Source organism: Sorghum bicolor, chromosome 4, assembly GCF_000003195.3.
Source record: "Sorghum bicolor cultivar BTx623 chromosome 4, Sorghum_bicolor_NCBIv3, whole genome shotgun sequence".
In the NCBI taxonomy this organism is placed as follows: domain Eukaryota; kingdom Viridiplantae; phylum Streptophyta; class Magnoliopsida; order Poales; family Poaceae; genus Sorghum; species Sorghum bicolor.
In genome coordinates, this window is record NC_012873.2 from 67621651 (window position 1) to 67673636 (window position 51986).

Sequence of the window (51986 nt, forward strand, 5' to 3'; positions counted from 1 at the left end):
ATTTGGGTGCCTGACTTTATCCCTGTACAAGACTCAAACGACGCAATAGGTGTCGGATTTGCCTCCGTGCTCCGAACAATCCAAATCTGACCCAAATCTAACCCAACCAAGGCAAAAGACTCGGGAGCCAACCAAGCCAAGCCAACACAATCAGTAGGTTTACCTCCGCTGCTGCTGCTGCTGCGAACCTGTCGGATCCCTCGATGTCACGAACCAGATCGACCATGGTGAAGGCATGGCCGACGGCCGCCGTGGAATCTGGCGGTGCAGGGGGGGTGTCCACGGAGGCGCCGCGCAGAAGCGAGCGGCTGCTGCAAGGCAAGAAGCGATCCCGCTCTCCACCCTCGCCCGCTCCGGTTCCCGTTCCCGCGCGCCAGCGGCAAGCCACGAAGCGATCCCGCGCGCCTTCTCGGGGGTAATATCCGATTCCCCTTCCTCGTCTGCTCCCGAAGCGGCTAGTCTTGCAAGATCGGTTGAGATTGGGCCGTGTGCTCCCATCGAACCGGCTAGGGTTTACTTTCCCCGCCCCCATTACTTTTGCAAATCCATGGCAGAAACATGGAAAGAATTGTTTCTTTTAGATACACCGTATAAACTCTGGGAGCCCTCACAATCCCGCTAGCTTCTGAACACGATATGAATTATGGGTACATTAGAGCATCTCCAGCAGTTGAAGAAAACTTCAACCCAAAAACTAGTTATCGGAAGAGATACAAAAACACGTTTTGGGGTTTTAAAGGTCTTCTCTCCAGCAGAACGAAAAAATCCAATCCCCAATGAGAAAAACAGTGGATTGGGGGACGAGAGGTCTCTCCTTTATTTGAGGGGTGGGAGTCTATAATTTGAGGGACTGAGAAAATTTTCTCATTGGGTTTGGGTTTGGGTTTGGGGAACTGCTGGAGTTACAGGATCTCCAAAATAACAATTTTTTCTCATTGGAGGTTAGGAAAGGGGGAGTGCTGGAGATGCTTTAAGGCTTGTTCGCATAGAGAGGATTGCTCAACATGATAGTCTAGAATCTAGATTGATTTGTCAAGTGATGTTTGAACTGGGATGCTGTAGGGTTATTGTGATAACTACCATTCTAAAGCATTGTGAAGTTTGATTGATTTTGTAAGATTGTTTGTTGAGTTACTGCCCTTCTAGGGATATGATTATGCTTTCATTGAATTTTGTTTTCGGTACTTATAATGATCGCCCTGCTAGGATTACAGTCGTTGCTACTACAATAGTACTATCACATTGATATGTGAAGAAGATAGATGTTAATATTCTCTGTGACCCCATGTACTTGCCATTATACTATCTTTAACCTGAACCAACTATATAATCACTTGGTAAATGAACAAATATTATATTATCAGCTATGATTTTTCGGAAAGGGTAACATTTGGACCTGATACCAAAAGTCTGTACCTCTTATACAATACGTTTTTATTTTATTTTTTAGTTTTACAGCCAACCTCTGCGAGCTAATTCATGTATGTGTATGGATATATGCATTTTGAGTTTTTGACATAGCAGTATATGCACCATAAGTAGAACTAGACATGACCTAATAATAAAACTAATTACATCGGATGCCGGATACTAATTAGTAGAACTAGACATGAGCTAATTATAAAACTAATTACAAAAGCCGTGATTAATTTGCGAGATGAATCTATTAAACCTAATTAATCCATCATTAACACATGTTTATAGCACCACATTGTCAAACATGCACTAATTAGGCTTAATAGATTCATCTCTCAAATTAGTCGCAATCTGTGCAATTAGTTTTGTAACTAGTCTATGTTTAATACTTTAAATTAGTGTCCAAACATCCGATGTGATAGGGACTAAACTTTAGCCGTGGGAACCAAACACCCCTGTTCTAGCCTACAACAATCAAATCAAGAATTTGCGTCCGTCATTTCAAATATTGATTAGGAATTTGGTTCTTCTGTTTCAAGTAAATGATTATATGCTTCCATAGAAATTCTTGCTATATAATTATGGGTATACTCTTCAAGTTAATTTGAACCCAATTCCTGTACCAAAACAGGCCCTAGGTGCTTAAATAACTTGGGGTGTTTCTACAAATACAAAAGGAGACATGTCAACGCTGTGAAGTTTGTGATAACTGTGTCATACCATAGTTTGTTTCTTTTTATCATGACACTATAGTTTGTTTGACCTGACTCCCAGAAGGGTATTTGATAATGCCCTGTTGAAGTCATCAACGGGAAAAAAACATGAGCTAAGTTTGTAAAAAGTGTCACCTGCAAATCCAAGTAGGACGATGCCTGAAAATTCTAGCATCAGCTACCTCAGGCTATCTATTGAAATAAACTGCATACCTTAGAACTGAATTTAGGAAACATGATGAAGAAATAGTGGGAGGTAGTGCAGACGATGCTGAAGCAGAGTTTAGTTGTGCCGCCCTGTTTAATTTGACAGCAGAAGAAAGGCTTCCATACTTTAAGCGGTTGTACAAGAAGAGAGCTAATATGGCCTTAGCTTGGTACAACAAAAACAACCCAGTAAGCTTTTTGTACTAATGCAGACGCCCCTCCCCCCAAAACAGAATACATCTTTATGCATTCTCCAATTTTGATGCAAATTTTTATCCTGTGCCAACAGGAGGGTCTCTATGAATTTACGAGCGTGGTCCTGAATGATATTTATAATTTCATGGATGGAGGACTTTGCTATATGCACATGAATTTCAAGGCTAGGAATGTGACAACAAGGTCAGAGGAGCTCTTTTTCGCTGAATTGGCTTTAAACAAGGATGTTTTTGATACCAATAGTGGATATTCAGCCACTGCCTGCAGCATTGTTGATGGCAACTGTGTTGGTATGCTCCTCTCTTTTAGCCTTTTTGTGTACACTCACATTGCTGTTCTTGATCAGAACTCCAAAAAGGTGCACTGTTTTTTTAGTAGTTTTCTTTCTGCATGTATATCTAAACAAAGTGAAGTTGTTTTCCCATATATTTTATTGATAATTTAGGTATAGTTATGATGTGTTCACATTGACTCAGTGTCTGGCTTACAAAGTTGGTTGGCCTTATATTCTATCCTTTCCCCTTGGGTTTAACCCATTTCCAGTGGTGCGGGGCGGGTGGACTAGTTGAATTTTTGGTGGGGTTGGGTTAGCAGAATTGCCTCATTAGTTGTGGATTGGGGTAGGTTTGACCCATTAGCATGCTAGACGCTTCACATGGTGAAGTAACTGTTCGAGGAAATGCATAATCTTATAAATGTGCTTGGGCATTCAAGGAAACTTTCAGGTGTTGTGTGAAAAGTGTCTACATCTCTCATATGAATGTTACTAGTTGGTTTTCCATTTTCTTAGAAAATGTACTTGGTAATGGTCAAATATGTGTTTTTTGGAGATTATGTTGATGTTCCTGGTGATAAGAAAAGAAATTGGCAGTGCATAATTAGGTTTACATGGAACAGTGGAAAGTGGCAGGAATATAAAAAGTTGCTAACATTGAGAAAAAGTGTATTGGGTGTATGTCCATTCTTGCAGTGTCACTGATATACCAGTAAAGTGGTGTTCTATTAGTTACACATGAGATCTATGAGAAGCTTATAAAGTTTGTTTTGTAGGTGGTAAGAAAGATCTGCTGGGTGTTGATGGTTTGCCAGTGGAGCGTTATGATGAAAAAAATTGCTATGCATGTGCTGAGAAAATAAAGCACCCCACAGGAGTGACCTACAGTGGAGGTCATTACGTTGAGGACTATTTCGCAGGTTGCAGGACCAGTGAAATAATTTAGTTCAGTAGATTGTGCTGGAGGTAGTGGTGTTTATAGTTGTATTGGTAGTTTTAGTTGATTTGATTGTTGTAATGTGTGCGGCAGATAAAATGGACCGGAGGTAGTAATTGATAATAGGTGCATATCTCTGTTTGTTTGAGGTTCATATTTTCAGTTTGGGCCAGTTCTCTTGTATTTGTTTTGAGATGTGTCAAGTATGTTGAAAATTGTGGTGACTATACTAGTGAACTTGTCTGAGATTGGTTGTACTTTGACCATATGATTTGCCTTTTGTTGAAATGTAAAAGTCAGATGCCCTTTTCAGATGTACTATTGTGAGTTGACTGGTTCTTATGTGTCAGGATATTTTTATTTTTATTGTCACTATTAAGATGGTTATCTCAATGCCGACTTCATAGAGGAGATACCTCAGGGCCTGCTTTTTCAGATGGCGGATCAGATCCTTTCACTTACTAAGCTTTTTAAATTTGGCAGCTTACTAGACTTCCAAAGGCACCGCTGTTTGGTTCATTGTTGAAGTAAAAAAACGCATGATATTTCCTGAAGTCATGCTAGGTCTATGCCTTTAAAAGTAAACCTCTGATTATTGTGCCATCTAAATCTTTTCTAAATTACATAACTATATAACCTACTGATGCCATTGTCCCCAACTCTAATTTCTATATGCAGATGGCATCAAGAACCATTAGTTTTCTGCACATTATGCTCTTTTGGTAATGTTCACTCTTCACAATCAGACAATCAGTAAGTGTCTATTTTCGTTTTTTATGGCCCTATCATCTATGCAGAAGCATCTATGTTCACTGAGCTTATTAAATGTTTTTGCTAGCTACTCCGTATTGTCTTCTGGTTGACCAAATATTTTCTAGAAGAATATGTATCTGATTTGAAGCTAATTGTTGACTTGTCAACCTTATATTATTATAGTTCACATTTCCAGGTGTAACATCGGATCCAGTTTATGCTACCATCATCACCAGCACAATTATTGTTGTGTTTTTTTCACCACTCTGGTTGGTATCTTAGTTAAAGCACTCAGCAATATTTGAATTCATGTAGTTCCTAGTTACTAAACATCATGTCTCAAAGCCTTTATCTGACTTTAGAAAGCTAAAACTTTCCCATGGTTTTAGGTGTTTGGCTTCCTGACCAACCCCTCATTAGTACTCAATCAATCCCAAATTGTAAGTCGTTTGACTTTTTTAATATCGAGTTTGACCACTCGTCTTATTCAAAGTTTTATACAAAATATCATTTTTTTGTTGTGTATTGGTTTATTAATAAAAGTTCTTCAAGAATGACTTAAATTTGACTATATTTGCACAAATTTTTTGAATAAGACGAGCGGTCAAACTTGGGGTAAAAAAAGTCAAACGACTTACAATTTGGTATGGAGGGAGTACCATGCTCCCACGTCAGTCTAGGGCGCTGACCAGAGACCATAGCACAGGCAGCAACTCCCCAAAGGTTGACTTCGCCCTGTTGTTTCTCTCATCTAGCGAAGGCGCGTCTGGCAACAATGTTGTCTTGGAGCAACCAAGAGAAGCTTTTATCCATGTGCTGGAGAGGCCTGTCCACACTGTTCACATCTACTAGAGGAAATCAGATGACAGGTTCATGAGGCCAATCTTTGGTGGACCGCAGCACATGCAGATTTCATAAGCCAAGAGCTCGCTGCCCTTTAGACTCAAAATCTAAACTGTCTGGCTTTGGGTTCAGGAGGTTGTAACATAGAACTACTACTCTGTTTGGCAGTTTTTTTTTAGGATTCTGTACGGTTTCTTTGTCCCCTGCTAAGGTTTAGGAGGCTGTAGCAAAGAACAACTACTCTTTATTGGCAGTTTTTTCAGTATTATGTATTGTTTCTTTGTTCCTTGCTATTGGATGTTGTGTTTGGAAAACCTGTTATTGGTGTCTAATTTCTTAATGTTTAATTTGACAGATTTCTCTATGCATAATCTGTCAAATTTCTTTTACGTGAGCTGTCATCTTTTGATTGGCCAAAAATCTGACAGATTTTGACAAAAAAAATCTGTCAGCAGATAGGTAGATAGACCCTTATATTATTTATAGCATTGACAATTGATTTACAGTATCATCAGTTACATAATAATGCTCTGTTCTGGAGGGCTTTTTTTTGGACCGTGGAACAAGTAATCAAAGAAATAGCGTCAAAATGGACTGCGTTAGAATCGTGACAAACATGATTATACCCACTTATCAGATACGCTTATCAGATACGAGAAAAACAAAATCTAAGTGTCTGAAACAAATACTCCGTCGGTTTTGTTTTATAATATTAGTCTCGATAAAAAAATAGCTACAGAAAAAGGGAAATGATCCATATAAAAATCATATAACTTGATCCACTTATGAAAATAAAAATCATATAACTATATCAACTTATAAAAATGCTCTCTTATGGTTATAATTAAGGACGAGTCAAAAGATATACTTTTTTGTGTTTTGAAAAGGGGGGGGGGGGGGGGGGGCGGCGCATGACAAAGGAAAGGCATGAAAATATGACCTTAAAGAACTTATTTCCTTTAAAATACCTACTTATACTAGTGATTAAAGTAGGAATATATACAAAAGTTGTAGACCATAGGGGGGGCCTTGGCCCCAGCTAGCCCCCCTGGCTACGCCACTGCTCCTGGGATTGTGTTGCGGTGTTTCTACGAGCAGGCTTTGCCATTCCTTTGTACTTCTATTTTCCTTAATGAAATGTCACACAGCTCTAGTGTGTTGTTTGCAAAAAAAAAAGCGATAACATGTCTTTTTGTGCACAACGACTAGACCTGAGCAAAAAGGCCTAGCCCAATCGCCCAGTGGGCTAAACATGGCACAACACTAATTTACAGGAGCCATCTGGGTACAGCCACTCTACCCTTACTAACGAGCTGCAATGTCAGTCATAAGCATATGTTGATCATGCAATCATCTATTTTTTTTATAAAAAAATGAGGTGCATATAACAGAGCATATAACTTATGATGCATTACGCATAAACATTAATTTGAATGAGAAAGAATTACCATGAAAACTCCCTGTCAATGTTTTGCAAGATGACAACGTCCACTCGTCACGGTCTCCGTCACATACAGCATCTGAGTGAAACTCAGCAAACACTAGTACCTTTTTAGAGCCAGTGTCAGCATAGAAATTCATATGGGCATATTTCTTCATCCTGATATTGTTTTCCTTTTCCTCCTCAAAGATTTGCAGAAAAAGACGCTCAGAAAACTTGTAGATGTTATCCTGTCAAAATGTTGAGGAACCAATCAACATTAAGATTCAACAATCAATTTTCAGATCACAGAGATAGAGTGCAATTACCTCTGGCTTCTTCTTTCTATTAAGATATGCAAGTGCAATTCTAGACAGCTGGTGAAATTCCATGTCAGCAAGTGCAAGACCGTACGCTCCGCAGAAAGAATCAGCAATACTATCAAAATCAAAGGTGGACCTTGACTCTTGTGTTGGAGATGGACCTATTAGAACAAAGATTAAGATGTCAATGGGAAAATTCATTCTTAAAATCTCATGTATCTTGAATTCCCGTTGCCACATATAAGCCGAGTGACAAAGTTTTGAAAATAGGTAACTATTAGAGATATATACATAGATATGTATAGGCTGACTTGTATTGTATGCGGTGGCGCATAGGTGCGGAGGCAGCCTGGACAGGCAGGGACGGCGCGCCGGGCTAGGGCGGCGGCGCCGAGAAGGAGGGAGGGGCAGCGGAAGGAAAGAGGGAACCCTAATCTGGCCTAGTCGGTGATACCATGTAGGAAGGAAACAATAGGGGCAAAGCACCGCACACCCAATGAGGGGGTGCCCTTTCATATATATAGCCGGATAGGCTTGGAGTACAAGTACATAACGCACAATACAAGTCAGTCTATACATATCTATGTATATATCTCTAATAGTAACCCTACTTGATCTATTACCTCACCTAGTGTCAATTATGCGGTACTCAGTTATTTAACATGTTTTCTTATTTATTGGATTTATAATTTTTTTATATAGGAGCAAAGTAAATATCAAATGCAACTTTCCAAACAAACATTTTTGAAGAAATAATATCAATGGTAAATCAAGTAGCTAAAGATAATTTAAAGGAAGTACATCTTGTGATTCATATCCTATATTAAAAGCAATATGCTTCATGTTTCAAAACTAAATACTCCATCACAAAATTTAGGTCATTTTAGGTTTTGTCCTAAGTCAAACTTCTATAACTTTGATCAAGTTATATATAGAAAAATGTACCAACATACATAACTACAACTTTGTGACAACCCCTGTCATGAGCAATCAGACCCACAAGTTAGTGATATTACATCAAATTTGACAAGTGGGCCTAGCTGGTCATGTACACGACACTGACATGTGGCACAGCTGGTCATACAAGGAGAATAACACAAAGTGTTATGATATGGCAACCCAAAATAGTGGTTGGTTTGTGATTACTATAGCTCAAAACATAGTCTTGTCACTAGTTCCAATTCCTTGTAAGAAAATAATCATTCTAGCCGCATCACATGTAGTTGATAATAACTTCATTCATAATACTACGGGACGTACAAAAGTAGTTGATAATAACTTCATTCATAATACTACGGGACATACAAACGTTAGAGCCAATAAGAAATGCAAATATGCAATTGAGTAATTATTGACAAGGAATGAGGCTAAATGTCAACTGAATACGAACCTGATGTTCTTAGGGATGATGGGAGCTCCCAAGCAAGAAAGTGTTGGCCATCATCTCTCCCACTATTTTCACTCTCTGTCACCTTTGCCGTCTGCAGGTCCACGGCAAAAAGTTTCTGTTGGAGGAAAAAGTAGACCACGTGTGCGTTATTGGGGTGGACAAACGCAAGCACAGGCCTCTCCATGGGAAGCCCAGTGATCTGATAACTCTGATGATCCCAGATGTCCTGAATGCGGACGTCAAAATCCAGTGTCCATTTGCCAGCCTCGTAATCAGCCAACGTCCATAATTTGATCCTCGTCTCAGAGTCAGAGATGCGACGATTCATCACCACCAGTCGCAGCTTCTCACAGCTAAGGCTCACACAGCGAAGTTTGCTCAGACCCTCACGATGGGCAGCAAGCACAATCCTCCGGTAGCAGCTTGGGAGCGGCACGAAGTGAAGCTCTGGATTGTCAGCAAAAGGGTCGCAAGCAACAAGGCCCTGCAACAGGTCTACCCACCAGAGTCTTCCTCTGTAAGAGAGAGCATAGGTGCTACACCACTGGCGGCGCTTGATCGACGGAGGGGAGCGCAGATTCTCGTGTGTCGTCCACATGGAAGTCTCCATCGAGAAGCAGCGCAGGGTGGCAGCATTGTCACAAATGGAGAGCTCAGCGACCATGATGTTATTGTCGTTGTCGCTGATGACGAGGCCAGCGACGCCAGTGTCGTCATCTACAGGAGGCCTCTCGGGCACGGGGACGTGGCTGGAGGCCTTGAAGACTGTGTCGCAGAGGTGGTATGACACGCTGGCGGGCTCGGTGGCGGCAAGCGGATCTGTGCCGCAGGAGCTGGAGAGGAGAAGGATGCCGGAGGGGTCCGCGGCGAGGACGCCGCTGCCGCGGGCGCCGAGCGAAGGGGGCACGAGGAGCTCGGGGGGGCGCGGCGAGCTCGAGGGCGATGTCGGCGCCCTCGGGCAGGTCCATGGAGGTTCGCGGCGAGCGGCGCAATACAACCCACTGCGGCGCTGCGGACGGCGGAGCCATCGGGGTTCCTTCAAGGGGGGCGAGGACGCTAGGGTTGGGTTGAGGACGATTTCGGCTGCTGCGAGGGGAATTTCCCTGGGGGCTCCGTTTGGTGTTCCGAGAAGCAAAGGGATCAAGGGAACGTACCACCGACTTTTCTATTATCTAGGAATGACACCTCTATTATTTATTACATATATACTCAATTCGTCTTAAACTAAAAAACATTTGATTTTTATTGATATTATTTTAAAAATATATATATAATATAATTTTTTTTATCATGACTTGGTTTATTAATAAAAGTTCTTCAAAAATACTTAAATTTGATTATATTTGCACAAATTTTTTGAATCAAACAAATAGTTAAACTTAAGATTAAAAAAACAAATGTCATATAATTTGGGATAGAGGGAGTAATTATTATGCTTTCTCCGTCAAAAAGAGGAATTAAAAAGTGTTCCTTTATCTTTGTTGTATTTATCTTAAACTCAACTAAATGAGAGTATTAATATATATATATATATATAATATGAAAATATATTTCAACATATATTTTATAAAAATTTGACTTATAAAAAGAAGAAAAAAGAATAAAAAAGAAAACACTAATGTCTGGTAGTATTATATGCATATACATATTTGATTGAAGGTGATGCCAATGTGAATCAATTTTTTACTAGTACCGTACCGTGGCATGCATAAATCTAATTGAATGGTTGGCATCCGTCTCCAGTGCGGAGGAAGAGGCAAAGGGAAAAGAAAGAAAGAAACAGTAGAAAAATATAGAGTAAATAATTAAAGGATTGTTTGGTTGATTATGTTAAAGTTTAACGGATACTGTAATATTTTTGTTTTATTTGATAATTATTGTCCAATCATGAATTAACTTTTATTTTGACGGTTTTTTCAAACGAGGTCATTTGAAAAGCTTAAAAAAAATCAAGTTCAAATTATTTCTACAGTCGGATTTCTTAAGAAATCCGCCTGTAGAAATACATGATTTCTACATGCGGTTTTGTTAGAAAAACCGTCTGTAAAAATTGATTTTCACAGGCGGTTTTGTAGTCGGGTAAGCCTCATTTTTTCCACAGACGTTTTTTAATTAAACCGCCTGTAAATATTATGTTCTACCGCTCGCTTTGAACACTTTTGTACTAGTGTTGCTCCATTCAAGTTGATGTCTGCAGAAAGAATTGAATAAAAGGTATTGTTAGTCTTTGAATGGATGCCTGAACGAACAGTCAAGTCGAAACTTAAAAGCTCAAGATAACGAAATGATGCTGTTCAACCATCCTGGAAGCAGCATAAATCACAACGTGTATATATGCATACAAGTAACTGTAAGGCTACCTACTGGTAACAGCCCCAATACTTCAAAGGTGATGAGCCAACAGGACATGATTTTTTTTTCTAAAGTGCTCTTTGCTTCTTACCACAACATCACCCATACAATATTAATTCATTCTTGTGGGGAGATATGATTTCTCAATCATATTCTGTGACTTCCATCTGTACTCGAGTAGAGCAGAACATTTGCTAGCGCTAGTTAGTGAGCACAGAGCTGAGCAGCACAACTCAGGCCTTGTTTAGTTCCGAAAAGATTTCGGATTTCGGTACTGTAGCACTTTCGTTTGTTTGTGACAAATATTATCCAATTATAGACTAATTAGGATCAAAAGATTCGTCTCGCGATTTCCAGCTAAACTGTGTAATTAGTTTTTGCTTTCGTCTATATTTAATGCTTCATGCATGTGCCGCAAGATTCGATGTGACGGGGAATCTTGAAAACTTTTTGCTTTTTAGGGTGAACTAAACAAGGCCTCAGATCATAGTATATACAGGGTAAGCAAGGACTAGGTACGGCTATGGAAGTGATCCATGCCACAAAACCACAGGTCTCATCTGATTTGACATCTATCTATATCTATACCTATCTATAAAGAGCCAAAATTTCAGTCTGCCTTTTTTTTTTCTGCCCGCTCCTCTCCCATCCGCTTCCCCGTGTTGTCTGTCCGCCACACCCGAAATCGAATAGATCACGACTCGGGAAGGGTCGCCCGTGCTCAGAACCGATCGGTACCTACGCGACCCCGGCGAGAATCAATCTCACTTCTAGAACGGGCGTTGACGCCGTAGCAGCAGCATGAAATAGGCAGTGAATCGAGCGCCTCCAATCCACTACGGAGCCGCCGGCCGCGGTCCCATCTGACGGTGGCTGGATTCCCGCGCGCGATGATGGACCTGCCAGCCGCGGTCCCACATCCAACAGCGGCTGGATTCCCACGCGCGCCGATTGTAGAATTTTCTGGAGGGAGGGCAGGGCGGAGGCGGCTGCTGCTACCGGAGCAAGGCAAGGCGAAGGGGAGGCGGCAGGCGAGAACGAGACGAAACGAATGGGAAAGAAAGGGAGCGGAGACGGAGACAAAGCGATGTGTGGCCTTTTCTTCCTGGAGATCGGAAGTCTGCCTCCCCACCTGCTCACAACCATCCGATCCCTCCACCTACACGCTGCACGAATCTCAAAGTGCCATGCAGCGCTTGTCCACACGCTGGCCGCCAGGTAGTCCTCTATCGCTACCTTTGGTCACATCATATATATATATATATATATATATATATATATATATATATATATATATATTATAATAAATCTGCTTCCTTATTGCCGTTCTCCATTCGTTTATTCATTTTTGTTTATTTATTCTGAACTGTTGTCCACAAGTTAGTTACCTAGATTAGAAAATGGTCTAACTAATCAATACGTGAACTAAAATCTCTTAAGTTGTTTGTTGTCTAATTTAGTCTAAATAAATGTAATCCTGTAATCCTCAACCAGGACTGCCATCTGAAAATTAAGAATGATCTCTAACTATAATCATCAATGGACGGATCAATTGTTCACACGTAAACAACTAACTATTTACCTTCTTTAATTAAGTATTATAGCTACTGATTTTTTATAGATTCTCACACATGGATAGTATGAAAACTAAAGTTAAGTTATGATAACACATGTATCGCAATTATATTCTGATTCGATATATGTTAATAGGATATTAATATTTTATTACCATCACTAACTTATATTATTGTGTGTGTGCGCACGGGCTTATATTATTATGTGTGTGCGCACGGGCGTGTGTACCGTCCGTTATCGTTTTCATAAATATATGAGAGTTTTTGTCTTTTGAGGCGCGGATGGGAGAGAAGTATAAGGCACGCAAGAACAAAGACAACGCGGGGAAGCGGATGGGAGAGGAGCAGGCAGAAAAAAAAAAGACAGATTGAAATTTTAGCTCTTTATAGATATGTATAGATATGAGAGTTTTTGTCTTCCGTTGCAACGCACGGGCATATTTTGCTAGTAATCCTAAATCAAGATTTATAAAGAATAGATATATGTATTACAGGAATACCAACAGGCACCGCCTGACATTAAATTATAGATTAAGTCCACTTTTGGCTCCTCAACTCTTGCCATGGTCTAATTTTAACCCCCAACTCTGAAACCGTCTAGATTAGGCCCCTCAATTTACAAAACCATCCATGTTTAAACTCTGAGACGGTTGTAGGCTGTTTTAGGGTGACGTGGACATGGTTTTGACTGCCACCGTGGCATTGACCGCCATGCAGGCAGGACGCTGGAGTGGCGAAAGCAACCGGCCTGCTCCCGACTCCGTCCTCGCTTTCACCCTCACTCTGTTTTTTTGCAACCCTAGCACTCCATCCGCTGCCGCCGCTGCTCGACGCCAGTCGCTCGACCCCGCCTGCTGCGCGTAGCTCCGTCCGCCGCCGCCCGACGCCGGTCGCCCGACTCCGCCTACTGCGCGCGGCTCCGTCCGCCGCCGCCGTCGCCCGACGCCGGTCGCGCGACCCCGCATGCTGCGTGCGGCTCCGCCCGACCCCTCATGCTCCGCACGTCTCCGCCCGCTCCGCGCGGCTCCGCCCGGCACGGTCCCGTCCGCCCCTCCGCCACCTGACGCCGGTCTGGCCTACGGCCGCCCGTCGCAGTCTGACCCGCGGCCGCCCGTCGCAGTCCGCCCCGCTGCCAAGTGATGGTATGATTCCTTCTCCAATTTTCCCCCTAATTTGATAGATGAACTCAGGTTTTATGCCTGAGATTCTGTGTTATGTTGTAGCAATGGACTCTTTGGATTTTCTTGCTATTTGATTTCATTTTGGCCGTGAATTTTTCAATGATGGGAAGAAGATGCAGTTTCTTGGTGGAACAGAGAGGGCCTCGTTCATTGACCGTGACAAGATATCCTTGCCTGAAGTAATGGGACATCTTAACGACCACTTCAATCCAACAGATACAGTTCTTTTGCATTGGTTGATCCCTGGGAAAGATTTACGCACTGGGCTCAGAACCTTAGTAGATGACAAGGTTTGTCAGGAGATGTCTTCGTGTATTACCCATCCAGGAGCTGCTGATGTTTTTGTTGAGGTTATTGTGGTGGAAGCTACTAAGTATTTGAATTGGGTTATGGACACGGAGGATTCAAACATGTTGGTTAAGGCAAAGAAGGCAGTACTGTAAGAAGAAGTTTCAGTTCAACCTTTAGCTCCTATGGAGGGTGATGAGAGTAGTGAAGAGGATGACAAGGATTATTTGGCTGGTGATAATGAGAGTAGCGAAGATGATGAAGAGGCAATGCAAATTAGAGCTGACTTGAAGGAATTGAAGAAGAAATTGGAAGCTAGTTGCCTGGTGGTGGTTGATGAAGAAAGGCATGAAGTCAATGTGGAGAACTTTATGGCAACCAATTCATTTGCTTCTAATCTGAATGATGATGCTAGTTGCATTGATGTGGACACTGATGAAGATGATGATTCCTATGATGAAACATCTGATGGAGAGTTGGTTAGGAAGAAGAGGGAATTCCCTAAGTATGATGGCAATGCAGCGGTCCCTACTTTTAGTGTAGGCATGCCTTTTTCTGACAAATCAACATTCAGGGAGGCTGTCATCAAGTATGGGCTTGTAGCAAGGAAGGTGATTAAGTTTGTGAAGAATGAGGCTACTAAGTGTAGAGCAGTATGCACATGGCCAAACTATCCATGGGTGTTGCATCTATCCAAGACATCAAGGTCACAAGTTGGACAATTGCAACATGCATAGATGTGCACACATGCCCAGCAAGGAGGGACAACTCTCTGGTGACATCAAGGAGAATAGCAGACAGGTATGAGAAATTCATTAAGGCTAACCCACAGTGGTCAATTCAGAGCATGAAAGAGACAGTTCAGGAAGAAATGTTTGCAGATGTGAGTAACTCAAAGATTAAGAGAGCCAAGTCAATTGTGATGCAGAGGATGTATGGTGCAACCAAGGGGGAGTACGCCATGGTGTTTGATTATCAGTTGGAATTGCTTAGAAGCAATCATGGAAGTACTATTGTTGTCAAGCTTGATACTGAAGAGCCAGAGCCAACCTTCATGAGGTTTTATGTGTGATTTGATGCTTGTAAGAAGGGCTTTCTTGCTGGATGCAGGAAGGTCGTTGGACTGGATGGTTGTTTCTTCAAGGGACTGACCAATGGAGAACTACTCTGTGCACTTGGTAGAGATGCCAACAACCAAATGTACCCAATAGCCTGGGCAGTTGTAGAGAAAGAGACTAAGGATTCATGGGATTTTTTCTTGGCTTTGCTAAGCAATGATCTAAAGTTTGGGGATGGAGATGGTTGGGTGTTCATATCTGATCAGCAAAAGGGCCTCATCAATGCTGTCAACAAGTGGGCACCAAAGGTGGAGCATAGGATGTGTGTTAGGCATATATATGCTAACTGGAGGAAAAAGTTCACCAACAAGAAGTATAAAAAATGTTTTGGAGGTGTGCAAAGTCATCTTCCATGAATCTATTCAACTACAATTTGAATAAATTGAAGACAGAGACACCATTAGGGGCTGCTGCAATATTGAAAACTGATCCTGAGCAATGGAGTAGAGCTTGGTTTAAAATTGGTTCATTCTGTGATTCGGTGGATAATAACATGTGTGAGTGCTTCAATCATTGGATTCTGAAATCAAGGTTCCTTCCAATCATAAGTATGCTAGAAGGGATAAGACGCCAAGTGATGGTCAGAATCCATGAAAACAGGACCAAGGCAGAAAAGTGGACAAGTTCAATATGTCCAAACACAAATAAGAAGTTGATGACATACATCCAAGCAAGTGGTTTTTGCCATGCCATTAGTAATGGCAACAATTGCTATGAAGTCACTTACTGGGACCATAGGTTCACTGTCAACTTGAATGATAAAACTTGCTCATGTAGGTTCTGGCAGTTGTTAGGTCTGCCCTGTCCTCATGCTATTTCGTGCATGTATTATGCAGGGAGGTGTGTTGAAGATTTTGTAGCCAACTGCTATTCTGTACAAGAATACAACAAAACATACACACATTGCCTTCAACCAGTTGAAGGTAAGGCTTTTTGGCCAGTATCTAACAGAGAGAAGCCGTTGCCACCAAAGTTTGTTAGGATGCCTGGAAGACCTAAGAAGGAGAGGAAGAGGCAGGATGGAGAGAAAAAGAAGCCAACTCGGGGTAGGCTGTCTAGAAAAGGGACTGTTATTAGGTGCAGGGTGTGCAAAGGAGTAGGACACTGTTGACGGTCATTAATGCTCACATTTAACCGTCAACTCATCATGGAAAAGGACCTATATGCAACCAACATCCAAAATTAGAGTTTCATCTGACAGAATTCCACGAGTTTTGGTGTCTGTCTATTTCTGCAGGGGGTTATCAGGAAATATGGAGGAAAGGTCCACATGGGTTTACATAGAGATATTAACGTACACCACAATTATCCAACATCTAGAAGACTCCAGAAGCCACGGGAACGAGCGGGAGACCGAGCGGGCCCGGGGGCTGGGCGCCCGCCCTCCCCCCTTGGGCGCCCGCCCAGGTGTCTCGGCCAATCAGGCCCCGCCTCGCGGATCATGCTCCACCGACCTAAGAGATTAAGGAAAACCGTGCGATTAAGGTCGGTTTGATCCGACGGCCCACATTCATTTGGAGGGGCTATATAAGCAGGCCCCCTAGCCCCTGGAGGAGATACTTCTTCTACAGAATCAAAGCTAGGGTTTCAATTATTCATCCAAGTAGAGAGGATCCCTCTAGTTCATCTAGTTCTAGTTGTAATCTAGAAAATAGGGAGAGAGAAGAGGAGAGCGGAGGAGGAACCGGATCTGTCGGATCTTCCTCAACATTGTACTTTTGCAGCAACTGGTTCGTTCTTCATCGTTCTCCAAGTTCTTCAATTCATAATTCCTGGGTTCTTTAATTACTTTTATTTACATTCAAGTTATTTATTGGATTCCCGCTTGCATCAAGTGCTCTAGTCTTTGCAACGCTAGAGTAGTAATTAATAGATTAGACGTGGTGTTTAGTCTTGCAATTACCTGGAATTGCACCCAATCCTGCGGATTGTTGTGGTAACCCTAGGGTAGTGACAGCCCTAACGGTCGACGTATTCCACCTCGTTCGGATCAGTGTTTGTAGGACCGTAGTCAGAGCTTCCTAGCCCCCTTCTCATCCCTTTCTATGGTTAGTGTTCTGATGTCCCGAAATAAATAATCTTTTAAGTAATTCTTGATTCTTAGATCAACTAGAGAACTCTTAGGAAACTTCCTCTCTTCCCACCAAAAATAATTATATAGTTATCCTTGGGCGATCTTGAATCTTAATTAGTACACTCACGTTCCCTGTGGAAAATCGATACTCTGGAATACTCCTAGGTGAAAGCTACATCGGTATCCGTGCGCTTGCGGATTTTTCTGTTTACGTTTAAAATACCCAACAGACACAATAGGACTAGCTGCAGCAGGAGGACAGGTTGTGAAGCCCAAAATGGAGGTGGTTCTCAGCCAAATAGGGCAAGTGGTTCTGATTCCCAGTCAACTAGAGGTAGTGGTGCACCAAGTGCTGCTCGAGGTCATTCACAGGCACCAAGTGCCGCTGCCTCTCATTCAAAGAGACCAAGTGTTGTTGCTTCCAGTACTGGAACTACCAAAAAGCACTTCTCGTAGTTAACTAATGGTTCCAATGTAAGTACCCGATCAACATTCATCTATCATTTGTGTTTGCACCATGAACAAGTGTACTAACTCTATCTTTCAGGTTGGGCAAATCAGTATGTCCTCATCTGCTAGAGTGAGGACAACATTGAAGGATGGGGCTCAAGCTAAGTTCACGCTCGAAGCCACTACACCTGGACAGCAAGGCCAAATCACTTGTGAGGCTCGAAATAATCTCCAATCACGAGCTCAACACCTCCGCTGCTCCAAGCCATCTAGGACGTCGGCAAACACCCAAGAGCAACAAGAAATCTGCAACAAATTCAAAGATCAAGTGCCACTAGATGCAATTTAACTAAGCAATGCACTTGAATCTCACTAGGATTAGCAATCAAGCAAGGAGATGAGTGGAGGGAGTGTTCTCTAGCTCAAATTATGCCTCAAGTATTGAAAAGTGCAAAGGTTAACCCCCCAAGGCCGGCCAGCCACTACTTATAAACCCCTCAAAAAAATAGAGCCATTGACTCTTTTACTAGACAGAACTCGAGTGCCCCACACGCGCAGCAGGTGAGCCACCGGACGCTCGAACCCTGCATCCGGTGCTTAGATGACAGCCACGTGTCCACTGATTGAATCTTATGTGTCAATCGTGAGTGGGCAACAGGCACCAAAGGAAAAAATAGCCAGAAACACAAAAAAATTCAGCAAAAAATAGGCACGGAAGCATGAGAGAAAAAATAGCCAGAAACACACACAAAAGCAGCCAGAAATAGGCACATTGCTTCTTGCGGCTGAGCGCATATGGTCTACAAGCCTAATTTTTGAAAATTTAGCCCTTTTTTTTAAGAAAGTTCATATTTAGACTCCTGCTCGACAAAATTCTATCTTTGGACCCAAGGAGTTGACGTCGTAAAACACGGCGTCGAGGTTATACGTCTCGACGCCGTGATCCACAGCGTCGAGCTCCGTGGCCGAACCCAGCGTGTCGATTGTGTGGCTGCTCACCACGGATTACAACGTCGAGCTCGACGCCGCAGATCACGGTGTCGAGGTAAGAAAACAAAATCCTTTCCCCCGCGGCCCTGTTCAGTGACAGCGCCGCCTCTTTCCTTCACTGCTCCTCCCCATGGCCGCCGTAACCGCCGCCTGAGCCACCGCCGGAGCCCACCGGAGCCCGCTAGAGCTGCGCAGGAGCCCGCCATAGCCACCTCCCTCGCCATCCTCAACACCACCCGTGCCGCGCTGTGGTCATTGGCGCCACCATCCGCGCCGGCCGCGCCCTGCTCACCCGCGCCTCCGTCTGGTAGGCCGCTGGTCCCCGCTCGTGGACTAGCGGCTCCCCGTTCCCTACACAAGCCGACAATGGTGGACTAGGTGGCGCCTCCGTAGTTGTGTGCCCTTGGCCAACAGTAACTGCACAGGTATGGTTTTTTTTCATTTTGTAGTTGTAATTGTTTAGATAATATAGTTAGTTTTGTAAGTTTTATAATTTTTGAGATAATCCATGTAGCAATTTTTTTAATTAGTATTACTTTTGGTAATACTTGTATGAAAATAGTATATCCATTATGTAATTTAGAATAGTTTATGTAATATTTGTAAAATTTAGTTAGATAAATCTAGTTAGTAATTTTAGTCATATAGTAAGATACATACTTACTTAGCTAGATAGATAGTTAGGTGTTTTACTTATATTAGTTATATCCCTAGTAACTTGGGTGTTGTGCATATCAATTAGATGGACAACGTAGTAACTCTATATCATGGAGGAAGTGTGGAGGAAGATCAGTTTGGCAATGTTTGTTTTGTTGGAATGCAAAGGGTGTCTTTGATGTTTGATGAGCGGCCATTGTTTTCTGAATTGATGGGTAGTGCTCGTGATGAGCTTAAATGTAATTCAAATGAAGATGAAATATTAGTTGAGAGGGTACTTCACCATGGCCAGTCAGGGACAATTTTTAGACGGTTGGTACCAATTGTATCAGAGGTTCAATGGGAAAAATATGTTAAAACTGTCATGAAGAATGAGTTTTAATGTTTGGATTTGGTTGTGCGCAAGTTGTCCAAGGAGCCAGCCCCTCTAGTGTATTCTCCTCCTAATTGCCAACCACCCGGACAGTCCGGCACCCTCTGCTCCCCCGTTACCCAGTCACGAGGTGGGTGTGGAAGATGTGGTTGTCGTTCCTAATGCTCAGTCCGACCCCAATGAGGTTGGGATATGTGTCAGTGGTGTTGGTGCTGGCAGCCTAGAGACTCCTATGACCCAGAAAATTCCATGTAAGTGGTGTAGTTACACTTTTCATTTCGTTATCATTCCTTCGTTCGATTCCGTTGTCTCAATTGTATCCATATATATAGTTTTGTTATAGGTGACCATCCAAGTAATAATGGTTGTCCTCCTATGCCTCTATCAATTAATGTTGACGCAACTTTTATAGCATCTAACAGTTTGGATTTTAATATTGAGGATGATGATGAGGAGCCCTATGGCATAACTAGATTTGTTGATTCCTTAATCTCAGTGTCAATTCACTGCTTAAAATCACACAATGGTGGAGGGGTCTGCAACAAAAATATTAGTTATTAAAAAATTAAATCATGCTTCATAGGACACAAAATACTAAGTGCACAATAGAAAAGTTATCTCACAATAAAGTTACTGCGGCGTTGTTGCGGTGTAGGCTCCCAGGTAAAATTGGAACACATTCAATACCTCTGCCGATAGGTTTCCTCGTCTTCAGAAATGTCTACCTTGCAAGGATCACCATAAAAGCACATAGGCAATGGACAGCACTAGGAAGAGGCTTTGGGGTGTACGGACTTCTGGTCGTCCGACCATAGCTACAGTTCAAACATTTCCATTCTAATAAATCAATGTAATTAATGTTTGAACCTAAAACTAGAGTTTACCAATTGATAAACAATAATGAATGAAAATTATCAAAACATATGGAAAGGTTATCTTGGTTTGCTACCTTTTTCACGACGTGACATCCTACGATTGCATAATATAAGTATTAATAATCCCTTAAAAAATCTAGTAATGGTATATCTAAGTCTACAAAACACACGTAATATAGGTCAAATCAATGTGTCAAAAACTAAAATGTGAAAGAGTATACCTGCCTCTTCAAGATCTATGGATCAACTTTTGATGGTCGAAATAGTGAATCCAAGTTTGTTTGTCGGGTTTTTGAGAGGAACAGCCGAGAGAGAAGAAGAGAGTGAAATGTGGCCACGGTTAGGGAAGGGTGCCTAGTGGTTTGTAAATCAAGGCTCAACGTCATGATCTACGACGTCAACCTATTTGCCACGTGAAGAGCCACGCAGTGCTGTGCCAGGGAGCTCGACGCCGTGATCCACGGCGTCAAGACGTGAAACCTCGACGCCTTCTCCACGGTAGGCCTGGGCAAATTACCCGATACCCATTACCCGTACCCGAATTACCCGGATCCGAACAATTACCCGAACCCGAGGTACCCGATCTAAATTCGGATAGCGATTTTGATTACCCAAAATTAGTTTGGGTAATTCGGGTAATATCCCCCGGTACCCGAATTACCCGAATATTTGTCTATATCTTTGTATTTATCATATGTTGATAGTTAAATATTAGAACTTATCAATTTATTAGAACATAATTCTCTTTGTTTGAACAAGTGATAGTAACATATTATTCTCTACAAAATGCTATTAAAATTCTATACAAATTGCTGCTGAAATTATATATAAATTGCTATTGAAATTTTGTATAGTGTGTTGTTTTTTGAAAATTCGGGTAAATCGGGAATACCCGAACCCGAATTAGCGGGTACCCGAAATTGCGGGTAGTGTTTTTTCGGAACTAATATCGGGTAACAATTTTCATTACCCGAATTTAGAATTACCCGACCCGAAAAAATCGCTTAACCCGAATGCCCAGGCTTACTCCACGGCGTCAACCCTCTAGATCCAAAGATGAAATTTTATTGTCGAGGGTCTAAATGTGAATTTTCTTAAAAAAGGCTAAATTGTAAAAAATTGAGGTCTACAAGCAGGGATCGCCTCGGGTACAGAATAATATTCAATATTCAATACCCAACCAACTAGCGATGTAGTTGTTTATTGTAGTGGTAATTGTTGTTTACCTCTGTACAATAGGCTTAGTGCTTGAGTTAGCCTTTACTTGTTGTTCTAGTTGTCTTGCTTGTTGTTACCTTTACTACTAGAGGTGTGTAGGACTTGCTTTGCTTTGACTTGTTTGATAGTTAGACACAGTGTTTATTAGGACCATCTTATTGTCTAATTTATCTAAGTGTTGTGCTTTCATGAAAATTTTAATCTAACTATTTACCCTCCTCTAATCTTTAATTTAACTATTTACCATCCTCTAGTCGTCTAGAAATTCTTCTATAGGTGGCCGAAAAGTTGGGCTCATGAACCCCCCCCCCACACCCACCCACACACACAGCTAGAGATTCTTTCATATGTGGTCGAAAAGTTTATAACGCCGCAATGGAGGTCGAGGGGCAGTGGCACGTCGTACCAGCGGTACGGTTATGGCAAGCTGATAACAAGCTTGGCTTAACGTTTTTTTTTTTGCTTTTTTAAAGTTTATTTCTAGAAGTTGGCTGGATGTGCAGATAAACCATTAACACATGTTAGCACCTCGCCACCGGCTGAACAGGAGTAAATGTTAGTTGCACGCTTTGTTTGGATCCTCATCTGCTAATTTTGCATGCAACTCCTTTCAAGTCGAATTAATTTCTCCTTGACCCTAAAATGACTCCCATAAATGGATGGAGAGAGTAGCTGCTAACTATTATTAACAGCTACTCTCTCCATGTATATATGCTTGGGGCAGTGGGCAGATGATAAGTAAATGTGCATAAATAACATTTACATATATGTGGGCGAGAGCTAGACGTCATGTAACCTGAAGAACAATAAAGTTTTCATCAGAGAGACAACTCCATCAGCGGCCAGCTTCAGTACGTACGTACCTGGTCACCAGCTTCAGTTCCATATGTGATATGATGAATGAAAGAAGTAGCTACCAATATAATGCAAGTATATGGCTTGCCGGCCAATGAGACCATGTTGTTACAGGTTTGCAGGCATGCAGCATGTACCTACTCATGTTTGCACAAACAATGGCAGACAGGTTTTTAGACAGTACTGGCCGGCACTGAATCGATTCAGTTCTCCATTTGTCGCGCGCGGTGAAAACAAGCTCCACAGTTTATATCTATGCAGCACTAGACTACCTAATAGCACTGCGGGCTTCTTCTCTGAAGCACCCATGAAGCATGCATAATGTATGTTTGGAACTAGCTAGCTGCAAACTGAATTCATGTAAATGCCCTGACAGTATGTACAACTTAAAGGCCATAGCTGTAGCTCTCTTAACTTGAAGACTGCAGATACTACTGTTCCCTGAAATGCTACATGCAGGGTTGATTAATTCATGCTGAGTTCCATTGCAGTTCTTTATTTCATCATCACACTTCGTAGTTATCAAAAAATAAAAAAGCATCATAGTCTGTTCGCATGCAGTTCCTAGTTTAAAGCGTCATAGTGTGTGTGTGTGTGTGTGTGTGTGTGTGTGTGTGTGTGTGTGTGTGTGTGTGTGTGTGAAGTGTGTGCTGTAATGCTGTATTTTAGAACTGTGGTCTAGCTTCTTTCGCCCAAGAAAAAAACAGTGGGCTTAGCTAGGAGATGCTGAAACTTTGTAACAATAATAATGGACGGCCATACATCATATCTTGTGGATGTAGAGGCAGAATAAGTTCGTTCATTCCATCATCTAAAAGAAAACAAAGTTCAACATAAACCACACTTAGAATCCACCCACTCGAAACACCCAAATAATATAAGGCCTTCACATTGTATTATTTGTTTGCCTATATATATAATAAGGCATGCATAAGGTAGTGGCCTAGTGGGTGGACCATCACACACTGTGGGTCTCTGTGGCAATCTAATTTGCAGGCTTTATAGATATGCATATGGATCATAGTTCATAGATGTAATGTGAACTGAAACTAGCAAATAGAAGATCTACACCACTAAAGCAAGAGAACAAGCACACTACAGACTCACAGTAGGCCTGCAGTTTTGCAGCCTGAAGAAAGGCAGCAAGAGTAAAGTTCCCTGAAATTTTTTTACCTTTCAACTTGGGACGACAGCAGTACGTTGGATTGTACCATCACCACAGGCTCTGCTGCCCCAGCCAGCATGCAGCTCACCAGCTCTGGTGTCGTGTGCAATGTCATATTGTCATTATATATTTTGGTCCCCTTCCTTGGGCACAATAATAGCAATGTACTACGTAGGTACCCGGCGGCCCCGGCCTGCTGCCTCCATCGATCTGCATCTATCTATCTATCTTCGATCCATTCATCTAGCACTGGTGGTTCTGGTTCCTTCCTTCATCATGAACTACCACTGCTCATGTTTGCAATGATATGAGATGGATGCTGCTGCTCTGTATCATCATGTTCTTATATGCTCTTCTTCATTCATGTTCACATATGCTCTTCATTCCCTTCTTGCTCTTTTGCTGCTGGTACACCTGCTAGTATATCCATCATATTATTCCTTTCACATATATATCATGGGCCATAGGCTGCTATCTGCTGCATGCAGATGCAGGTAGCCTGCAGGCCAGCCCTTGCATTGAGATTTCAGTATTTCATAGCAATGAAAACACAAGTTAGCAAAGATAAAATGATGGTAAAAAAAAGGAGAAGTATATAGTATTCAGTTGTACCAGCTAACTGATTCATTCGTCTCTCACTCTTGCATTGGGGGCCGGGTGATGAGTGAGTGTCTGCTGATGCAGCATCATCAAGATTCTCATCTCATCACATATGCATATATAGCAACTGCGAGCCATCACATGAGCATCACTGAAGATGCATGAGTTGGACCATGTGAATCTTGATGGTGCTGCACCTGCAAGCACCCACTGTTTGCTTGCTTGCTTGCTTTCCTGCTTGTTGCTTCATTCATATACAATACAATCCATATATGGCAGCTAGCTTCTGCATGCGGCTTCGATCTCCAATGAGATCCGGCAAGACGAAGCTAAGGTGATCCATATATTTTGCATCTAATAATAGCTACTATCTGAACCCCGTGTATATGCATCAGCAAGAGAAAAGAGAGGAGGGTAATTTGCATCTAATAATAGCTACTATCTGAACCCCGTGTATGCATCAGCAAGAGGAAAGAGAGGAGGGTACCGAGACGACGACTACGAATACAGGAAGAGGAGCTGAACTGATGCATGTAATTTTATATATAACTCGTTGTTCTTAACTATACCGGCCGGTTCTTTCAAAAAAAAAATATAAATGAATGAAGAAGAGGACTAGAGCACCATGCATGCATCAAATTAAACAGCTAGGTGCAAGCATGGATATATATGCATGATATAGATGAGGTTGAGAGAGATGTGCATATACTACTACCTCTATATATATCAAAAACAAGGGAGGGGAATGGAGAGAAATAGATATGCTGGGAAGAAAATCAATCGAAGAAACAAGAACCTACACACCATCTATCTATCTATCTATCTATCTATCTGCCTTTCGACCTCAGTATCGCCGCCGCCACCGCCGCCGCCGCCGAATTGAACAAGAACAAGGGGATGTCGAGAGGATTGTTGTTGATCTATCTAGCTACCTCACCTGTATCGATCTAGAGAAGATTGTGATGGACACCGTACCTCAGCTCAAGAGGGGAGTGAGCTGACTTGAGCTGAGGGCGCTAGCTAGCTCTAGCTAATTGGCTACATATATGGATCGATCTGGGCAAGCAAGATAGCTATAGCTAAGTATATATAAGGCCGGCCGGCCGGGGAATGAATAATAAGCAGCAGCAGCAGCTCAAGCAAATAAAACCTAGCAGGTAGCTAGTAGCTAGGATGATCTTTTGATGATGATAGGAACGAAGCTCTCCATGGAATGAACTGAGAAGATGAGTGAGGTGAAATAAAGGACCGGACGGACTAGTGGAGAAGAGAGAGAGAGAGAGAGAGAGAGAGAGAGAGAGAGAGAGAGTAATGATAAAGTTTAAGTGAGGATGGAGCTAGCTATAAGCAGTTGCTGATGGGAATTATATTGCCATCTCTGACTCTCTCTCTCTCTCTCTCTCTCTCTAAGCAATTAACAAGGAAAACTAAACAAAGAAAAGGAAAAAAAGTTGCTGGTAGAGGCGAGACCAGTGTAAGCTAGCGTCAGATTGCTGACATGTGTGTGGCCCCGTGCATGCTTTCGTGTGGGACTGGCGGTGGCCGGCGCACTAGGTTGTTTTCCACAGGGTGCACCGGGCCACCCCCTGCCCCACATGCATCTATCACAGTGTTAACCTTAATGATGCTCTTGAACAACTTTAATTTCCTCAAAACAATAACAGCATATATTTTTGAAGCGAATATTTTTTTTTCTTTTGAAACGAAGCACCAGCACCAATATCATATTGCCATCTCTACGTTGGGGCAGATCCATAAACTAGCAGGTAGCGTCCATTCTTTATGTACTCTCTCCGGCCAGGAACACAAGACGTCCTAGGTCCTAGAAATTATAGGACATTATATAGTATAATCCAAATGACGTATACACCCTTCTCTTGTTTATCATATTTATTTGAGTTAGTAATAGAAATTAATAGTAGGTATATATGTGAGTGTTCTCTTTTTAAACTGAGTTAGTTAGTTCAGCTAAAATCATCCTTTATATTTTACGATAAATTTTGAACACTTATATTTCAAGAGGAGTATATATTTTGATAGCCAATGCCACAAGGGCACGTCAACTGTGCACACTAGCTACTTCTCATGATTCTCATGTTAGTGGTCTATATATAATTTGTATCCTGGCCGCACAATAATAATAGAAAATGATCCTTTTCTGCTCCTATTTCACGTTTGATACCTGTGTGGGTCGGAGTTTTTGGGTTATGATGTATGCTACAATGGCAAACCATATAATTAGTAGAGCATGCCGCATGCCCATTAATTTTAACATAACCCCATTGTTTCAAATGCATCGATAGCATGTAGTTGAGTGATTATATATGTTTTTGTTGCAACCAAAATGTATACATAGTTCCATTAGTACAATTACAAAGAAAAGGAACACAGGTCTAGGGAGAGCATCTCCAAGTGTATCCATTTTTCCTTCCAAAAACATGTAGTTTTGCAACTTCTAAAAAGATATTGGGTAAAGAAAAAAGAGGGTCATCTCCAAAACTATTTCTAAATTATCGTAACCACTTTCAAATTCTCTTTAGTACATTTGCACCAGGAATCCTTTCCTACTTCATATTCTTTCCCATACCCTTTCACCTTTAGAAGAGCGACGCGTGCGACAAAGGCTACACACATTTTTATGTACGATGCCGGACTATTTGCCAATTGCCCATAGATGGGAAAGGGATATGAGATACTCTTGGAGACGAGTTTATTTTCTAAAAAAACATGGATAGAAAAGGGACATGGGCTACTCTTAAAGATGCTCTTAGGCAAGATTCTTTTAGACTCCATATATTGCAGAGTAAAAAAGTGAGACAAGGTTTTCTTCAGCGGTAAAGTGTGGTTCTAAATTTTCTATCCACACTTGCTTGAGGTTAATTAGTTGTGATAACTATGCATGACTGGGAACAAAATAAAAATGAAGTGTTTTTTGTTGCAACCAAAATATATAATACAAAGAAAAGAAAGACAGGTCCATGCATGCATGGGCCCTAACTACTAGCTAGCTAGCAGTGTGGTTCGATGCTCTTGTGGCTGAGCCGAAGCATGCCAGTGTGCAATAGTACAGGAAAACCGGACTGCGACCGGGAGAGGTGCAGTCCTGGCCCGGTACGGTATTGGGCTGGTGGCCGGCCGGGCAGCCAACTCAGGCTGAGCCTGACTAGCTAGGCCAGGGCGACTGCCACGGGCGGGTCACTCCATGTCTACTACTAAAGTTATTTTAAGGTCCACACCACCATAATAAATTGGAAATATCACTTGTCACCCGACCGATGTGATCTATGGTGTGACAAGGATATGTGCGCGTGTGTGTCGCAGTATGCATGTGTTTTCAGTCCTACCACGACACCACCAGTTCCTCAAAGATCAGAGATGGCTGTAGCATCAACTACTACCAGTTCATTGGCTACGGCACTTTGGAAAAAATAAAAGGAAATCGAGGAATTATAGAATTCTATAGAAAAATTTTCTACAAAGTTGTTTATAACAAAAGATCGTGTTGCTACAAATTCTGTCAAACTACGTGAAATAGACGTTTCCTATAGGATCTTGGGAGGAATTCTACCAAGAGGTTAGACCTCATGGAAAATTTTCTTTGTGTCACACTCTCTAGTCGAATTCCTATGTTTTTTTATGCTCCATCTAGACGTTCGATTTTGCAAGTTCCTGTATTTCTTTTTATCCATAAAATGCAAAATGTTAGGGCATTCGATTCCTATAGTTAGCTAATTATAAAATATGGGTCTTAGGACCATATACACAATATTGTATGTCCCGTTGTAATGTGCGGATATATGTTAGCTAGTTTATAATAAAGCTTGGACGGTTCGTTGTCATAATGCATATTTTTTCTTAACAGATGACGCTACCTTTTAGTCTTTTGTACTAGATTTGCCGGATCAGAGTAATCAAGGCTTGAGATATAAAGATCGATATCCCACTATCTACTTGTATACAAAGATAAGGTTCCAACGGCTGAAGTGGTACTTTGCCTTTGCCTTTTTATTAACTAGAAGGATTATTCACACGTTGGCGCAGGTATGAACGAGGAATCTATATGTATGGTGTTGTTAATAATATAGGAATATGATATAATATAAGTATAGATTTATTAGCATAAGCGTGGAGATTGTAATCATAGCGGATAATGTGTTGGATATTATAATTTTTGTGTTAGTGAACTTAATTGCAAATGGTAGTAGACTACTAAGGTGAACACCTTGCATTTCAAGAGAAATTACTAGTGGCAAATGATAGTGGACTGTTGAGGTGGACGCTTTGAATGTTAAGAGAAATAGCTAGTGGGGTTTTGCTTTATAAGAGTTATAGATTATCCTATGAATATTTTCACAGCCATTTGCTTTGTCTTCCATAATTCGGCCATGAAACATTTGTTGAATGCGGTTAAAAAAAAGGAAAAGGAGAAAAAGATAGTGGAGCATCTCATAGAAGAAAATAAAAGGAAGGACTTCCATGGGCATGCAGTAGACATGCAGCATCCAGCATTGGTGCGTTGCATGCTGCTGAACTGCAGCAGTCTGAGTTGTTTGTTCGGTGGTTGCTGGACCGCTCGACGCGCGCTGCTCTGCCATGGCCATCACTGCCATCCAATTCAAAAAAACGTATTTTCATCACTCAAAAAAAAAATCTAGAAATGGACATATCCATAGTGCATCGATATATGTACTCAGGAGCGGAGACAAAGGGAGGGGGGCGGGCAGGGGGCCTAGGCCCCCCTATGAACGTGAATTTTTTGCTAACTTTTCTAAAATTCAAATGATTTTCAAAAATTTAACACTGTTGGTTTCTTCTAACACTTGAAAAAATAACTTCCTAGCTCTGTCCCTGTATGTACTCACATGTAAAAGTTAGAATACAAACTCATTTTTGAAAAGTTCATACGAAAATAATAAATTTTAGGTGCGTACACAATGGAAGACAAAAGAGCATATGCAAGAAAATCTGTTATCTTTGGATGAATTTTTCTAGATTGAGTTTTATATCCCAATTTTTCATATGATCGAGTACATATGTGGACGCACTATGGATGTGTCCCTAGTTTTTTCATACATTTTTGAGTTGATTTTCATGTTTCCACTCAAGATATGGTTTTCATCAAGGTCCCCTAAGAACACATGCATGTTTGCTAACTATGTACCTCTATATATACCATTGGACTGGAGACCTGGCTCCTACTGCTATATGTTACCCTAGAACTACCTCTAGACCACTCTTAAAGAATTACTCTCTCTCTCTAGTCCAGTGACATATAGTTAAGTGTCGTTTTAGTTAACTGATGACATCCACACCTTTGAACCTCTAACATAGAGATGTCTCTTTCAAATATGGTTAGCATAGATACGATCTTAACTTAGCCTAAGCATGATTACTAACATGAACTTAGTGCGAAGTTAGTTGAAGGTGTGTAGCCAGAGAGCTTGTACATGCCATCTGTTGTCCGCGTCAATGCAGTAGATGATGTTATCACCGGTTGAGAGCTTGGATGCCCACTGAATCACTGATAGTGACGAATGCATGGTGTCAAGCAGCGGCATCCTTAATCACTTGGATGTGGGAGTCGGCATTCTAGAACCTCTCCTATGTCTAATTAGATTAGTTGGCCTTCTAGAACTTCCTACGTCTAATAAATAGATTGGTTCTGGTTGCTTAGGCCAATGAAAAAATATCATTTCCTTCGGCATTTTTCTCAAGAATACTTTTTTTTGTTTTTCAGGACAAAGGGAAATAAAGTTATATGAAAATTTTCATTTTCTTTGTCGATCTATCACTAGAAGGATTCGCCTGTTGGCTGACCATGTAAACATTTCTGTGATGCTTTCCTACATGTAGCCTGGAAATTTTGGTTTCCAATATTGTGGATTGTGGTGCATGTTGTCATCATTATTTGAGTCTCTTCTAAAAATTATAATCCACGCTATCCTTTTTGTTTGATGGTACCATACATCATATATAACATCTAAAAATAAGCTAAAACTATGAAAATCTAGAAACATACTATATGCCCTTGTGTGTGTGTGTGTGTGTGTGTGTGTGTGTGTGTGTGTGTGTGTGTGTGTGGCTAGGTCATGAACTTGATTGCATGGACGCATGAGATTATTTATAATTCCATCAGTTCAATAATTCCATAGTTTGGCTTATTATTTCAGCTATGATGCTGTTGATCTTATCCTTGTGAAGAGGATCGGAAAGAAAGGGGGATAACTAGCCACCTGAAAGAAGATGCTTTGCATTCTAAGGCCTTGTTTAGTTACGAAATTTTTTTGGATTTCGCTACTGTAGCATTTTGTTTTTATTTGACAAACATTGTCCAATTATAGAGTAACTAGGCTTAAAAGATTCATCTCGTGATTTATAGGCAAACTGTTCAATTAGTTTTTATTTTCATCTATATTTAATATTACATGCATGTACCGTAAAATTTCATGCGACAGAAAATTTTGAAAAGTTTTTGGTTTTTGTTGGAAACTAAACAAGGCCTAAAATGCAGAGATTCTTCTAAGCAAAAATATGCGTAGTCACTTGATTAGACAAAGACATATATATACTAAGGAATAAAGGGGCTTGTAGTACTCATTGTCAGTTAGCAGCTTTAGCCGAATGGAAGCAAGAAAGCGGGCATGTTCCTAGGTGGCTAGGCAAAAGGATTCCAATTTCCAAACAAGAGTAGGACACACATGCGTGCGTAGGATTAGTCGCACCAAAAGCAACAGTCGGTGACTAGTAGCAGGAGAGGAAAAAAAACCTTAAAAGCTGCAAACCCCTAATCAATGACCCAAGGGCTATATAAGTGAGCTTTATGCCAAAGTGGAGGGTACAAAACATCATTGTTCATTTGAGCTTAGTCTGTCAGTTATTTAGCAGTGTTTTTTCTCTCACAACAAATCAGCTAACAATACTTTCTGTGATGGTTTATCAGCTAATAGTACTTTGTGTGTGAAAAAGAGCATTCATATATTAATGATGAAATATTTCATACATAGTGTATTATTAGCTATGCTTTAATCCACCGTCTAAAAAAAGATGTACATCTCATTTGATGAGTCAATCCATCTCAAATGTGACTAGATATATAGAAAAAGATACTAATTCCATGATATGAAATAATATTACCATTTACTAAATTTTCATATTAAACTCAGTTGGAGATACAAATGGTGATACTGTTTTTTTTAAAAAAAAATCTGGTTCATCTTAAAATTGATTGAGTCTAAAAGAACCAAAACATAGATTTCTTTGGATGGAGAGAGTACATCAGTGTGTAGCCCCACAATAAAGAAATCACGGGTCATGAATCATGATGCCAACCACTGGAATATATAACCATATATACTCCGGTCAGTAGTGCGTGCTTTAATTTGTTTATTGAACAATGTATCACTTTCGTTTGTATTTGATAAATATTATCTAAATATAGACTAACTAGGTAGACAAACTGTACAATTAGTTATTATTTTTATATTTATTTAATGATTTATGCATGCACCATAAATATGATGTGACTGAGAATCTAAAACTTTTTATAAAATTTTTTGGAAACTGGCCAAAGGACAGTAGTACGAGGAGGAGGAAAGGGGAAGTAGGAGAAGCTCTACTGCTGATTGAGCCTGCACAGGTGCATGATTGCATACATTGCAATATCTTCACTGTCCTCTAGCTACGATCCGGTCTCTCGTCTCTGTACCCATAATGGGGTCCACTGTTTGACGAGTGGTTAAAAATTGACCGAGAGGAGGTCTTTTGGGTTTTTTTAAAGAAAACCATTTGTTTCATTTGAAGTACTATAGTGTTTTGTATAATAAATATAATAAAAGGAAATAGTTTTCGAATTCCCTTAATAATAGGCCGGCAATATTTAGTAGATCAATCAAAAGGACTAAAGTTGTAGATCTAGCGGTTCACGATATCATCATCCTGCAATTACCCACAAGATGGCAACCTACTACTTAAATAATGTCTGAGCTTAATTATGTGTGATAGAACTTACGGTGAGATGTTTTGCTAGCTGGACTATTGGTGCATGTGAGCCAATGCGATTGTCATGTCATATTTATGGGCGTCCTTTCAGTACAATCGTGTTAGGTGGTTTTCTTTTCTTTTGACAAAAGAGAAACAGAAAATGTTGTGGCTCTTGTTAGGACAACGTGAACAACTATGTCTCCTAGATGGCTAATTACTTGAGAAGCCTAGGAATGAGATAACTCTACCTAAGTTATTATGTTCCTCATGGATAATATATCTCCTGTGTATTATAATAAATATAATAAAAGTAATATTTTTAAATAGTGCTTTAATAAAATAATGGCGTACGATGGTAGATTAATCAAAAGGACTAAAATTCTAAATCTAGTCATACACAATATGAATATCATCATCTTACAATCGTCGACGAGATGGCAACCTACTACTAAAAGAATGTGGTATGCCCTTGTTATGACTTATTTTATCATTAAGTATACCTTAATATTTATTTATTTATTTTATAATTTATAGAAATAAGATGAACGGTCAAACATGATGTCTGAAAAATAAAAAACATCATTCTTTTTAAGACGGAGGGAGTACAGTGAAATGCTTCGCTAGCTGGACTGTTGGCGCACATGAGGCAATGCGGCTCTCGGGTCATATTTATGAGTGTTCTTTCAGCACAATCATGTTTGGTAGTTTTATTTTTCTTTTGCCAATATAAAACCAAAGAGTGCTGAAGCACTTGCTAGGACGAACGATGTGAACTATGTTCCCTGACACGGCCGAATACTTGAGACAAAGGCTATGGATACGAGAAGTCTAATTAGGACACCATTTCTCATAGACAATATAATTGCACCCTGGTACTCATGCCAAATATATGAGAAACAAACACATTTTCAAACAAAAGAAGTCACGGCAAAGCTGAAGTGTTGGCTAGCTAAATGCACCATAGTAAGAGAGGCAGTTGTTATGAACCCATGACATACTCGAGCTTATAGTGAGGAAGCCATTTTTTTAGTTGAAGCAGCAGGAGAGAACAACAGAGGAAAATGATGAAGAAAACCAATGGGAATTGAACCAAAAATATTTTTTGAGAGAAAAGAGAGGAATTTTTAGTCTAGAAGATAGAAACTGTGGCAAGTAGGATGATGTTGATGGCGTGGTGGTGGGCCCGAGTGCCTGTGATGTGGGCAACAACCTAGTACCCGCTCCCATTGAGCCCAATACAGGCGGGCCCAGCAGAGCCCAAACCCTCACGCGTCACCAGTCACCACCACTCGTTTTCGCTGCCACCACCACGTCGCCGGCCCTCCCCTCCTCAAACTACTTAGCCAATCCGAGCCAAGAAGCTTTATTGTTCTCTCACTCACTCGCACTGGCTTTTCAAAAGAGTGCCGGTATGGCCCACCACATAGACCATCTCTCAGTCCTCTCCGAAAACAACACTCTTTATATATATATATATATATATATATATATATATATATATATATATATATATATGGGTGCATTTTCTATACTTCCGGGAGTAGTTACTCCCACCTATCTAATTGGATTTATGTGCACAAACAAACCCGTTAAGAGTATATCTGCTCCACTGATAATCTGATTTGCAGCTCGTTTGCATGTGCATGTTGACGTCCGTGATTTTGTGGCTGGTGCCGATTTGTTTGCTTCTTTGAAAACGTATACATTTTTTCCTGCCGTATATGCATCCATGTGAAAACAACCAGTATGGATCCATACTTGTTGAGTTTGAGTACATCCGTACTGCTATAGTAAGGAGTATGTGTACGTACACATTATTTTGAAAATTAATTAAATACTTGTTTTAAAAAAGTATTTATGTATATACTTAGAGAGTATGAGAATATACTCATTCGTATATGTACATACTTTTTCGACAAATGAGTATATGTATATGTAAATACATAGAAGTATGCTTAATTAGTATATGTACATACTTTTTTTTGATAGATGAGTATATGTAGATACACGGAAGTTTGCTTAGTATACTTGCATATGTACATACTTTTTTTCACAAATAAGTATATGTATATGTAGATACCTTTTATTAAACAGGAGTATCAGTTCATACATTATTACGAATATATTATTTTAGAACTAGTATTTGTCTCTCAGCTTGCTTTTTGGTCGCCGGTACACCGAATGCTTTGTGGTCGTCGTAGGGATGAACCATGGACCGGCGGATGACATAGTTGAATAATACAAATGTCTTCCTCAAGATGCGATCTGCTACATGGTTCATAAATAAAGAAAATTAATGAGAAATTAGTAGGTATAGATCGACCAAAGGGATGCAGGAAAATCATCATTGGCATGTTGCAGAAACTAGCGGGTATATAGATGTATTAATGCACGGATCGATGCATACTATAATTAAGCTGGTTCGCGTAATGCAGCGCAGTAGCAGGCTGGTGGCGGCGCCCTGCCTCCGTGCTGCTCCATGTCTTGCGCCTTTGTGCCTGCTCCGGCCCCGTCGAGTCGCTAGAGCGCCGGTAAGGGTACATGCGAGGGTGAGCTAGATGAGGACGGTCGATGGCATCGCTAGCTAGTGCCGGCTGAACGCAACTGTCGCAGGATAAAAAAGCCATATGAGTTCAGTTCAGAAATTAATGTCAAGATTGAATAGAATATTAAGAGCAAAACAAGAAAGTACGACGTGTTATGGAGGAGAATCCATATATACCAACATACGTACATGCACATGACACACCTTCGGCGAAGATGAGAGCGGCGCCGCCATCTCGACGGGCACCCGGGCTGCGTTGAAAATAAAATGGATCCGACTAAATAAATAACTCGACTCCAATTCAGATCCGAAAAAATTGCAAACCCTGCTCCTTTGATAATTATTTAATTCATATTTCACATATTTAATTGTCATGTATACGGACGCCGTCCGCATCTGTTGTTGCGTACGGAAAACTTCAAATACATCCGCATAAATCTAAACCCGTTAGTACCCACTCGTGGCCCGTTAAGAGGTTTCACAGGTGTATGTGTGCCGGATAGGAGAGAGGAGTAACTACTCCCTAGGAGTAGGAAAAATTTACCATATATAGATATATTCCCTATATGGGAACATATCTAGTGCAAACCACAACCTCCATGAAAACCTGTGCAAACCATAGCAAAAAAGTTGTCTAAATTCATCAAAAAAATCACACATGTAGATGATTTGATGATACACAACATTGTAAAATATCTTGTCCAAACTCAACTTTGTTTGTGAGATATAAAAATAACAAATTTCAAGCCAGAAAGGTGTCCATAGGATTTGCTAGAAATTTGTTATTTTTATATCTCACAAACGAATTCGAGTTTGGATAAGATATTTTACAAGGTTGTGTATCATCATATCATTTATATGTGTGATTTTTTTGGTAAATTTAGATGACTTTTTTGCCATGGTTTGCACAGGTTTTCACGGAAGTTGTGGTTTGCACTAGATATATTCCCTATATATATATATATATATATATATATATATATATATATTCCCTATATATATATATAAGTGCTATTCTACACTCTAGGTGTAGAATACTATTCTACACCGAACTTTTATACTGAGCAAAATTCAGTATCGTTCAGTATTCATGTTTCAGTATTGTTCAGTATTTCGTGGTCCTGAGTGTAGTATTAGATGATACTGAACGCGTTTCAGTACTGCTCAGTATTTTTTCTACTCAGATTTGGCTTGCGGTGTAGAATAATATTTTACACCTAGGGTGTAGAATAGCGCTGACCACCTGAGAAAAAGCCCTGCCAAACAAAATCTAAAGTCTCATTGTTTCTCTTTTTCATGAATAAATCAATTCCTAGACTAAAAAAATTTGTTCCAAATTACATCCACTTGTAGAGCTTGAACTGTTTACAATTATCGTCATAGTCATACTTTTGGAAGCCGCACCCGCATTAACGCCTTGTTTAGCTTCTCCGTCACATCAAATCTCTAGACGCATGCATGGAGCATTAAATATAGATAAAAATAAAACTAATTACACAGTTCACCTATAATTTGCGAGACAAATCTTTTGAGCCTAATTAATCTATGATTGAACAGTATTTATCAAATATAAACGAAAGTGCTACAATGTCCATTTCGCAAAAAAAATTAAAACTAAACAAAGCATATAACTCCTAGAGCAGACTAGTGTTTTTTTATATGACAAACTAAGGCATGTTTAGTTCACACCTTGAAAAGTTTTTAGGTGTTATAGTATATATATATAATTATAGTAATTACTGTCTGATCATAGGTTTAAAAAAATTGTCTCGTAAAATATATAAAAACTGTTATTCTTTAATATATATTTAATATTTTATATATGTGTCTAAACATTTTATAGGACGGAGTGAAAAGTTTTTAGATTGGAACTTAACAAGCGCCTAGTGGGTTTTAGTTGAGTGGAGTAGTATTTTTTTTTATTAAAAACTAGTGCCATACTATGAAGTACTCCCTCTCCGCTTTATTACGTACTCAGTTACATCCGTGCGTGAAAACCTCAGCGGCCGTGGATTTTTTTTTATATGGCAAACTACTGGGTTTTCGTTGAGTGGAGCAGTACTTTTATTAGAAACGGAGGGAGCAGCAGTACAGATAGCAGTAATTTTAGGACGCGTTTGATCTGAACCGTGATGGGGCTATGGATGGACTATAGCGCCTGTCAGTGTGTCTCCGCAAACTCATGTAGTACACTCCTATTCAGCCTGCCCTCCTTGTCCATGGATGGATCGGATTCCCATCGTGTGGAATGCAGGCAATCGTACTTGATGTTTTTTTTTTCCTTTTTTTACCATGGAGGAGCTAGTAGTTAATCCGATGAATCATGCATAGTTCATCAAAAGAGTATCTTACGAGACACAGAGTTTAGGGCATGTTTACATCACTATCAAAATTTTAGGTGGCTAAATTTAGTCATATACCATCTAAACAGGTGGACTATGTTTTAGTCTGGTCCCATCCAACTAGTTTTTTTATAAAAAATATATATATTAGATAATAGCGGGATACATCAACATATTATAAGCACTCATCTAACTAGTTGTTAGCCTCTCTCGATAGTCCATGTATCCAAGTAACATTGGACTAAACTTTACATATTTGAACTTAAGTCGGCTAAACTTTAGTTGGACTAACAACTAGTTCAAGTGATCTGAAGAAACCCTTGGAGCATCTCCAAAAACTTTGTATAATTTATTTGCTAAACCAATGACTTCAGCAAAGTTAACAAAAATATATAACAACCTCAATTTATCTGCCTCCAATAATTTCCTGGACTTCCTAATAAACAAAAAAAAAGGCCCACACATTGTTTGGTATGGCAATTCCAAGTCGGCACGACATCACTATCGCTATGATCGAACGATTGGGCACCGTTAACCGCCCCTCCTTGCCTAGCTAGAAGCCAGCCCCTCATTGCCTAGCCAACGACTTTGATTGGTTTCACTCACTATAGATTGCCTTAACCATGGGCTCAACCCAACCCCCTCCAGTGGACCGGTTATATATGTATGTGTCAAAGATTCGAGACGAGGAATCTTAAAAAAATTGAAAACTAAACAAGGCTTGAAGAAGGCCTTATACATTAGCTGGATCTGGGTTATATATCGTACCATGACAACATTATAAACAGTACTGAGGTACCATGTCAGTTGCAGTGCCGTAGTAGGTGGGCATGGCAATGGCAGTGTGACACGCGCACGTAGTATGTAGTACGTAGTACATGCGTATTCCCTAGGGAACAGGTGGTACTAGGTACCACCTGTACCATGTACTATACCACGCATGCATGCATGCATCACATCACATGGATATTCATGTGTGTATAGATAGATGATTGGGGGTGTACGTACTCTCGATCGATCATTCGTAGTACGTGGTCACGCCTGTCTCGTGAAAACATTGGCTGCTTGCTTCGTCACTGCTCAACCGGAAATGAACAGTGCAACCGATGGATGCAAAAGTTGCTACAGCCAGTACAACGTACTAGCTATACCTACTGCACGTACACGCTGCATCTGCATATGCATGTGTGCGTTCCCAGGCAAGCAAGCAATTCCTAGCTAGTTTTAGTCTGGTCCAGATTAAAACGTGTTTTAAGGACACCCGGCCCTCCTGCTGGCTGCATTACTACGTACGTACTGCTAGTCCAGTGTATAACAGCGAATAACGTGACCTAACCGTGTCGCATAGCGAACAGACTTTTTGTACAATGCTGAAATAAAAGAAGGGATCGAGAAGATGAGCAAGAAGATAATAATTAAGAGTATCTTCAAGAGTTTTCAAAACCCACTTCTAATCTTAATTATTTTGGCAAGTTTAAAAAAAGCGCTCTCCAACGACAACTCCTTATCACTACCCTCAATCTCACACTTGGAAAAATCAACCCAACCGTGTGGAAATATACCCGCATCTATTATTGGTTGATCAATCTAAAGGTGTAAGGACGTGGTGAGGAATAAGAAAGATAAAGTTCCCAATGTAAATACTCCCCCCAGATACTAGTAATTCAGGTCGGTTTGGACACGATTTAGCATACAAAAAATGATTGATTATTGTGTTATTTTTCCTATTTGCCTTTATTAAATAGGATTGTGGGTACAACGATGCAACAAAGACTCATAGCTGGAGTGGTTAGTGTGGCGAGGCCTGAGGCAATAGGTTCAAGGTTTGATACCTCACTGGCGTTGTATTTTGCTTGAGCGCACATGAAACAAAGAGTCCAAAGGGCATTATTAGCGTCCACAAAGTGGTTAAAAAGCTAAAATGACTTCAATTGTGAAAGCACTCGCAACCCCTAAAATGACTTTAATTGCCAATATGGAAGGAGTACATAAGAGAGAGATAATTATAAAAGGGATTGGTGTGATTTGAAAATAGTTCAGATTGCAAAAGTATCTTTTATATTTAGGAGCAAGATTTTAGAAACCGTTGGAGGACCCTAATAAATATGCTCCCAACCTTTATTAGTCACCTAGAAAACTCATTAATTTACCAACTAACTTTTTAGGAACTATAGGAGATTATCTTATTAGTGGGTTGCAAACTTACAACCTTAGAGGTATGAGAGCTCCTAAGAATTTTTAAGTGAGAACGAATTGAGTGAACCATATATTTAAAAGTTATTGGGTTTGGAAACGTAAAAACTATAAGAATAGATTTGTCTTGAAAAGTACATTCATAAATAAAAATAATGCAAATACCATTTTCTAATAAATATTTTTATAAAAATAAGAAGTCAAAGTTATACTTTAAAGACCATATCGCTGGCTAAAATGACTTCTTTCACCAACCTAGAGGGGGTATAGGCTTAGATTAATCATGCTCCTTCCGATGACACGTTGTCGTAGATTCTAAGCTAGCACATTATTTATCTTTTCCTCTTCTTTTTCCTCAAGTTCATAAAATATATAATTCTTGTTTAGTAAATAAACACAAAAATGGGATCATATAAGATATGAATAAAAACTATGCAACATAATAGAGCATGCATGAATCTTTTAAAGAATATCTAAAACTGGGTTCTTATATTTTACTGAGCTAAAATAATTTTCCTATAAATTTCTACATTTTGTCAAAAGAAACAACCTTCGTAGGCCTTTGAAGATTTCTTTCTATAACTTTTTTGGTAAAATATATTTGACCCACTAAACTATCAAAGTAGTCCGATTTACCTCCTTCGCGTACGACGCGGCGTACAATGTAGGACGCCACGCATTAGATTAAACTGCCTTGAATTCATCCAAGGAGGAAAATCACCTACTTTAGTAGTTGAAGGAGTCAAAAGATTTGATTTTCTATTTCGAGAAGGCAAATCAGACCACAGCAATAATTAATACAGTATAAAGGGATGTAAGAATGAGTCTTTCCTAAATTGCCAAGACCCAAGGCCACAAGCCCAATTACTACACACTCGAGGTCGAGGCCCAGCCCTATGCAGTCTGGAGGCCCATAATGACACAGTCCAGTTCTCAATCATCAACTCAGAAAAGGCCCACAGCCCATCTGGCCCAGGGCGACCTCGGACGTGAGAGAGGCTCCCCTTCCGGAGGAGAGGAGAGGAGAGCGAGAGCGAGAGCCAGATCCTAGGCGGCGAGCGCACCGGCACCGGTGGGGATGGCGCGGAGGAGGGGCGGCCCCGCGCCGGCGACAGCGGTCGCCTCGCCGGCCGTGCTCGGCACGGTGGCCGTCATGGGGTTCGTGTATTACTCCACGGTGTTCGTCTTCCTCGACCACTGGGTCGGCCTTGCCACGCCTGCCGGCGCCGCCCACGTCGCCGCCGTCTCGCTCGCCGTCGCCGCTTGCTTCCTCGCCTTCGTCTGCGCCGCGGGTGCCGACCCCGGCGCCGTCCCACCCGCCTTCGCCCCCGACGCCGAAGCCGCGCAGGGACAGGTCGGAGAACTGACCCAGATCTCTCTTGTCCTCCTTCCTTATCGACCTCAAACTCTGTGAACTGATTATTATTCAAACGGAACACCTGCGAGTGCAGATAGGCATAAAAATGCCTCTTTCGCACTAGTATAGCTGGAATCAGTTTAGCTTCCCGATCCCAATCACCTTGAAAGCTTGATCGTTATCAGAAAGCAACTAAATCAGAATCATTGTGCATAAACAGATATTCATATGTGTCTGTCTCTTCATTTGTTCATGCCACAGTACTACTCCTTGGATTCAGCAGTTTAGCTGCTGCTCCTAGTCTGGTTGTGCGATTTCCTTGGTTTCTGCATGCTGATCATGTATTCAGTGCTACCTGCCCGATCACCATGATACTTAAAGCAATTTTGGCTGCTACTCCTAGTTTCCAATTATGTCTGTTGCACTACTTGTGCTATTTGTTTGCTGGTGCACAATGATTATCTATTTGGTTGCATCAGGGGTTGAAATCAAGGTATTGTGATAAATGTTGCATGTTCAAGCCTCCTCGCACCCACCACTGCAAGGTCTGCAAAAGGTGTGTTCTGAAAATGGTAGGTGTGCACCATCTTTGTCGATGCTGATGCTGTGTATCTCTTGACATATGCTTCTGCAATCATTAAAAGGCATGGTAATGTTGTCGATGGCAGGATCATCACTGTGTCTGGATCAACAACTGTGTAGGGTACGCAAACTACAAAGCCTTCATCATTTGTATCCTAAATGCAACTATCGGGTCTCTGTATTCATTTGTAAGTGACTATAATGCACCAAAGCTGGTACATCTTCAATGGCGATGTTTACAACTGTGTCAAATATTTTGCAGGCGATATTTCTATGCGATCTACTTCTGAAAGAGCATGACTTCGATATTCTATATGTGAAGATACTCTATGTGAGTGCCCTGACCACTATTCTAAGCTAGGAGCTCTCACTATGCCATCAGCAGTCTCTTTCTTGATAAATATTCAGTTCATTATCAGGTTGCTATACACAACAGTCGTACAAAAATGTGATGTTTCTAGTTTGACTTCTAGTTCTGCTTATCCAGACTACCACAGTATTAGTTTGGTTATAGCAGACACCAGTAATGTATTGGAGGTTTTGCTTGAACATGTCAATATATTTTGTCTTACCAGGATCTGAGGGAAATGATGATGAAGAGTTATTTCCTAGTGGTATATTGCATGACAAAGTGGACCCTTCTCTTTTACAACTCTTTCAAGTTGTCACCAGTTCATCATGTCATTCAACTCAATGAGAATTAACTTGCATTGTGGATGGAAACGATCCAAGGTCTTTAAGCTTTGTACAAACTCATGCTATAATAATGAACAAATTGTTTTTCTATACTGGTCTAGCAAGGCATTACAAATATGATTCTGTGCCTAAGCTAATATGCTCCGTGGTCATTGTCTATTTAGCTTTGTAGTATGCTTATTTGGGGGTTTGTTTCTTCGTCTTTCTTCTATACGAGGACCAGGCTATGGTCTAATTTAAATGAGTATCTTGAAAATGCAGATCTTGGCAGGTGTCCTGTTGTTCTTCTTAAGCTTGACAATAGGTTCTCTACTATGCTGGCACATCTATCTTTTGTGTCATAACATGACAACCATAGAGGTAAGCTACTATTTAAAATTCCATACATCCATCCACTGCATAGTTTCCTGGCACCACATTTTATAGTTTTCTGCTCCTTTGCATCAGTACCGGGAGGCAGTAAGAGCGAGGTGGCTTGCAAAGAAGAGTGGGCAGAAGTATCGCCACCGGTTCGATCTTGGGATACGGAAGAACATTCAAATGGTACTATTACATAATGAAGAACATCCAAAACTCCTCCTTATGACCCAACATAAGAATTTTCAGCTGGTTTCAAGTTTTGTGTTGAGGATTATATCAGTTACATTGTTCAATTTTATTCCTCATTGTCGTTCCATTTGACGGAATCTTTGGTCCATCTAATCTGTAACAGATCCTGGGTCCAAACATTCTTTGCTGGCTTTGTCCTACTGCGACGGGGCATCTGAAGGATGGCACCGAGTTCCAAATCACGAACAACTGATGAATGCGCCAACAGCATTTCTAGTCACCACTTGCTACCATGTAGATTTCCATGTTGATTTTGTAACCAAATTGCTCCTGTAGCCCTGTTACATTTGCTTTCTGGCGTCTTGCTAGGCTAGGGCACCTGTAGAAACCTTCAGCTCCTCCCAATCTTGTAACAACATGTAAAGCTTCTTCTCCCTCTCCCAATCTCAATGTATTTTGTTCATTTTTTTTTGTGTGTGTGTGTACGAGTACAGTTGTTTGAGTCGGAACCCACTCTACTGAAACACTGGATTGTGAGCTTGATTTTGAATATGTGCTGCGAATTATCCCATATTTTATGCCATATGAAAATGCCGTTCCATCTGACTCTAAAAAAAAGATATCGTTGTGGTCTTGCTTGTTACACATGTCGATCGGCTCTCGCTAGTCGCTATCGCTACATTACATATATGCACAAGCTCGATCGCTTTTTGTGGCGTCTGTTCTGATGTGTCACGTACTGTGTGTCTGTGTCAGACTGTCAGTGTCAGCTGAGGTCCAGGTCCAGGTGGAGCGGCACTCCGGGCGTGGGGTCCAGGACCTGCACCTGGGGAAGCGCCTCCGACAGCAACGCCTGGAAGGACTGCGTCGTCCCCTGTTGGATGAGCACGGCGGTCAGGAGCCCGCTGGCGTCCAGGTCGGCGTTGCTCATCGGGACCACGTACCTCGCTCGCAGCATCCCGGCCAGGTCGACGGCGTCCTCCTGCCCGGCGACGAGCGTGTAGTAGTTGCCGTTGCCGGGGAGGGGGAGAGGGAGGAGCTGCTTCACCACCGGCGTGATCACCACGTCCGCCCGCACCCGCTTCCTCTCCAGGAACGACCTGTCGTGCAGGCAGTGCGGCTCGTAGTACAGGAGGCCGTCGTTCTCGTTCCTGTCGTCGGCGTCGGCGGACATGAGGAGGAGGACGTAGCCGTTCTCGGGGCGCTCCCACGGCGGGCCCAGCAAGGTGCCAGCGGTGGCCAGCACCCGGACGTCCGGGCTGACGGCGGTGGACTCGCCGGGCTCCAGGTAGGTGACGCGGCGGAAGGGCGTGGGCAGGGAGTCGAGCACTGCCCGCGCGTTGGGCGTGGTCACCACCGGCAGGTCTGGTGCCCTGGCCGACAGCTGCGCCAGCGTCCGGGCGTGGCAGTGGTCGTCCAGGCGGTTCGTAATGAGCAGCAGGTCCGGCCTCGCCTCCGGCGCCAGGAGGTCGTCCACGGCGACGGCCTTCACCTTCGGGTTCTTCTTGGCGCCGTCGTAGAGCCACGGCATGCCGAAGTCGAGGTTGCCGACGACCAGGGGGTCCACCAGGATGCGCAGAGGGGCGGCTTGCTGTTGCTGCTGCACCTCCCACACCCAGCTGTTGATCTCCAGGTACGTCAGTTTCAGCGTCACTTGCCGCTGCTGCTTCCTCGTCGTCGTCGTCGGACCTCCGGGAGGCTGCTGCGGCTACGACAGTTGATCTTGGACCTGAACGACGATGGCCCCAAGCTAGAGTTGAGAGACGACGATGACGACGGCAAGGAGAAGAAGCAGAGGCTGCTGGTGTAGTGGTGTAGTACGTGCTGGGGCTCAAGAGCGGCTGGAGGCCGGCGACGGCCAGGGCCATCGATGCCAGCAATGCGAAGTCTCCGGCGGTGATGGTATATGATGAGTGTGAGTGGGTTGTGAAGGTGGACACCATCAGGATCTATCAGCAAACTCAAGCCCTCTCCAATCACAATCATCCACTTGCAAAATCCTGCCAAAAAACACACGTGTTCTCTCTCGCCACATATATAGGGTTAATTATGTGGTCGTGGTTATCTTAGACTAGTCTCATATCGTACCTTTAGGGTCTTTTCAACTCAACATCAAGAACAGTGTTTTAATTATTGGCGGTTTTATATGTCAGTATTTATTGGTAAGCATCAGTCATGGTCATCTTAGGCCAGTCTCATATGCCTAAACTTTTAGTATATATATTTGATCGCCGACAAGTAATTGTTAGTTGATTTGAAATTTAGTTGGTTTTTTCATATCTAGGAGCGGCCACACAGTGTATGCAGGGTTATATATTAAAATGTCATTTCAACTCAACATCAAGAACAGTGCTTGGTTAGTTTTATATGTCGTATTTATTGGCAAGCATCAGTCATGTATGGCCAGCTAGCACATACACAAATAGAATCAAAACCTCCTCTCTTCTTATAATCTTATGGGGAACACTCAAATTTGGAAAACAAGAGCATAACATGGGAGGAAAATAATAGTTTATCGATTGAGAATCGAGATAAGTAGAGTAATCGATATCAACCTTTTCTTTTACAACATCATTTCATGCAGTGTGCAAACCATGCTCGGTGGAGGGAAAAAGAGAGATGGAGCATCGGTTTTGAGAGAGGATGTGTGGTGCTCTTTTTTTTCACTACAACAATTCGCTTCTACAACTACTTATATCTGTGCAAAAATCAATATTTTGATTTTCTATGTATCCATATATCTTCTTTGAACTTTAGCTAGATTTGCAAAACTTAAAGCTTGAAGGAACATATAAGACCAATTTGGTTGGATGGCTAACTTTCGCCCTAACACACTATGAAGCCAATACAAACTCATTTGAACTTTGGCCAGGCTTGGAGAGGCTACTGTGCACCTCCTCACCAAGCCCGTCACGGGTAGAGCTCATTTTCTTGAGCCTAGCTCCTAGTGGGCACATGTGGAGAATTTTTTGGTGGGCCTGAGTTGCTTGCGATGTGCAGTTAATAAAATCCGTGTCCTACCTCTCGGGCGTTAAGGTTACCGCTCCATTCCTCACTTGTCACTACGACGCTGCACTCTCCCACCTCCCTCTCTCTTGCACACACACTCCGCCTCCCCTTCCTCCAACTTCATTGCATGGCTCCGAAGGGTCACTGTTATTGGAGACCTAGAGGAGCCGCTAGATTCGTCATTGTCACTCTCCATCAATCCACCATCAGTGCTAGACTTGGCTAACATGTCAATGGTGGCCGAAGATGGCAGAATGGAAGTGGATCTTTGAGCAGCAAGGACAACTATAGGCTACATCACATCGCCACAGCCCATAGGGCTCACGCCACATCGCTAGAGGCACCAATGGCATCTGGGTCCGTCATCCTAGCGTGCGCAAGAGAACAACAACAAGAGTACAAATGAGAGGGAAAGAAGGTGAAAGGGCGAGATAAGCCTAGGTAGTTTATTTTCTGTACGAAATCAGGGGGTAAGCTCATCATTCAAAGGAAACGGTGCTGCCACCGCCCTTTGTCCAACCAACCAAACAAGCCTAAACTTGTCTCCACTAGTGCATCTCAACCTTTACACACCCCAAACAACCAAAATACTGCCCAAGTCAGACTAGACCTAGCCGCCCAACCAAACAATCATGTCTTAGCTTGCTTGGACCAAAACTAGGCTACCCATGCTTTATTTCATAGCCAAACTACCACTACAATGAAGACAAAGAATCGAATATATATACTCATGGAAACAAAGAAGGCAACTGTGCAAGTGCCCAGGTTTGCCTCCATGAGGTTGTGGTGTAGTGGGTAGTAGTAGTATGTGTTGGCTCAAGAGCAGCTGGAGGGCGACGGCCATGGCCATCGTCTAAGAGCAAGGTTAATACAACCGGCTGTCGACTGTAAGGTTCCTTTGCATCTTTCTTGCAACTCACTCATATAGTGGTTAGCTCATTACCATAGTCACATAAAACGGGTTCACCTCCTTCGACCCTCGGCTCAGGTTCATGGGTTCATTTTCGACCCAAAGTGTAAAAATCTCTCGCAAATAATGTACCACGTACCGCGATCCCATACCTCGACCCCATCGACCTAGAAACTTTGTGACTGTGATCATTACTATTAATACATGACCCACTTGTCTTTGTTACAAATTTTCTTAGTTCTTGTACCTAAGTGGGTTGTAAGCCAGCTGTAAGACAGTCCATTTCTACTCTCTCTCTCTCTCTCTCATGTCCTCTCTCTCCTCTGCCTCAGCATCGTAGTTCTCCCACGCAAAGTCTGGTGGTGATGCAGAGTTGGAGAGTGAGTGGAGCCGAGGAGGTAGTGGACGTGGACTCGGGAATTTCAGCAAGACACACACTCTCCAATCAGAGAATCAACATTGCAAAATCCTGCCAAACGACACATGTTCACATGTTCTTTCCGGCTACAAAGGTTTGTTGGCACAAAACAAGGGGTCGTTGTCCTCTAGACTAGTTCTGTCTCAAACATTATGGCTTATTTGATCATCTATCTAGGACTGTTGTTGTTAGTCCATTAATTACTAAAACTAGTAGTTCTCATGTTCAGCAGCCGCAGTGTACACAGGGTTGAAAATGTCATTTTTAGCTCAATGTTAAGAACAATGCTTGGATTGGTTTTTGCGTGAAAGTGGTTAGCATCGGTCATGTATGGCCTGCTAGCACTTACAAGAAGTAGAATCAATTAATCTCCTCTCTCACTATGTAAAAAACACTCATATCTACCAACACCCTCAGCTCTACATGCCCATGTGTAGATAGCAACAACACAGCATGTGATGAAAATACTACCTCCATGCAAAGGATGCTACTATAAAATTTGTGCAACTCAAACTAACTTAACTTTGATCAAATTTATAGTAAATAATATTAATATTTTTATTTTCAACTTGATTTACTATGAAAATATATTTCATAATTAATTTGATGGTGCTTATTTTATATCATAAATATCAATATTTTCTTGTATAACTTTTAGTGAAATTTCAAATCGTTTGACTCTCGAAAAGTGGTAGTTACACCTTTTTTCAGACGGAGAAAGTAATAATTTATCAATTAAACATCGAGGTAACTAGAGTCACAAATATCAATTTTTTTTCTTTTGTAGCATCATGCAGTGTGCAAAACGATGCCCGTGGAGAGAGAGAGAGAGAGAGAAAGGGGAACATATGTTTTAAGATAGGATGTGGTGCTATTTTTTTCATTAAAACAATTCATTTGTGCAGCTTCTTATGTTTGTGCAAAAATCAGTATTTTGAATTTCTCTGTATCCATATATGTTCTTCTTTGAATTTTAGCTTCTTTTTTTTAGAAAACTTGAACTTTAGCTAGAATTTGGAAATCTTAAAACTTGAAGCAACATTATTATTCTAATGGAAACAAGGGGGAGCAATAGTGTCTGCCTCCATGACCTGGATCTGGAAACTCGGGTGGCTTGCTCTGCTGGCCCTGCCGCTGCTTGAGGGGAACACCTGAGCAGCAAAACGAACACTTCAGGTTGGCCTGGTTGGACGTGCAGCGATTTTGGCCCAATGCCTATGCCTATGACCACTTCAGGTTGGCCCATAAAATTCAACAGCACTACAGAGGTATTTTGGGCCACGTCAAGGGCCGTGGCCCATATCAGTCTCTGAGTGTTGAGGATTTAATTTACATATCAGACATTCTGACTTTTTTTTTGGCTAAAAAAATCAGACACTTTTTTAAACATTTGCACAACAGACTGAAACTTTGGTCCATCTGATCGGTAAACATATCGGTCCCAGACATTCTTTGCAAGTCTAGAATCCATTTAGCACAGCTCAACTTTACTATTAAATTAATTTCTTTTGTTCTTTCTTTTTCTTTTTTTTTCAGCACTACGAGCTAAAGCTCTCTTGAGGAACCATTTGCCAAAACAAGTTTACATGTAGATTTTCTTAAACACATGTCATTATAGAATCCCGCATAGGTTCACAAGTGTGAGAGGTGGAGCTGTGAAAAACAACTATTTTCAGCTTCATTCTCACCTCATTCTCATAAGAGAGCACGATTTTAGGAGTTTCGTAGGTAAGTAGTTCTCAAAATACCACCCTTTTGACAAAGAAAAAACAACTCATAATCATTAAAGTTGTTAGTGAAGCTGCGCTAAACAAGTTACTCTTGTACTTATGCCCATTGGATTTCTTATCATGTAGAAGAAACCTTCCGGTCCTTCTCCCAATCTTGGAAGCATGTATTTCGTTCATTTCTTGTGCGTGTATGATACGAATAATTTTTTTTGCTGAGTCTGAGCCTATCATGACAAACTTTTGGCCAGAGAAAAACACTGTTTCATGGCTGATTTGAACATGTCTTACAGGTTTTCTTTTTTTTTCAAATTATGATTTGTACCAAACCGTTTTTGATAATAAATTTTTGGTTACTCATTACCTGAATTTAAATCCTGGGTCCGACACGTATATATGAGAAAACATGTGCAAGTTTTTCCTGTTCTTTCTGGTAGTACTGGGCCCACACGCAGTGACACACAGGTTGGCGTTGGCGAAGAGAAGGAAACAATGCGGCTTTCTTCATCAGCAGCAAAAGGTCAAAAGTCAAAACGAACGGAGGCCTCCACGTTTCTTGCTCCCACGCTGGCAATGGCCGCCACCCCAGCCCACGCAGCCGCCGCCGCCACCGCCGGCTGCGAAGCGGCGCCGTCCCACGGCCGAATCGGAGTCCGTCCGGGTCCGGGTCCGGCCCCATCGCGTCTCGGTTTCCTCGCCAAACCGTCCTCCCGGTGGGCTGCGATCTCGCTGCCGCCGGGGCCTCGCCGCGCAGCGCCGGCGGCGGCCGCGGCCAGGGAGAGGGTTGCGGGGGAGGAGGGTCCCGTGTGGGTGGAGCTGGAGCCCATCACCAGCGAGCAGCAGCTGGACCGGGTCCTTGCGGACGCGCAGCAGCTCGACATCCCCATCGTCCTGCTCTGGTACCCCCACTTTCCTTGGATTGGATTGGATTGTGTCTGTAGGGCGGCCGCGGTAACGTTAGTTTGTAATTTCTCCGACAGAGCGATCGTGTTCGTCAGTTCGTGTATGATTGCGGGGTTAGCGGATTTTGTTTGTTGGATTACTAGGCAGTCACTTCTGAAGTGCAAATTTAGCACCTTGGGTGAGTGAAAAAGGACAATTTTGTCCATTTGCTCATAGCTTCACTTACATGGCCTAGTTTGGTGTCATTGCGGTTGAGGAATGGATTTCGTCGGCGTATTGCATGGAATGATAAATGCATGTCAGTGGCCTTTTCATGAATATACCTTTTTGTCTGTTCCTGATTTCCATTTCTATCTGCTTGTTTCTACTATACTGGCAGTAGAACTGTTATTTATGGCTGAGGGAAAAAATATATAAATGTTAGACCAAACTTCATTTGTTTTTTTTCTTCAGTGCATGAGTTGCAGCCTATGGTTACATTATGCTCTCCTGTAGTCTCTTTACCATGTAAATAAATAGCACTGTCATTGTTCAATTTTGATGTTCATGTCTCTCTGTCTCTCTCTCTAAAAAGACTCATATGTAGAATTCAGCGAAAATACTTCAACTATACCTTTTTTTTCATTTAACAAGATGTGCGAGCTATCGTTTACATATCAATTTCAAACAATCAACCGTAGGCCCTTTATAATATGAAGAAATATGCCACCGATATGGAACTGTATTTTGAGTGATTTCTATAGTTGCGTCTGTCAAAACTTTTCCCTATTATCTGTCAGCTCATAGAAAAATTCATACTAGTCCCTGTGTTATGAAGGATGGCAAGTTGGTGCAGAAAATGTATATATCTGAAGCCTAAGCTTGAGAAGTTGGCAGCAGAATACCATCCAAGGTTAGAGAGTTTCTTTTTCCCTAGATTGACAAAGAACTACAACGACTTCCTTTTTTTTTACAAATTGATGATATCTGTTACAACTTAAATGCAGAGTCCGGTTCTACTGTATCGATGTGAATTGTGTTCCACAAAAGCTTGTGAACCGTGCTGGAGTAACAGTAAGTCTACCCTTTCATTGTATTCGTAAATATAAATGAAAACATACTTGCACCCAATTATGCTTAACTTTATGCCATTCTTAGATGTATCTCTTTTTTTTCACCAGTAAGCTTCTAGAATTCCTTTCTTGCGCTTCTTTCCCTGTTGTGGTTGAAACTAGAAGCATCTGCTTTATTGGCCCTGGAAACTTTGTTGTCAGTTGCCGGCTTTGTGCAACTTGCACCTAAATGTTTCCTAGCCTTATCCTTCAGCCTTGGTATTAGAGTACAATATCAAATATTGTCCAATGATGCATTTGGCCTCATCGTTAGCTTGTCTGCAGCAATTACGTGTATACACAAGTGACAAACCGGATCCCTAGCATATTTGTTAAATTAACACACACGCTAATGCCTCCTTTTGTCCAACTTGTGCAATCTGTACTGCGGGGCTCGAGCAGAAGATGCCTTCTATACAGGTACAACTGAAGCTTGTTCCCTTGTCCATGGTTTCCATCCCGCTACTGTCTATCCTGAGGACGGTCCTTTGTCCTACGCAGCTGTGGAGCAACTCCCGGAAACAGGCGGAGGTGATTGGTGGGCACAAATCTTGGCTGGTGATCGATGATGTCCGGAGGATGATCGAGCAGGAGGAATGATCCGGCGTGTCCTTTAGCGCAGCGATCGTGTGCAGATGATGATCATTCAGTATTACCACTTGCTCATAGTCAGTGATTAGGCCATACATAAGTCGGTCGTCCTTTTATCGACATATTAGGAATCATCCATGATCAGAGGTTTTGAAAAAAGAATCATCGGTTCGTCGTGCATAAACACTCAGGGTAGGACTCCCTGGTGGCGGAATTAGAAAATGATAAAGGAAGGAATTGGGCTCCCAGTTGCTGCAAGCATTCCTGCGATGTCCTTGATGTATCCATGTGTGTGTATTAACTGGAACTTGCTGTATCAGCAATAATTCAATACGGCAAGAGACTTATTGCCTGTGTACTGACTGGCCTTGATATTAGCCATTAGTTCTGGATGGTAGCAGTGTGGTTCCTAGTAGATTACCCATCCATTCATCCATACCTATCTTTGTATTAGGGTTTCCAAAATGACACTAGTCTTGTTTACAAATAATACTAGCATGTAGTAGCTTTGTTGTTGAATTATGAAGGGACAAATTGTAGTCAGCTGGGAAGTGGCAGCAGGTTCCCCCCTGTTTGCTCGGTTTGCTCCTGCATATACTATTTTATTTTAATTATAATATACTATATACCATGTGCCTGCCCGAGATTGATGAGAATATATATGTGTATCTTTTTCTCAACCACAAACAATGCGCAGTGCCTTTTCTTGCGCCGTGTTTTCTTAGCGCCATCGCAACCTCGCCACTTTCTTGTGTCTGTCAGTTTCGGTGTTAGTATTTTATAATCACAACGCATTATTAGGCAAACAAAGTCACTTATTAGCCTCCTGAT

General features: G+C 41.6%; 4 protein-coding genes, 2 long non-coding RNA genes and 1 pseudogene across 7 annotated transcripts; 4 read left to right on the forward strand and 3 right to left on the reverse strand.

Annotated features, from left to right (window-relative positions):
- LOC8056452 lies at nt 225-3876 on the forward strand. The gene is made up of 5 exons (XM_021459625.1): nt 225-318; nt 2374-2525; nt 2626-2842; nt 3603-3746; nt 3857-3876. Exons 1-5 carry the CDS (start codon nt 225-227, stop codon nt 3874-3876), a joined length of 627 nt encoding a protein of 208 aa, XP_021315300.1.
- On the reverse strand, nt 6313-9582 carry LOC8056453 (annotated as a pseudogene).
- Nucleotides 17897-19925, forward strand: LOC110435028. The gene is made up of 2 exons (XR_002452682.1): nt 17897-18944; nt 19262-19925. It is a non-coding gene; the product is annotated as an uncharacterized LOC110435028 (long non-coding RNA).
- Nucleotides 22373-25546, reverse strand: LOC110434536. Its single transcript, XR_002452044.1, has 2 exons — nt 24275-25546; nt 22373-24174 (listed from the first exon to the last, which is right to left on the reverse strand). It is a non-coding gene; the product is annotated as an uncharacterized LOC110434536 (long non-coding RNA).
- Nucleotides 40323-43077, forward strand: LOC8055316 (probable protein S-acyltransferase 15). Of its 2 annotated transcripts, XM_002453003.2 has the most exons (7): nt 40323-40676; nt 41159-41251; nt 41348-41449; nt 41524-41592; nt 42219-42317; nt 42405-42500; nt 42670-43077. In XM_002453003.2, exons 1-7 carry the CDS (start codon nt 40401-40403, stop codon nt 42757-42759), a joined length of 825 nt encoding a protein of 274 aa, XP_002453048.1. In that variant the 5' UTR covers nt 40323-40400; the 3' UTR covers nt 42760-43077. The 2 variants fall into 2 exon arrangements, with proteins under 2 accessions (XP_002453048.1, XP_021314865.1); XM_021459190.1 differs by lacking the exons at nt 42219-42317; nt 42405-42500; nt 42670-43077 and adding an exon at nt 41837-42212.
- LOC8056455 lies at nt 43103-46588 on the reverse strand. Its single transcript, XM_021459626.1, has 2 exons — nt 46565-46588; nt 43103-44214 (listed from the first exon to the last, which is right to left on the reverse strand). The coding sequence occupies exons 1-2, from the start codon at nt 46586-46588 to the stop codon at nt 43273-43275; spliced, it is 966 nt and encodes a 321-aa protein (XP_021315301.1). The 3' UTR covers nt 43103-43272.
- LOC8055317 (thioredoxin-like 3-2, chloroplastic) lies at nt 49063-51786 on the forward strand. The gene is made up of 5 exons (XM_021459627.1): nt 49063-49469; nt 50291-50365; nt 50460-50526; nt 50967-50984; nt 51066-51786. Exons 1-5 carry the CDS (start codon nt 49063-49065, stop codon nt 51162-51164), a joined length of 666 nt encoding a protein of 221 aa, XP_021315302.1. The 3' UTR covers nt 51165-51786.

Excerpts from the sequence above, each read along its gene's own strand:
- LOC8056452 (XM_021459625.1), top strand. The coding sequence starts at position 225 with ATGGTGAAGGCATGGCCGACGGCCGCCGTGGAATCTGGCGGTGCAGGG. Across the intron at positions 319-2,373 it reads AAGCGAGCGGCTGCTGCAAG|AAATAGTGGGAGGTAGTGCA; the intron begins GCAAGAAGCGAT and ends AACATGATGAAG. Across the intron at positions 3,747-3,856 it reads CGTTGAGGACTATTTCGCAG|ATAAAATGGACCGGAGGTAG; the intron begins GTTGCAGGACCA and ends TGTGTGCGGCAG.
- LOC8055316 (XM_002453003.2), top strand. The coding sequence starts at position 40,401 with ATGGCGCGGAGGAGGGGCGGCCCCGCGCCGGCGACAGCGGTCGCCTCG. Across the intron at positions 41,252-41,347 it reads AAAGGTGTGTTCTGAAAATG|GATCATCACTGTGTCTGGAT; the intron begins GTAGGTGTGCAC and ends TGTCGATGGCAG. Across the intron at positions 42,501-42,669 it reads TACGGAAGAACATTCAAATG|ATCCTGGGTCCAAACATTCT; the intron begins GTACTATTACAT and ends AATCTGTAACAG.
- LOC8056455 (XM_021459626.1), bottom strand. The coding sequence starts at position 46,588 with ATGGGGTCGAGGTATGGGATCGCG. Across the intron at positions 44,215-46,564 it reads GGTCGAGGTATGGGATCGCG|CCGCAGCAGCCTCCCGGAGG; the intron begins GTACGTGGTACA and ends CAACTGTCGTAG.
- LOC8055317 (XM_021459627.1), top strand. The coding sequence starts at position 49,063 with ATGCGGCTTTCTTCATCAGCAGCAAAAGGTCAAAAGTCAAAACGAACG. Across the intron at positions 49,470-50,290 it reads ATCCCCATCGTCCTGCTCTG|GATGGCAAGTTGGTGCAGAA; the intron begins GTACCCCCACTT and ends TGTGTTATGAAG. Across the intron at positions 50,366-50,459 it reads GCAGCAGAATACCATCCAAG|AGTCCGGTTCTACTGTATCG; the intron begins GTTAGAGAGTTT and ends ACTTAAATGCAG.